Source organism: Triticum aestivum, chromosome 3D (genome assembly GCF_018294505.1).
Source record: "Triticum aestivum cultivar Chinese Spring chromosome 3D, IWGSC CS RefSeq v2.1, whole genome shotgun sequence".
Classification (NCBI taxonomy): Eukaryota; Viridiplantae; Streptophyta; class Magnoliopsida; order Poales; family Poaceae; genus Triticum; species Triticum aestivum.
Genome location: NC_057802.1, coordinates 610275631 through 610347719, shown reverse-complemented (window position 1 = coordinate 610347719; position 72089 = coordinate 610275631).

Here is a 72089-nt window from a genome sequence, read left to right as displayed (position 1 = left end):
GTTGATGTAGTACATCAACGGTAAGAATTTCCCTCAGTTATGAAACCAAGGTATCGAACCAGTAGGAGAACCAAGCAATCACAACGTAAGCGGGACATGCGCACAAATAACAACACCTTGCAACCCGACGTGTTAAAGGGGTTGTCAATCCCTTCCGGGGTACGACACCTCAAGATAGGCAAACGGACATGAGGTAAATTGTAATAGATTAAAATAACAGATGGCAAATAAATAAAAGTGCAGCAAGATATTTTTGTATTTTTTAGTTTAATAGATCTGAATAAAAATGCAAAGGAAAAGTAGATCGCAAAGCAAATATATGAGAAATAAGACCCATGGGCCATAGGTTTCAGTAGTGGCCTCTCTCTAGAAAAATAGCAAATGGTGGGTAAACAAATTACTGTTCGGCAATTGATAGAACTTCAAATAATCATGACGATATCCAGGCAATGATCATTACATAGGCATCACGTCCAAGATTAGTACACCGACTCCTGCCTGCATCTACTACTATTACTCCACACATCGACCGCTATCCAGCATGCATCTAGAGTATTAAGTTCATGGAAAAAGGGAGTAATGCAATAAGAACGATGACATGATGTAGACAAGATCTGTTTATCTATAAGGGGGGTAGATATAGATCTCGTCTTTTTATCCTTAGTGGCAATGATACATACGTGTCGGTTCCCCTTCTGTCACTGGGATAAAGCACCGTAAGATCGAACCCACTACCGGCCACCTCTTTCCATTGCAAGATAAATAGATCAAGTTGGCCAAACAAAACCCAAATATCGGAGAAGAAATACGAGGCTATAAGAGATCATGCATATAAGAGATCAAAGAAACTCAAATAACTTCATGGATATAAAAAGATATAACTGATCATAAACTCAAAGTTCATCAAATCCCAATAAACACACCGCAAAAGAGTTACATCATATGGATCTCCAAGAGACCATTGTATTGAGAATCAGCGAGAGAGAGAGAGAGAGAGAGAGAGAGAGAGAGAGAGAGAGAGAGAGAGAGAGAGAAAGCCAACTAGCTACTAACTACGGACCTGAAGGTCTACAAAGAACTACTCACGCATCATCGGAGAGGCACCAATGGAAGTGGTGACCCCTCCGTGATGGTGTCTAGATTGGATCTGGTGGTTCTGGTCTCTGCGGCGGCTGGATGAATATTTCATCGACTCCCCTAGGGTTTCCGGAATATTTGGGTATTTATAGAGCAAAGAGGCGGTCCCGGGGGTGCCCGAGGTGGGCACAACCCACCAGGGCGCGCCTGGGCCTTCTGGCACGCCCTGGTGTATTGTGGCCCCCTTGGGGCACTTCCCAGGTGAGGGAGTCCTGGATTAGGGGGTCCTCGGACAGCCGGACTATATACTTTGGCCGGACTGTTGGACTATGAAGATACAAGATTGAAGACTTTGTCCCATGTCCGGATGGGACTCTCCTTTGTGTGAAAGGCAAGCTTGGCAATTCGGATATGTAGATCTCGTCCCTTGTAATCGACTCTGTGTAACCCTAGCCCCCTCCAGTGTCTATATAAACCGGAGGGTTTAGTCCGTAGGACAACAACAATCATAATCATAGGCTAGCTTCTAGGGTTTAGCCTCCACGATCTCGTGGTAGATCAACTCTTGTAATACTCATATCATCAAGATCAATCAAGCAGGAAGTAGGGTATTACCTCCATTGATAGGGCACGAACCTAGGTAAACATTGTGTCCCCCGCCTCCTGTTACCATCCGCCTTAGACGCACAGTTCGGGACCCCCTACCCGAGATCCGCCGGTTTTGACACCGACATTGGTGCTTTCATTGAGAGTTCCACTGTGCCGTCACCATAATGGCTTGATGGCCCCTTCGATCATCGGCAACGATGCGACCCAGGGTGAGGATTTCCTCCCCGGACAGATCTTCGTATTCGGCGGCTTCGTACTGCGGGCCAACTCGCTTGGCCATCTGGAGCAGATCGAGAGCTACGCCCCTAGCCACCAGGTCAGGTTTGGAAGCTTGAACTATACTGCTGACATCCGCGGAGACTTGATCTTCAACGGCTTCGAGCCCATGTCAGGTGCGCCGCACAGTCACGATGAGCACGACCTAGCTCTGCCGTCGGACGGTGTTCGGGAGATCACACCTGTGGCCGCTCCGGCCCTCAATCCGGAGCAGATCGCGCCGTCCGAGGACGGGTGGATGGACCCCGCCACGGAGGCCGCACACTCAGCAGCGATAGAGCCGAGTGCTGACTTCACCTCCTATGAGACCTGTGTTGCCGGACACTTGGATTCGTCCCCGGCCACGGGCTCCGCACCGCCTGCGTCCGTGCCTATCGAATCTGATTGGGCACCGATCATGGACTTTACCTCCGCGGATATTTTCCAGCACTCGCCCTTGGGCGACGTGCTTGATTCATTAAGGTCTCTCTCCTTGTCAGGAGACCCTTGGCCGAACTATGTCCGGCTTGAGTGGGAAGCGGACGACCAAGAAATTCGTTCCCCACCCACCACCCACTTAATAGCCACTATCGACGATTTAACCAACATGCTTGATTTCGACTCCGAAGACATCGACGGTATGGACAACGATGCAGGAGAGGAACAGGAACCACTGCCCACAGGGCGCTGGACAGCCACTTCATCACATGATATATACATGGTGGATACACACAAAGAAAACAATGACGAGGAATGGAAGGATGCAGCGAAGGATAATACCCTCGAGAAGCAACCAAAGCGACGATGTAGGCGCCGCTCCAAATCCCGCCTCGGCAAAAACAGCGATAAGAGCGCAAGACAGAATAATACCCCAGTGGACTCCAAAGGAAACGACGACCACATGGACCCAGCAACAGAGCAGGACGAGCCAGCGGACGACGAACATAGTACGGAGCCGCTGTCCGATCACGGCGACGCCGAGGGTAAAGCTCATCAACCTGTCTCCGGAGAGGAGAACAATCCGGATGACGATGCACACATCATCCCGGAAAGGCACTTGGAGCAAGAGAACCTCAATAGAAGGCTTATTGCCACCGCGAGGAGTCTGAAGAAGCAGAAGCAAAGGCTTAAGGCCGCGCAAAATACACTCAACAGTAGATGGAACAAGGTGCTCGACACTGCAGAAAAGTACGGCGGCAGTCGCCACACAAAGAGCTATCCAAAGCGCAAGCTACTACATGAATTCGATGACGAGGCTTTAGAGCCCATACAGCCGAAAAATAAAACGGTCGATCAGCCGGATCGACCACCCCGTGGCCGCGATAGGACAGCTAACGATGCCGCACATAAGTCAACACATGATCTATGTGAGGACTTGAACCAAAAAGCCGGTATGGCCAGGTCCATCTACGGATCTAGGAAGTGCGCTCCGGCACAGAATCAAAACCGAACACTACAACCGTCAGAACGCCATGACACATCAAAATACAGGGGTGCCGCGCACCCCCATATGCTTCACCGACGAGGTGCTGGATCACAAATTTCCAGAGGGATTCAAACCCGTGAACATAGAGGCATACGACGGAACGACAGACCCTGGGGTCTGGATCGAGGACTTTATCCTTCATATCCACATGGCTCGCGGAGATAATCTCCACGCCATCAAATACTTACCCCTAAAGTTGAAAGGACCAGCTCGGCACTGGCTGAAGAGCCTCCCCGAAAACTCAATTGGGAGTTGGGAAGAGCTTGAGGATGCTTTCAGGGCTAATTTTCAAGGGACTTATGTCCGACCTCGGGATGCAATTTAAGTCATATAATTCAACAGCCCGACGAGTCCGCCCGAAAGCTTTGGAACAGATTCCTCACTAAGAAGAATCAAATTGTCGACTGCCCGGACGCTGAAGCCTTAGCGGCTTTCAAATACAGTGTCTGGGACGAATGGCTCGCCAGACACCTCGGCCAGGAAAAATTGAGGACAATGGCAGCCCTAACAAGCCTTATGACCCGCTTTTGCGCGGGCGAAGACAGTTGGCTGGCCCGTAGCGGCACCAGCGGCCCATGCACATCCGAAGAAAGGGATGGTAATAGGAAACCGCGACGCAGTAAAAGCAAGCGTCGAAACAATGAAGATAGCCCAGACAACACGGCGGTAAACGCCGGATTCAGGGGCTCTAAACCCGGCCAACGGAAAAAGCCATTTAAAGGCAGCGGAGATGGACCGTCCAGCCTAAACAAGATTCTAGACAAATTATGTCAGATTCATGACACCTCCGACAAACCCGCAAATCACACCAACAGAGAATGCTGGGTCTTCAAGCAGGCTGGCAAGCTAAACGCCGAACGCAATGGGAGGGAGACACCAAGTGAAGACGAGGATGAGCCTCACCAGCAAAACACTGGCGGACAGAAAAAATTCCCACCAGAGGTCAAAATAGTGAACACGATTCACGTAACGAAGAGGAGGAGCAAACGCGCACTCCGAGACGTATGCGCCGTGGAGCCCGTCACCCCCAAGTTCAACCCTTGGTTGGCCTGCCCGATCACTTTTGATCAAAGGGATCACAGGACTAGTATCCGGCATGGAGGATCGGCGGCCTTGGTGCTAGACCGAATAATCAACGGATACCATCTCACCCGAGTCCTTATGGATGGCGGCAGTAGTCTTAATCTGATATATCAGGACACAGTCCGCAAAATGGGGATAGACCCGACAAGAATCAGCCAAAGCAATACTACCTTTAAAGGAGTAATACCAGGCCGAGAGGCCCGCTCCACGGGCTCTCTAGTACTAGAGGTTGTATTCGGTTCCTCCAACAACTTCCGAAGCGAAGAATTAATCTTCGACATTGCTCCATTCTGAAGCAGCTATCACGCACTACTCGGAAGAACGGCATTCACTCGTTTTAATGTAGTACCGCATTACGCTTATCTCAAGCTTAAGATGCCCGGTCCATGTGGCATCATCATAGTTAGCGGAAGCACAGAGCGTTTCTTACGTACGGAAGAACGTGTGGCGGCTCTAGCAGCCGAACACTAAACGGCCTCTCCAACCAGAATAAATGATCGGTCGTCAAGACCGCAGACACGGCTAGACTAGTCCGGCGCACCACTAGCTGTAACAGCTCAGATAAACCTGAGATTGGGTCGATGGATGTACCCCCATAGGTGGTGCTAGGGGCTTCTCGCATGTAAAAAGGGCTACAGTTCGGCTTGACCCTATTTAGATTGCATTTTAATGGTTTATTAAGAATACCAATTTTCGCACGAAGAAATTTCACCTAAGTTTTTCTCTTTTACAGATGACACTCGTGCTACACCCTCCCAGGATACGGCACAACGGAGACACATGCGCAGACGTGCAGCAGGGCCCCGCTCAAAGGTTTCTTTTTAGATTAAGACCCTATGTAAACCTTTCTTACTGTCTCTTGTTGCTGCACACCCTCCGGATACTCAACACAACTGAGAGGGATGCTGGCGTTATTGGCATCTCGCCACGTCAGTCTAATGCACGTACCTGGAAATTCAGGGTTCATTATCAAGGGAATTACTCAGCCCGGTATATGTCGTAAAGTCCGAATACCTTAGGGAGTGTTCGGCGTCGCGAGTTTGGCCTTATATGCATCAGCTCCGAATCACGTCTTTGGTCAATAGTTGGGTTTGCCCGGCTCCCGTGTTTTGCTACCTTACGTTCCGCTCTATCGGCTAAGGTGGCACCGGGAGAACTGCTGCGATTGTGCCCTGGTTCATCTGGATGAGCACCTCAGTAGAGAAAGCCGAAAACTGACTGTCGTGATAAAGCGCAAGACTGGTCAACCACTCGATGACTCAGCGGAATCTTCGCGATTCCTCCGCATTAACGAAGGACCGATCTCCCGGTCATGTATGTACGATCCCCCTATTCGGATGAGCGTGGAAATACCAGGGGCTATATAGTAGCCCCACCGTCAAACTCCTATGGCTAAGTGAAAGTATTAAAGCAATATAGTTCGATTGCCTTGTCCGCCGCGCTACCACCTCCTTAATGGACCAAGACGTTGGATCAAGTGTGAATACGCGCTTTTCCGAACACCCCCGCATTATATGCGTGGGGGCTGAAGCCGACGACTGCAAACTTTCAGGTTATATACATACATAAACGGCCGCATAGGAGGCATCATAATACTTTCAGGCAAAAGTATAAACACAGCCTTTATAATCCAAATAGCATTGTTTTTACAATTGGGATACATGTCACTCGAACATGACACTCTTCGAGCACTGAGCCTCTATTAAACGAGCGCCTTCTAGGACTTCTTCAAAATAGTGCTCAGCCGGGACCTGGCCTATGGCCGGACCTCGGGTCGCAATAGCGGTGGCCTCCTTCTCTGCCCAGTATGTCTTAACACGGGCAAGAGCCATCCACGCGCCCTCTATGCACGCCGACCTCTTTACAGCGTCGATATGCGGCACAGCACCAAGGAATCATTGCACTAAACCAAAATAACTATTCAGCCTTGGCCCTTCCGGCCAAAGATGATCCACGACAGACCTCATGGCAAGTCCGGACAACCTATGGAGCTCGGCCCACTCGGCCATTTGTTCACTTAACAGCAGCGGACGCGTTGGAGCACTGAACTACGACCAGAACAACCTTTCCACTTCATGATCTTTCTGATCTCTAAAAAACTCAGTCGCATCAGCAGCACTCGTTGCCAAGTCCAAGTACGCGTCTGCGGCACTCCATAATTGATCCAGAGGGGCATACTTCGGATCTCTGAACTTCGTCCGAAACAAAAAGGGCTTCCCAACCGTGATATCTCCGGCTTGACCAAGCTCCTCCTTCGCCGCTCTGATTTTAGAGCGGGTTTCCTTGGCTGCTACCGTGGCTTTCTTCAGGTCCGCTACTTTCGCTTGGCATTCCTTTTCAAGAAGCTCATACCGGTCGGCGGCATCCTTCAGTTCAACAGCCATCTTGGCTATTCTATCTTCGCTCTGGCGATGAGCAGCCTGTTCGGCTCTCAGCCTTCGGCCGCCTTTAGGGCGGCCGCATCACTTCTCCTGGCTTTTCCTTGGCTTGGGCAAGTTCCGCCAGAAGGGTCTCCACGGCGGCAGCTCCATCTGCAATAACAACATATTGTAGATACTAGCATCATGCTCCTCTTAATATTTGTTGGCCACCCGAAAATACATACCCTGTGCCTCGTCAAGCTGCTTGTTCACAAGCGCGATGTCGGCATCTGCCGCGTCAAGTTGCCGCCTTAGTTCGGCAAACTCAGTCCGGCCAGCCTCCGGACCCTCAGCCGCCTGCACATGCAAGCAGCGCGATCATTACCTGGGACTATGATCCTCTGTTTGCCGCCTTTGGACAACAACCAGAGTCTCAAGGGCTACTATCTATATAGAGCACACCTAGCATGTGCGGTACTGTCAACAATATATATGCTACTTTGCATACCTCAAAGCCTCTTAGCGGGCTCGTAAAAGCTTCATGCAATCCAGTTTTGGCGGATGAAATCCTCTCAACCACCGTACCCATTAAAGTACGATGCGCCTCTGAGATAGCCGCTTGCTCCAGAAGACCCATCAGCGCGTCCAGTTGTGCACCGGACAGTCCCGAACTCTTTTTGTTGCTCTCCTTAGGAGCCGAATACTCCGGACTTTGGGCGGCCGAAGGGTTACCGTCTGGCCTTGGCGGATCAGGAGAAAGTCTCCGTGACGACACCTCAGGGTCGCCCGCCCCTCGAGGCGGGGAGACAAGGGGAGGCGTTTCGCTCTCCATCATCTCCGGAAGAAGATCCCCCGAAGACGAACTCTGTCGAGAAGGGCTACGATCCTAACTGCATGACATACACCTCGGTTATTGTCCTCAGAGATGAAGCAGTATATATTTACCAAAAGTACTCTTATTCACTTATAGCTCGGTGGAGGGCTGACCCCCTTGCGGGCACAGTGCGACAAGGACGCCCTTCGGGGCAGGGCCCCCTGACAAAGGTTTCTTCCCTCGTTTGGAAACCCTCACTTCCAAGTCTTCAGAGGCGGTCCTTTTCCTTCCTTGGGGAGAGGGAATTTTAGATTCTTCTCCCCGATTATCCTCCTTCGCAGAGACACTAATTCCCCCGGTTTGGATGTGTAATGCGTGAGGCCCGCTTTTGGCTTCTTTATCCCTCCCTTTATCTTCCTCTGATGGCACTTGATAAGGTGCGTGCTCGAGCATCCTGGCTAGTATAGGATCCGGTGAGCCTTCGGCAAGGGGGGCCGAACACCTGATCATCTTCGCCTTTTTTATCCAGTCCTGGCCAAGAGCAATTTTTTCAGAATAATGTTGTGACAAATAAAAAGACAGTGTGTTCGGCCGCAGAATTACTTACGGGGGTATCTGGACGGTTGCAGTTGAGACCCGCATCCTCGATGGTGTCCGGACACTTTATTCGTGGTGTGAAGAACAATCCATACATCTCTTTGAGCGTCACGCCGAAGAATTGCTGAATAGTTCGCGGTCCTTCCGGGTTGAACTCCCACATACGGAGAGGTCGACGTTGGCATGGCAGGACCCGATGAACTAGCATAACTTGCATTACCTTGACAAGACTGACATCTCTCCTGAGGAGATCTCAGATGCGGCTTTGCAATGTCAGCACGTCATTAACTGGCCCCCAGTCCAACCCCTTGTTGACCCATGACTCCAGTTGTGGCGGGGGGCCCGAAGGAAAGGCGGGGGCAGCAGCCTACTTGGTACTACGGGTTGCTGTGATGTAAAACCACTCCCGCTGCCATAAGTTGGACGTCTCCGAGAAGGAACCCTTCGGCCATGGAGCATCAGCGCCTTTGCTTATTGTGGCACCTCCGCATTCTTCGTGCCGCCTATCGATCATCTTCGGCCTCACATTGAAGGTCTTGAGCCATAAGCCGAAGTGTGGGGTGACGCGGAGGAAGGCCTCACACACGACGATAAACGACGAGATGTGAAGGATGGAATCTGGAGCTAGATCGTGGAAATCAAGCCCGTAATAGAACATGAGCCCTCTAACAAAGGGATCAAGACTAAAGCCTAGCCCTCGGAGGAGGTGGGAAACAAATACGACACTCTCGTTGGGTTCGGGAGTAGGGATGACCTGCCCTTGAGCAGGCAGCCTGTGCAAGATCTCGGCGGTCAGATACCTGGCTTCTCTTAGCTTCTTGATGTCCTCCTCCGTGACAGAGGAGGCCATCCACCGGCCTTGATGGTTGGATCCAGACATGATTGAAGATCCAAAGCACTTAGCCCGAGCCTTGGGTGTTGGAACCCGAGGTGGGGGAAGAGAAGAATCGAGCGCGAGAATAAAAGGACAGGCCTTGGCCCATTTATAAAGAGGGCGAATATCAAGCGTCCTTCGCGTGGCTGTGTGGGACTTGCCTAAAATCGAGGAGTCATGCTAGCAAGCATGATTGGGTTACCCACGCCCGTATTGATGAGAATCCCGTGATAAGGGGAACACGATCTCTGCTTTGACAAGACGTGCCAATAAAACCGGCTCGCAATATGTGCAGTAGCTGTTTGAGAAAAATGGTTCGAATAATGACCGGGCCGTGGCGTGATGTCATGCTATGTAATTTGTCAGCATATTAGATTTGTGGGATATTATACTCTCTACGGTGGTATGTGGAATTTTTTTTGCAGAGCCGGACACGATCCTTGTGTTCAAAATCTTCTATGGAGAATTCGGAGGAGGAACCTGCCTTGCAAAGCCGAAGACAATCTGCGCGCCGGACTCATCGTCATTGAAGCCTGGTTCAGGGGCTACTGAGGGAGTCCTTGATTAGGGGGTCCTTGGACAGCCGGACTATGTACTTTGGCCGGACTGTTGGACTATGAAGATACAAGATTGAAGACTTCGTCCCGTGTCCGGATGGGACTCTCCTTTGCGTGGAAGGCAAGCTTGGCAATTCGGATATGTAGATCTCCTCCCTTGTAATCGACTCTGTGTAACCCTAGCCCCCTCCGGTGTCTATATAAACCGGAGGGTTTAGTCCGTAGGACAACAACAATCATAATCATAGGCTAGCTTCTAGGGTTTAGCCTCTACGATCTCGTGGTAGATCAACTCTTGTAATACTCATATCATCAAGATCAATCAAGCAGGAAGTAGGGTATTACCTCCATCGAGAGGGTCCGAACCTGGGTAAACATTGTGTCCCCCGCCTCCTGTTACCATCCGCCTTAGACGCACAGTTCGGGACCCCCTACCCGAGATCCGCCGGTTTTGACAGTGACACCAGGTGCAACCAGGGCCCATTGCCTTCCTTCTGGCCCATAAAAAATCACAAAAATAATTTCGGGGCATTTGGACTCCGTTTGGTATTGATTTCCTGCGATGTAAAAAATATGCAGAAAACAGCAACTGGCACTTGGCACTATGTCAATAGGTTAGTACCAAAAAATGATATAAAATGACTATAAAATGATTATAAAACATCCAAGATTGATAATAAAACAGCATGGAACAATCAAAAATTATAGATACGTTGGAGACGTATCAGTATCTTTGGGCCCTCTTGGTAATGCACATCACTATGAGCCTTGCAAGCAATGTGACTAATGAGTTAGTTGCGGGATGATGCATTATGGAACGAGTAAAGAGACTTGCCGATAACGAGATTGAACTAGGTATGATGATACCGACTATCGAATCTCGGGCAAGTAACATACCCATGACAAAGGGAACAACGTATGTTGTTATGTGGTTTGACCGATAAAGATCTTCCTACAATATGTAGGAGCCAATATGAGCATCCAGGTTCCGCTATTGGTTATTGACCGGAGAGGTGTCTCGGTCATGTCTACATAGTTCTCGAACCCGTAGGGTCTGCACGCTTAACGTTCGATGACGATTGGTATTATGGGTTTATGTGATTTGATGTACCGAAGGTTGTTCGAAGTCCCGGATGAGATCACCGACATGATGAGGAGTCTCGAAATGGTCAAGACATAAAGATTGATATATTGGACCATGTTGTTCGTGTTGGGGAACGCAGTAATTTCAAAAAATTTCCTACGCACACGCAAGATCCATCTAGGTGATGCATAGCAACGAGAGGGGAGAGTGTTGTCCACATACCCTCGTAGACCAAAAGCGGAAGCGTTATGACAACGTGGTTGACGTAGTCGTACGCCTTCACGATCCGACCGATCCTAGTACCGAAAGTACGGCACCTCCGCGATCTGCACACGTTCAGCTCGGTGACGTCCCACGAACTCTCGATCCAGCTGAGTGTCGAGGGAGAGCTTCGTCAGCACGATGGCGTGATGATGGTGACGATGAAGTTATCGACGCAGGGCTTCGCCTAAGTAGTACAACGATATGACCGAGGTGGAAATCTGTGGAGGGGGGCATTGCACACGGCTAAGACAACTGTCAACTTGTGTGTCTATGGGGTGCCCCCCTCCCCCGTATATAAAGGAGTGGAGGAGGGGGAGGGCCGGCTAAGGGAGTCCTGGATTAAGGGGTCCTCGGGCGTCCGGCCTGTTATCTATTGGGCCGGACTGACGGGCAGTGAAGACACGAAGGCCAAAGACTATACCCGTGTCCGGAATGGACTCTCCTCAGCATGGAAGGCAAGCTAGGCGACCGACTATGAAGATTCCCTCTTATGTAACCGACCTCATGTAACCCTAGATCTCTCCGGTGTCTATATAAACCGGAGACCATAGTCCGGATAGGACTGATTCACGACCATATACTCATAGGCTAGACTTCTAGGGTTTAGCCATTACGATCTCGTGGTAGATCAACTCTTGTAAACACTCATATTCATCAGGATCAATCAAGCAGGAAGTAGGGTATTATCTCCATAGAGAGGGCCCAAACCTGGGTAAACATTGTGTCCCCCGTCTCCTGTTACCATCGATCGTAGATGCACAGTTCGGGACCCCCTACCCGAGATCCGCCGGTTTTGACACCGACATTGGTGCTTTCATTGAGAGTTCCACTGTGCCGTCGACGAAAGGACTCGATGGCCCCTTCGATCGTCAGTCATGACGCCGTCCATGGAGAAACCTTCCTCCCCGGACAAATCTTTGTGTTCGGCGGCTTCGTACTGCGGGCCAACTCGCTTGGCCGTCTGGAGCAGATCGATAGCTACGCCCCTGGCCACCAGGTCAGATTTGGAAGCCTAAACTACATCACGGATATCCGTGGAGACTTGATCTTCAATGGATTCAAGACCGCGGCAGTTGCTTCCCCATGCTCCGATGAACATGACTTAAATCTGTCATCGGACTACGTCCAGGAGATGGATCCTGTTGCTGCAACGGCTTCAGAACCAAAGCAGATCGTGCCCTTCGAGGCCATGAAGCCTACGGCGTCGGAGCCGCACACGAACTCGACATCCTGCAATGCTTGCGTCAATGGAACTCCGGACTCGTATCCGGCCATACGTTTCGGACCAGATGCGCCTGTGGACACCGAGCTAGATCGGTTGTCGATTTTCGAATTTAGCGCCGCAGACATCTTTTAGCATTCTCTTTTGGGTGACACACTAAACTCTTTGAAGAAATTGTCCTTGGAAGAAAACTCACAGCCGAACTATGTTCGGTTCGAGCTGGAGGCGGACGACGAGGAATTTTGCTTCCCACCCGCCACCCACTTCATAGCCACCGTCGATGACTTAACCGACGCGCTTGACTATGGCTCCGAAGACATCGACGGTATGGACGACGATGCTGACAGGGAGCAAGGCCAAGACCCGCCATTCACTGGACGTTGGACGGCCACCTCTTCGTACAATGTGTACATGGTTGATACACCTAAAGGATCTAGCGACGACAAAGAAGAGCCGGATAAGAACAAACCCTCAGAGACGTAGTCCTAGCGCTAGCGCCCCAAATGCCGTTCTAAACCTCGTCGCTTAAAGGATGGCAACACTAGCACCGGAGAAAATAGTACTCCGGGTGACGCCGAAAACAATGAAGACCCTGTCGAAGCTACATCCAAACAGGAGGAAAACGGCAACGTGCAAGATAACCCTGATGAATAGGCCATAGAAGATGACTCGGAGGACGATAGTTACCATCCGCCCTCCGAGGAGGAGACAAGCCTCGGCAACGACGATTTCATCGTGCCTGATGATCCTCCCGAGCAGGAGTGCTTCAAGCTACAGCTCATAGCCACTGCAAGGAGCCTAAAAAAGAAACAGCAGCAGCTTCAAGCCGAACAAGATCTACTCGTCGACAGATGGACTGACGTCCTGACAGCGGAAGAATACAACCTCAAGCGCCCAGCCAAAAGCTACCCAAAACGCAACTGCTACCTCAATTCGATGAGGAGGCACCGGAGCACACATCTCCCTCGCGCAATGCGGAACGACCACCACGTGGTCGAGACAGGCGGCCGACCAGCCACCACGTGGTCAGGATAAAGCGGCAACTCAGGCCGAACAGCAGCCTACCCAACCGTCCCGCAAGAATAAAGACGGAAGAGTCCGGGGTCACACGTATGACCTCCGGCAGACCCTGGACAGTAGAGCAGGGCATACAAGATCGATCTACGGATCGTGAGGACGTGCCTCGAGGCACGACGACGGCTACCTATTAGGACGTGACAAACCTAACCACGCCTGGGCCGAATACCGCAGACGGACTCCATCAGATCTACGCCGCGATGCAGCCCGGTACAGAGGCACCGCACACCCTCTCTGCTTCACAGATGAAGTAATAGATCACGAATTCCCCGAGGGGTTTAAGCCCGTCAATATCGAATCATACGACGGCACAACCGATCCCGCAGTATGGATCGAGGATTTCATCCTCCACATCCACATGGCTCGAGGAGATGATCTCCACGCCATTAAATACCTCCCACTCAAGCTCAAAGGGCCAGCTCGGCACTGGCTTAATAGCCTGCCTGAAAATTCTATCGGCAGCTGGGAGGACTTGGAAGAAGCTTTCCTGGACAACTTCCAAGGAACTTATGTCCGGCCACCTGACGCCGATGACTTAAGCGACATAGTTCAACAACCTGGAGAATCAGCCAGAAAATTCTGGACTAGGTTCCTAACCAAAAAGAACTAGATCGTTGACTGTCTGGATGCCGAGGCCTTAGCAGCCTTCAAACACAGCATCTGCGATGAATGGCTAGCACACCATCTCGGCCAAGAAAAGACGAAGACCATGGCAGCCCTCACGACACTCATGACCCGCTTTTGCACGGGAGAGGATAGTTGGCTGGCTCGTAGTAACAACACAGCCAGCGAGACAGGCCCCTCGGAGGCCAAGAATAGCACTGGCAATCTCCGGCACAATAGGCACAAACACCGAAGCAACGACAACAACACCGCTGACACTACAGTCAATGCCAGATTCATTGGCTCCAAGTCCAGCCAACGGAAGAAGCCCTACAAAAGAAATAATGAAGGACCTTCCAGCCTGGACCGCATACTCGACCGTCTGTGCTAGATACACGGCACCCCGGACAAGCAAGCCAATCATACCAACAGGGATTGTTGGGTTTTCAAGCAGGCTAGCAAGTTAAATGCCAAAAACAAAGAAAAGGGATCACAAAGCAAGGACGAGGATGAAGAGCCCCGGCAGCCGAACACTGGGGGGCAGAAGAAGTTTCCCCCTCAAGTCAAAACACTGAACATGATATATGCTACACACATCCCCAAAAGGGAACGTAAGCGTGCACTCAGGGACGTCTACGCAGTAGAGCCAGTCGCTCCCAAATTCAATCCATGGTCGTCATTCCCGATCACCTTTGATCGTCGAGACCACCCAACCAGTATCCGTCATGGTGGTTCGGCTGCATTGGTCCTCGACCCAATCATCGACGGATTTCATCTAACGCGAGTCCTAATGGACGGTGGTAGCAGCCTCAACCTGCTCTATCAAGATACAGTTCGGAAGATGGGCATTGACCCCTCACAAATCCAACAAAGACTACCTTCAAAGGAGTCATACCAGGCGTCGAGGCCCGCTGTACGGGCTCAATCACACTGGAAGTGGTCTTCGGTTCTCCGGACAATTTGCGAAGCGAGGAGTTAATCTTCGACATCGTCCCATTCCGCAGCGGCTACCACGCATTGCTTGGACGAACAACGTTTGCTAGATTCAACGCAGTGCCACACTACGCTTATCTCAAGCTCAAGATGCCCGGTCCACGCGGCGTCATAACAGTCAATGGCAACACGAAACGCTCCCTCCGAACAGAGGAGCACACCGCCGCCCTAGCAGCAAAGGTACAAAGTGGCTTTCTCAAGCAGCACCATAGTGCGGCTGCCAAGCCCCCGGACACCTTCAAGAAGTTCCGAACTACACTGCAGCAGGACAGCAAGGCTCGTCAAGAGCTCGACTAGCAATTTGGCCTCCATCCTAGTCTCGATGAAGTAGTGGCACTCGTACCACGTATACATAATTACGCACTTGAAATTCCATGGACATCGACGGAGGCACGAGCTAACCCGGGATCTACAGTCAGCTAGACCGACCCCGGACACACTTCTTCCTTTCTGTTTCAGGTTCCTTTTCCCGCGAGCCTGATCACCAGCCCCTTCGAAGGATTGGCATACAAGGGAGGCATGCAACATAGGTGCGTAGGGTAACCTCCATACGTTCTTCTTGACGGTATTTTTATTCATTGCCCAGGACCCGCACGCTGCTCCTTCTTGATCCCGGCATGTTAAATAGTCTGGGTGCTTATTGCAATATTTATACAAGATACGCCTTGACGTATCCATTTAGTTATAAAAAGAAATGATTTGCGGCCCAGTTTCTGTGGTTTTCGCTTCTTACTTCATTTTATTTTGATCTGCTCATCAGCTACATCGGTACTCTTTTGTATGTTTCATATTTGCCAGGGGCTGCTTATCGCCCCATAATACAGCAACAAAGTCCGAACACTTTTTGTATACAAGTTCGGCACCCTTAATTTAGCATTATATGCATTGGCTCCGAATCATGTCTTGGTCAATAGTTGGGTTGCCCGGCTCCTGTGCTTGCTACCCTACGTTCCGCTCTATCGGCTAGGGTAGTAAAGGGAGAACTACTGCGATTGTGCCCTAGCTCTGACCGGATGAGCACCTCAGTAGAGAAAGCCGAAAACTGACTGTCATGATACAGCGAGAGTCGGTCAGCTGTTCGAGGGTTACAAAATCGTTGGAGATTTTTTCCACGTCACGCGAAGGGTCGGCACTGCCCGATCAGATGCTGACAGCAGCCTGGCTTGGACCAGGGGCTACGCGCTTGCTTAATTATAAAACTCCTATGGCTAAGTGAGGGCGTTTAAGCCATATAGTCTGATTGCCTTGTTCGTTACGCTAAACAACTCCTTCAAGGACCATATAATTGGATCAAGATTGTTTAGATCCCATCCCGAACACATCCGTACTAATTACGTGAGGGCAGAAGCCGATGACTGGCCAACCCTCAGATTGCATATAACACGGCCGCACAGGAGGAAACAATTTAAAGCATAACGAAATTATATTACAAAACAAGCTTTGTCCTTATAACACAAGGCAAAGGACAACATGAATGCATTCATTCGAAAATAATGTCCTTCAAACATTGAGCTGCCACAAGTCAAGACCCTTCTATGACATCCACAAAATATTTCTCGGGTGTGCGGTGCTCCTTGCCCTCCGGCGGCCCGCTGGCAACTTCAACAGCGTTCATCTTCGCCCACCACATCTTGCAGCGAGCGAAGGCCATACGGGCACCTTCAATACAGGCAGAGCGCTTGACGACGTCCAGCCGTGAACAGGCTTCCACTAGCCACCTCACAAGTCCGAAGTAGCTTCTGGGCATAGCTTCGGCTAGCCATAGCCGGATTGTTAAATCCTTTATGGCTAGTTCGGCCACCCTGTGCGGCTCCACCAGCTGCTTCAGCTGATCGGTGAAGGACACGGGATGCTCTAGCGTCGCATACTGTGTCCAGAATAGCTTCTCCGTTGAACCTCCTCCTGCGGCTCGGTAGAACTCTGCAGTGTCTGATAGGCTACATGGTAAATCCGCAAAAGCCCCTGGGGAACTCCGAACCCGAGTTAGTAAAAGGTATTGCTTCTCCGCATACTTGCTTTGCATCTTAAAAGCCTTACCCGCCGTGATCTTCCTAGCCTCCTGGATCTCCTGGAGAGCGGCCCGGGCCTCATTCCGTGCGGTCTCCGCGCTCTGACGAGCCTTGGAGAGTTCGGCCTTTTGAGCCGACGCATCATTCTCCAAGGTCTCACATTTTTTCACCGCGTCTTGGAGCTCATGTTGGACCTCCTTGACTCGGGCCTCGAGCTTTTTCCGAGCGGCTTGCTGCTCGACGGCCTTCCCCTCGTCTTCGGCCAGAGCCTTTTAGGGCCTCCACCTCGGTTGTGGCTCCTGCACATATTTCGACATTACGATCAGTATGCAACGCTTGTTCTTTCTGAACACACAGCAAGACGTTACTCACCTTGCTTCTCCCGAAGCCGCATTGTAACCTCGCCGAGCTCGTTCTCGGTCCGCTCCAGCCGCTGCTTTAATCCAGAGACTTCAGCAGCATGCGAGGTTGCGGCCAACAGTGACGCCTGCTTATGCACACATGTTGCGTTAGTCTCCTAAAACAGAGGATTGAACCTCTGTCCGGTTCTTCTATCCGAGCACCGGACAGTGTCTCAGGGGCTACTGATCACACGGGGATTCTTTCTCTTTCTATATCACTTACCTCAAAACCTGTTAACAGGCTGCCGCAGGCCTCATTTAGTCCGCTCTTGGCGGACTGAACTTTCTCGATCACCGCACCCATAAGGACACGGTGCTCGTCTACAACGGAGGCGCTTCGTAGCGCCCCCATCAGATCATCCGATGCTCCTGGATGGATAGGAGCCACCGGTGGAGGCGGCACACCCCCCTCCTTCAAAGGGAGCTGCTCACCCGACTCCGGAGCCATATGGGGCTCCGGAACTACATTCGGCTGAGGGCCGATCTGGATACGGCCCTCTTCGCCAGTCTCCATGGGCATTGGATCCCCCATGTGTCTGGCAGTGGAGGTCTCGCCTTGTGGCGCCTCCCGAACAACGTCCTCCCTTCAGAGCGGTCCTCCGGGACATCACTTCGGTGTCGTCCCTGGGCCCGGGGGAGTAAGCAGGCGGTGGCGACCTGCTCGCCATCTCCGATGAAGCCAACGAACCTCCAGAGGAGGATTGCTGGATAAGATCACGGGCCGGACTGCAATGGTGTAGTTAACCATGTTAAAATAATAAAGAGGAAGGGCTGATGTGCGCATCAATAAGCCCTGTCACTCACGAGGCGGCCTGTGGCTTAGTGCGGGGACGTCGTTACAGACTGTTGTCAACGTCCCATGCGGTGTTGGCCGCTGGGACGCCCTTCCCCTTCTTGGGCGCTTCCGCCTCCAGATGCACCGAAGCCGCCCTCTTCTTCTTCTTCCTCTCGTCCTCTTATTCCTCGTCGTCGTCCTCAGGGATGGAGGAATGGGTCTCGTCGTCTTCGGACGGCACGTCCAAAGCGCCCTTACGACGGGGGCCAATCTTGGTCCCCTTGGCCTTCCCCTTGGCCTTCTTCTTGGCCTTCTTCTCCGGCGCCTTATATGGCGCCGGCACCAGCATCTTCGCCATACGCGGGATGACTGGTTCTTCAGGCAACGGAGTCGGACACTGGATCCGCTTCGCCCTCTCCGTCCAGTCCTGAAGGAGCAATAACAAAAGCTCAGACATCATCCTCGAAACAATTAGGTTGAGGACTCGTTCGGAATAACATACCTTGCTGGCGGGGTGTGTACATCGTGACCACGGTCCGAATCCGTGGCCGGTGGTTTCTCATTGCCCTTGAAGAGAAATTTCCATGCGCCCTCGTGTGTAGTCTCGAAGAGCCTCACCAGAGTCCGGTGCTTCTTGGGATTGAACTCCCACAACGGCCGGCTTCGGCGCTGGCATGGAAGGATCCGGCGAACTAACATCACCTGGATCACATCAACGAGCTTGACGCTCTTGGTTACCATGCTCCGAACACGCGTGTGCAGCGCTATCAGCTCGTCTGGAGAACACCAATCCGGACTCTTCTCGACCCAGGAGGTGAGTCGCATAGGAGCGCCGGAGCAGAATTCGGCAGCCGCGCCCCAGGAGGTGCCGCGTGGTTCTGTGACGTAGAACCACTGCTTCTACCACTCCTTTACTGTTTCCACAAAGGTGCCTTTGGGCCAAGAGACGTTGGACAATTTACTCACCATTGCCCCTCCGCACTCCGCGTGCTGACCATCCACCACCTTCGGCTTCACGTTGAAGACTTTGAGCCACAGTCCGAAGTGGGGGTGGATGCGGAGGAAGGCCTCAAATACGACCATAAACGCCGAAATATTGAGGAAGTTATTCGGGGACAAATCATGGAAATCTACCCCGTAATAATACATTAGCCCGCGGACGAAGGGTGAAGTGGAAACCCTAGCCCGCGGAAGAAATGGGGGATGAATACCACCCTCTCTGTGGGCTCCGCCGTGGGGACGATCTATCCCTCGGCCGGCAGACGATGGGCGATCTCTTTCGCCAAATATCCGGCCGCCCGGAGCTCAGTAATGTCCTCCTCCGTGATGGAGGAGACCATCCACTTGCCTTGACCACCGGATCCGGACATGGTTGCTGGGGTGGGAAGGAGATTGGAACTTGGGCGCTGGAGCTCAAGGTTGGGAAGGCAGAGAGGAAGCGTGAGAAGAGGAAGGGGGAATCCTTATCTCCTTATAAAGGCAACAAATGTTAAACGCCTCCTCACTTGCCTTGAGATTCGCCTATTCCCAAGGGCTGTGTAAACGGCACGGTTGGGTTACCCATGCCCGCATTGATGAGAATCCCGCGATAAGGGGACACGATCTCTGCTTTGACAAGACGTGCCAGTAAAACCGCTTCCTGAGACGCGGGGCGACGGGCTAGCCAACGGTTGGAAATAATAACCGGGCAGGCGTGCTACAATGCCGTAAACAGTTGTCAGCTGATGGGACTCGTGTAAAAATATGTATATTCTCTCTGCGATTGTGCATGGTGTGTGACAGGCCGGATACACTCATTACATCTGAAGACCATCTTGGAGTTCGGAAAAAGGGGAACCCGCCTTGCAATGCCGAAGACAATCTACGCGCCGGACTCCTCGTCATTGAAGCCAGGTTCAGGGGCTACTAAGGGAGTCCTGGATTAAGGGGTCCTCGGGTGTCCGGCCTGTTATCTATTGGGCCGGACTGTTGGGTTGTGAAGACACGAAGGCCGAAGACCATACCCGTGTCTGGATTGGACTCTCCTCGGCGTGGAAGGCAAGCTAGGCGACCGACTATGAAGATTCCCTCTTATGTAACCGACCTCATGTAACCCTAGATCTCTCCGGTGTCTATATAAACCGGAGAGCATAGTCCGGATAGGACAAATTCATGACCATGTACTCATAGGCTAGACTTCTAGGGTTTAGCCATTATGATCTCGTGGTAGATCAACTCTTGTAAACACTCATATTCATCAAGATCAATCAAGCAGGAAGTAGGGTATTACCTCCATAGAGAGGGCTTGAACCTGGGTAAACATTGTGTCCCCCGTCTCCTGTTACCATCGATCCTAGACGCACAGTTCGGGACCCCCTACCCGAGATCCGCCGGTTTTGACACCGACACCGGCCCTCTATGGCGCGCCCAAGGGGAGTCCTACTCCCACCGGGAGTAGGATTCCCCCCTTCCCTAGTTGGATTAGGAGAGGAAGGAAGGGGGAGAGAGGGGGAAGGAAAGGGGGGGCGGCCCCCACCCAATTCAGATTGGGCTTGGGAGGGGGGCACCCCTCCTAGGCTCCCTTCTCCTCTCTCCCACTATGGCCCAATAAGGCCCATATACTTCCCGGGGGGTTCCGGTAACCTCCCGGTACTTCGGTAAATCCCCGAACTCACCCGGAACCATTCCGATGTCCAAACATAGTCATCCAATATATCGATCTTTATGTCTCGACCATTTCGAGACTCCTCGTCATGTCCGTGATCATATCCGGGACTCCGAACTACCTTCGATACATCAAAACACATAAACTCATAATATCGATAGTCACCGAACGTTAAGCGTGCGGACCCTACGGGTTCGAGAACTATGTAGACATGACCGAGACTCATCTCCGGTCAATAACCAATAGCGGAACTTGGATGCTCATATACATATTCTACGAAGATCTTTATCGGTCAAACCGCATAACAACATACGTTGTTCCATTTGTCATCGGTATGTTACTTGCCCGAGATTCGATCGTCGGCATCTCAATACCTAGTTCAATCTCGTTACCAGCAAGTCTCTTTACTCGTTCCGTAATGCATCATCCCGCAACTAACTCATTAGTCACATTGCTTGCAAGGCTTATAGTGATGTGCATTACCCAGAGGGCCCAGAGATACCTCTCCGATAAGTCATGAAGAAAGCAATAGCAACAAACTAAACGATCAAGTGCTAAGCTAACGGAATGGGTCAAGTCAATCACATCATTCTCTAATGATGTGATCCCGTTAATCAAATGACAACTCATGTCTATGGCTAGGAAACTTAACCATCTTTGATTCAACGAGCTAGTCAAGTAGAGGCATACTAGTGACACTCTGTTTGTCTATGTATTCACACATGTACTAAGTTTCCGGTTAATACAATTCTAGCATGAATAATAAACATTTATCATGATATAAGGAAATATAAATAACAACTTTATTATTGCCTCTAGGGCATATTTCCTTCAGTCTCCCACTTGCACTAGAGTCAATAATCTAGATTACATAGTAATGATTCTAACACCCATGGAGTCTTGGTGCTGATCCTGTTTTGCTCATGAGAGAGGCTTAGTCAACGGGTCTGCAACATTCAGATCCGTATGTATCTTGCAAATCTCTATGTCTCCCTCCTTGACTTGATCGCAGATGGAATTGAAGCGTCTCTTGATGTGCTTGCACTAGTGCAGAACCGGGCTTTAGCGCCGGTTCGTAAGGGCCTTTAGTGCCGGTTCTGCAACCGGCACTAAAGAGTGGAGACTGAAGGCCCCCCCCTTTACTACCGGTTCGACATGAACCGGCGCTAAAGTGCCACCACGTGGCACGAGCCAGGCACGGGTGCTGGTAGACCATTAGTACCGGTTGGTAGCACCAACCGGTACTAAATGTTTGGGGGGGGTTTTGGTTTTAATTTTATTTTTCCTTTAATTTTGTGTTTTCCATTTAATTCTTTTTTGTTTGATGGTATTTTACGATACTACATATTGTACACGTTATGCATATATATAAATAGATTTTCTTGTAGAACCGGTCATATATATATATATATACAATCGAATGTCTCACAACCACCATTAATTATTAACACATACACATGTATATATATATACAATTTCTCCTACATGTTGCCTTGGCGCCTTCGGAGCACGATGACAAGTGGTTCATGGGGGCGGTAGCGGGTAATAGTATTCTCCTTTGGGATCTATGACCTGGTCGAGCAAAAATCCCGCTATTTCCTCTTCAAGTGCTCGTATGCTCTCTGTTGGTAGGAGCTGGTCCCGCACCTCTTTGAAGTGTTAAGAAGGAGATCAATATGCATGTGTATTAGTTGTGTGACTAGATATCAACAATCATGTAAGATTTGTGAATAGTGTTCTAGCAAACATACCCAGTCCTGTCTATCAGATCTGCTCCTTTTGGACGCCATCATGCGAATGTTCTCGCAAACGTAGTATGCACACACTTCAGTCCCCGGTGCCTGCTTCAGGGCCTTTACGAGAATAGAATTTAATCAGATAATAATTAATCAAGCATGTTGATTAATTAATGGTATTGAAACAAGAATTAAAGAGATGGTAGCTAGCTAGCTAGTACTACTTAATTACTTACCTTGGGTCAATACCAACATAGCTTTTGTCGCCATTTTCCTGGAGTCACCTTGATGTACTTTGCCCAAGCCCTGCCCGCCGGCAAAGAAAATTAATGAAGGGGTTATTAAAAATAGTTCATATCAGGAAATGACGAACTAAATAGGCCGAGATATAGTTAATAATGATTGAAATAACCTGTCGACTATCCCCTTCACGATGCTGTAGTCACTATCTTTTTTAAGTAGTGAGTCGAGTACTTCAACTTTTCCTTTGTCAACTTTAATGTCTAACAAGATGTAGTGGAAGCTGCATGCGCATACGTTTGCATGTATAAATTAAGCGGGCATGTGCATAACACTAATCAACTATAACCCTAAACCCTATACACTTATTAACATCTAGCTAGTAAGCAAAAACATAATTTGTAGTACAAGACAGTGTGACTCACTCGAAGTTGTAAGGAAGTAGTATATCTTCATTGCTATTGAGGCGCTTCAAGAACTCTACCATGTTTTTCTCTACATCTTGTCTACACCATTCCAATTTCCATGTGTATTCATTAACGGTATTTGGGTCAATGAACCCAATGCCATAGCGTCCAACTTTTTTCATTTCATACATCTTCATCCTGCATAATACCACAGAAAAGAATATATAGTGAGGATATATAATTACAGGTAATTAATGATCAATCAATGAGCACTAGAGCTAGCTTGAGACTTAAATTACAGAAAGAAATCACTTACAGACAATAGCAACTGACGATAGATTTGTCGAGTGCATCTTGATTGAATAACTGAAATAGTTCTGAATACTCAACGGACAGAGCTTTCTTATTGAAGTAATGATCTTCCTCGACTTGCACCACGAGGGACTCTCGGTTGGAAATCTTGGTAATTTTCATGTGCCAATCATGCAATTCATACATTCTCGTTGGGAGGTTCTTGACCTCCTCAGGCTCGACCAAAGGTTGGCCCCGGACATATTTCCGTTTTATTTCCTCCTCTCTAAGCGGAGACATGGGTTCGATATCGAGGAGTTGTCCAACAGTGATCTTGAGCATTTCAGCCTGCATTATATGCTCCTCGGTTATTACCACATCGCCCAGCTCGGGAACGTAAACGGTTTGCGCACAATAATATTGGGCGCACGTACTCTCATGTGTTGTTGGCACAACAAGCGGGAGGGGGGGGGGGTCGATTGCGCCGCCTGTTCTCCCAGCTGGGGAACGGTTTTCCTGCATTTTTTGACAGCTGATTGTTGGCTCGAGCTCGAGCTCGCTTCTTTCTGTAGTCGTGCTCGATGTGCCTTCTTGATTTGGTGCTCATAGTCTGAGTCAACAGGCTTGGGAGCAGACTTGGGAGCTGGTGGTCTAGCCATACGAATGAAGTGGTCAATCTTTTCCTCAGGCATTTTCTCCCTCGGCGGCGGTGCCGGTTTCGGTCCAAAATGGGCGTCCACTTCGGCCCGCACTATTGCATCGTTTTGCTCCTCGGTCATGTCGTAAGGCCTCTGAGGAAGAGGAGCGAGGCTGCTTGGACCATATTTATATCGCTTGTCTCTGCCTGTACTTCCTGTACTACCTCGACTCGTACCGCTACGCACCATAGCTGCGGCGTGTCTCTTCTGCGATTGCTTAGGCGGCGGAGACGGCTGATGTGGCTTAGTTGGAGCAGGAGGAGTGGCCTAACGCTGTGGCGGACTTGAAGCAGGAGGTGTGGCCTGACACGGTGTCGGACTTGAAGCAGGAGGTGTGGCCTGACGCTGTGCCGGACTTGAAGCAGGAGGTGTGGCCTGACACGGTGTCGGACTTGAAACAGGAGGAGTGGCCTGACGCTGTGCCGGACTTGAAGCAGGAGTCTGCTCACGCGTTCGTGGACTTGGAGGAGCGGGAGTCTGCTGACACGGTGGCGGACTTCGAGGAGGAGTCGGCAGACGCGGTGTCGGTGGACTTCGAAAGATGATGCAATCCTTTCTCCATAGGATGATACGATGTATGGCCTCTCCGAGTGTGTGCTCGTCGTCACCTCCAGGAATGTCAAGCTCTAGCCCCGAATATGGGTCCACCACCTCATCAACCAAGACACGAGCATAGCCCGCTGGAATCGAGGCGCAATGGATGGTTGCTTCGAGCATAACCACCACCTCATCAGACCGCTCCAGGTGTTTGGAGCGTAGAAAATTCTTGTGTTCGTCCATGTACGGAGCCACCAAGGCGGAATTCTGTAGAACTGTGTAGTGTGCTTCAGTGAGAGAATGTCCGTCCATACATATTATTTGATTCCCTCCTAGCGTGCCTTTTCCATCCAGTCTGCCCTTATGCCGCGATTCAGGAACACCAATCAGCTTAAGGTCAGGAATAAAGTCAACACAAAACTCAATGACCTCCTCATTTTCATGGCCCTTGGAGATGCTTCCTTCTGGCCTAGCACGGTTATGAACATATTTCTTTAAGACTCCCATGAACCTCTCAAAGGGGAACATATTGTGTAGAAATACAGGACCCAAAATGTTAATCTCTTCGCATAGGTGAACTAGGACGTGCGTCATGATGTTGAAGAAGGATGGTGGGCACACCAACTCGAAACTGACAAGACATTGCACCAAATCATTCTCTAACCTTGGTATGATTTCTGGATCGATTACCTTCTGAGAGATTGCATTGAGGAATGCACATAGCTTCACAATGGCTAATCCAACGTTATCCAGTAGAAGCCCCCTCAATGCAACCGGAAGTAGTTGCGTCATAATCACGTGGCAGTCATGAGACTTTAGGTGCTGGAACTTTTTCTCTGCCATGTTTATTATTCCCTTTATATTCGACTAGAAGCCAGACGGTACCTTAATACTGAGCAGGCATTCAAAGAAGATTTCCTTCTCTTCTTTGGTAAGAGCGTAGCTGGCATGACCCTGATGCATGCCGTCTTTTCCATGCATACGTTGCTGGTCCTCCCATGCCTCAGGTGTATCTTCTGTCTTCCCATACACGCCCAAGAAGCCAAGCAGGGTGTCGGGTGGTAGGTGCGACATATGCCAACGGGTGGCTTATCATTGTGGGAGCCAGTAAGTCGTCGCCGGTGCCTGGAAACGGGATGAGGCGAAGACATGCACGCCGGCGAATCTTACCCAGGTTCGGGGCTCTCCGTGGAGATAACACCCCTAGTCCTGCTCTGCGGGGTCTCCGCATGATCACTAGATCTAGACAAGTAGCTACAATTGCTCCTTGAGCTGTCGGGCTACAGGAAGAAGAAGGGCAAAGCTAGCTCTCCTTTTCTCTCTAGGTGGTGTGTGTAACTCTATGAGGTCAACCCTTTGCATGGGTGTCCCGGGGGGTTTATATAGGCCTACCCCCCAGGGGTACAATGGCAATCCGGCTGGGCGCGGGTCCCAGCCGTCAGTGTCTATGCTCGCCGGCTTCTCCGCCGCCATTGGGGCCCGCTGACTGGTGGGTCCCGCCGGCTGCCGGCTTCTTGGCCGGCACGCCGGCCCCACCGCATGGGGGCTTTGTCGGCGGCTGGCTACTGTTGCCTCGCCTCTGATGACGAGGGATTTGTCGAGGTAAGCGTGGCTACAGTGTCGCCGCCTTGCGAGCTCTCAGTGTAGCCTTACCTCGTCTTGTCTCCTTAATGGGGCGCATGCTTCGAGGGAGGGAGGTAGCCGGCTATTGGGAGCCGGCCACATCCCTGGCCGACTAGAGGAGGCCGGGCCGTCTTCAGATGTCTCTCTGGCAAAGGGGCCCGCCGCCCGCGGGCCGCTCTGGCACCTGTCGTGGGTGACATCGAGGCCAACATGGCTACAGTGCCGCGCTGGACGGGGGATGGCTGGCCCGTACGGCGCCCTGTGGCCATGCCTGCTCCGGGAATCGGGGGTAGTGGGCTGTACTGTGGCCACACCCCATCGTACCGCCGCTATGAGAGTTCAGTCTTGGTGGGTGCAATCTTGGCGGGCTTCCGGGAACCGGCTTTCTTCGTCGCAGGCTTCTGGGAGTCGGTCATCTTGGGGCCGGCTTCCCGGAGTCGGCCATCTCGTATCTTTCTTGGAGGAGGTTTCTGGGGCCGGGTCGCCTTCTGGGAGTCGGCCCTGGGGGTAGCCGGCCGGGGGAAGGCAGCCCTATGCTTTGTATGCTTGAAGGCCTGAACGGCCTGATAATTTTCAAAGAGCCAGGGGGAGTCGGTTAGGCTACCCGTGGTCATTTACTCTGACAGTAGTCCCCGAAGCTGGTTGGGCTTCGAGGCTGAGTGGAGGTCGAGAAGCTCGGTCAGCTTCTTGTCTTGATGAGCCAGCAGCTGGGAGCCGGCTTCGGTTGGGCGCGCCGTCTTGGCGAAAAAAATTTGATGTCGGGAGGCGGGAGTCTGTCGACGCGTGCGCCGGGCTGCGGGCCGGCCGCTCGCCGCCTGCGAACCATGTGGCGTCCCCTGGCTGAAGGGAGCCTGCCAACCCACGCGCGCGACAAGACGTTGCCGCAGGCCAAGGGCCCACCACTCCTACGCCTAGGCCCTGGCGCGGATTCTTTGCGGCCCAAAGCCGTCCGCACGTCTTCCGGCGACGGTTTCCGCACGCCGTTAGGGCGCAGTAATCGCGGGACGTGGGGGAGTGGGCGCAGTTAATCCCACGTTCCTCCCCACGCCTCGCCTCCTCAGCTTCGCCGCACGAGGCTATAAGTAGGGGGAGGAGGGGAAGCGGCAGACGCTCGCACGCTCCTCTCCTCTCCGCCATCTTCTTCCTCCTGCTTCCCCTCGCAGTAGCGCCTTGCCGCCGCGCCGTCCCACCATTCTTCACTCCACCCCGCAGCTCTGTCGCCGCAGGGCCGTGCTCTCTCCGCCGCCGCACCCTTCCTCGCTAGCTTCTCGCCACCATGCAGTACGGCGGGGACTGGGACGGCTCCAACGTCCACATGGACCACATCGAGTTCCTTCGCAAGACGCGGCGGCTGCCCGGCACGGACCAGGTGCGGGTCCGCCTCGCGCCTGCGAGGGAGATCACGCCGGAGCCGGAGGAAGGCGAGCGGGTAGTCTTCCGCTCGCATTTTCTACGCGGCATCGGCTTGCCGGCGAGCGCCTTCTTCCGCTCCTTCCTCGACTTCTATCAACTCCAGCCGCACCACCTCACTCCGAACACGGTGGTGCTGCTGTCCGCCTTCGTCACCTTGTGCGAAGGCTTCCTTGGCGTTCTCCCCACCATCGAACTCTGGGGGGAGTTCTTCCAATCTAAGCTGGGCACCCGCATGCAGGGCGTGCCGGCCCAGAGCGGCGCCTTCATCGCGATGCCGAGGCCGGCGGCCGACAACCCCTTCCCCGTCATCACGTTAATCCAGTCGGTGAAACGCTGACAGAAGTCCTATTTTTACGTGAAGAACGTCGCCCCGCAAGGCGACTACGTCAACTTGCCGGCTTACGTAGCCGGCCCGCCGGCTGGGAGGCGGCCCCATTGGTCCTATCGGGCTGCATCGCTGACGCCGGCTAGAGCCGCGGCCGTTGCCCGACTGCGGGTGATGATCCAGTCGGAGGGCCTGACTGGGCCCGACTTGCTGGCCGCCTTCGTCGTGCGCCGGGTGCTTCCGCTTCAGAGCCGCCCTCACCTGATCTGTCAGATGAGCGGCCAGCTCGATTCGAGCCGGATGTGCACCAAGGACATGCCGCATGATGAGGCGGCCCACATGGTAAATTACCTTGCGAACTGCAAGCTCTCCGCAGAGTGGCGGTTTGGCAAGGAGCCATATTCCCGTGCGCATCCTCCGCCCATGGTATGTTTTCTCTTTTCTTTTCTTTCCTTAGGTTTGTTGCCGAATTCCTTCTGGCCGTCTCTGACTAGTCGGGGTGCCTTGGCAGAGCTCTCTCCTTCGACCTGCAGCCGGGTCGGAGACGGAGCGCCGATTCCTCCCCGACCGGGCGGAACATGACCTGGAGGACTACGACTTGGGGGCGGCAGGCATGGAGGACAACACCGAGACGGGTGGCGGCGAAGTCGGCGGTGAAGCAGGTGGCTCTGGTCTTGGAGCCAGCTTCGACGACTGGCCGGATGACGACGAGGCGGAAGTCGTCCCACGCCACCAGCCGGCGTCTGGCCATGGCGCAGGTTCCTCCGCCGCGCCGCCTGCTCGGGGCGGCGGGCAGAAGCGTCGTGCCGCGTCGGGCTTGTTCGGGAGTCGGCCGAAGAAGCCCAAGGGCGGGGCGGCGGCGACCAAGCGGGATGAGGCGGCCGCCAAGGCGGCCCGCTTCCGCAATGTGGTGAAGCAGCCGCAAACGGTGTCAGCGTAAGTACATACCCCTTTGTGCATTCTTTCTTCTTTTCTTTGGTAGTTTCCGAGTCCTTATCCTTTCTCAAAAAATCAGGGCTTCGCTGTCGCTCAAGCGGGTTGCTGCCGCCTCCGTTGTCGGATCGCCGGGAGGATCCGGGAGCACCCGCCGCGTGGACCCCTGCGCCGAGCTTCAGACGGCGACGGAGCGAAATGCGCGGGAGGCGCGGGAGGAGCGGGAGGTGGAGGAATTGAGGGCGGCTGCCGCCATGGCGGCCCAGGAGGAGGAGGCGGCGAAGGCGCACGCCGACGCAGCGGCCAAGGCCCAGGCGGAGGCTGCGGCCGCGGCGATGGCGGAGGGGGCCTTGCTCGTCACCCCTCTGCGCGTCGCGGCGCCTGAGGCCCCAGAGCCCCCGCTAGAGGAAGCCGGCGGCGACCAGCCGGGACTGGAGAGGGAGGACGACATCGTCGTCCTGGAGAGGGAGGCGGCACCGGCCTCGCCGACTGGAGCGACCCAAGGCGGCCAGCCTAGCTTGCCGCCTGTGCAATCGACCGGGGGCGAGCCGACCGTGAGGACGGATCTGGTGGTCCAGTCGCCATCGCGCCAGCGCGCGGGGAAGGCTGCATCGGAGCCGCAGAAGGCCGCGGGCTCCATCTCGTCGGCCCAGGATATGGAGGCGGCCAGCGCCAGCTCGGGGTGGACGCCGAGTGGAGGGACGGCTGTGGTGAACATGGCAGCGCAGGACGTCCGGAACCGGCTTCAAGCCCAGGCTGCGGCGCTGAGGAAATATAATGACGAGTTCCTTGTGACGCGGGCGGCCATTCGGGTTAGTCTTCTTATTTTTGCTTTTTTGATCTTGTTTTCTTTCGTGGGCGCGCGTCAGCGCACCCACTTGGTGTAGTCCCCGAGTTCCGAGTCGGCTGCTGAGCAGGCGGCTTGGAACTTCTTAGCGGGCCTTGTTTTGCTATTCTTGTTCTCATTCGCTCCCCTGCATGACTTGCAGGACTACCACAACCTCCACGCGGCTGCCTTCAACTCCCAGGCTCGGGAGCTTACCCAGAAGACTGCTGACCTATCTAAGAGCCGGGGTAAGTGCTTCGTCTTTTATCTCATGTGGGGGCGCGTCAGCGCACCCACTAGGTGTAGTCCCCGAGATTCGGGCCGACTGCTGAGCAGTCGGGTCGGATCTTCCTTGACGACTTCTCCCTTATTGCTTCTTTCTTTTCTGCCATCCCTGCAGTGGCCAACGACAGTCTGAGGGAACAGCTGGGCGGGACTCAGGCCGCCCTCTGCGCTAAGGAGGCCGAGTTTGCCGCCTTGGCACAGGAGCGTGACCGCCTGGCCAAGAGGTTGGCCGACCAGGAGGAGAGCCACAAGGCGGCCCTGAAGGCGGTGCAGGACAGCGAGGCCGCCCTCCAAGCCGAGTATGAGACAGAGGCCACCAGCTGGGCCGAAGCAAAGCAGACGCTGATCAACGACTATGGCCAGATCGAAGACTTGGTTGACGGTAGGCCGCCTTCCTCTTCGTCCTTGCTTGCTGCTTGCCGTTTTAGCTCATTTTCTGACTTGGTGTTTTTCTCTTCTTTCTCTTTCTTCTTTGCGCAGAGTACTTCCCTGGCTACTCTACCGTCGCCAACCAGGTCGTCGAGGCCCACCGCGAGGCACGGAGACAGGCTGGCGCCGAGATCGCGCCAAACGCTCGCCGGTCGCTGGAGGAGCAGCTCTTGGCGATTCAAGCCCGCCTTCAGCCGGCTCACCGCATGCTCCGCCGGCTTCAGCGTGTTGGGGCGCAGGTGTTAGCCGCCCTCTGGCTTGGAGAGGTGATTCGCCGCACCCCCAGTCGGACCGCCGACTGGCTGGAGGTGGCGGTCAGCCGCTTCGAGGCCTGGAAGGCTTCGGCGGCTCGGTCCGGCGCCAGGCAGGCGCTGGAGTTCGCCAAGGCCTGGTATCCCGAGCTGAGTCTAGACCAGCTGGCCACCAGGCGGCAGGAGGCCGACACGGAGCTGGAGCCGGCGCGGCCGGCTATCATCCAGCGGGCTTCGGCGATCGCCGACTACACCGAGACCGGCGTCTTCGCTCCTGAGGTGGACAACAGCGGCGTTGCCCAGCCGGAGGAGTGGTTCGGGCTGAACCCGGCAGACGGCGAGGACTCGGCGGAGGAGATCGACTCCAGCGACGAGGGCGAGGAGGAGGAGGAGGAGGGTGAAGACATCGCGCCAGATGGTGGAGCGGCTGGTCAGCCTCAGCTTGACCGTGCCTCCAGCAAAAAGGCACGCGTGGGTGCGCCGCCGGCAGCCGGCGATGATCAAGCCGAGACCCGCCAGCCGGCCACTCCTCCAGCCGGTGGTGCCGTCTCCACCGACCAACCCAGCTCCCACACTGCGCCCTTAGTCTAATCTGCTTCCTCTATTTTCCTATTTCTTTTATCACTCTTGGAACAGTATTTTGTTAAGTTTGCACAATTCCACCCACTTGGGGTGTATTCGAACAAGATTGACTGCCGGCCTGTTGGGGGCCTTATGTGTAAATATAATTATGCATGCGTTTGGCTTTCCCTTGTTCTTTGCTTTTCATCCTTCTGCTGTTTCCTTTGCCGCCCTCCCTTGGTTGCCGCCTCCCCAGTCGGACAGTTGCTCTGCAATCTGTGGCTGGAGAAGTGCTTGGCCAGTTGGGAGGGCAAGTACTCTAGCTTTGTTGGATTTTGGCGAAGTGACTGGGAGGCCGGCCAGCCGGCTGTTTTGACAGCCGGTAGGCGTGGTTGGAGGCCATCTTTGTGTTATATAATTTCGTTAGTCCTTAGCCATTTTTCGTGTGGGCATCCTTTCTGCCTTTGGCTCTTGCCAGTCGGATAGTCGGTTCTTCGAGCTGCGACTTTCAACAAGAGATGGCTCGGGTGCCGGCATACTACTTGTCTGACTTCAGGTAGAACTGTTAATATAACTTAAGGCGGCCAGTCCCCGGGCCGACTGGTCGAACCCGGTGCCAGACAGAAAATCAAATGTAATAATACATTCATGAGTATGACGCTCGTCATTCATAGATAAAGGAGGGCAGTCCCTGAGTGCTCCTCGGGGGGCTCGTTGCTTCGTACCTAATACAAAAAGGTAGCATGATACATACTGGTTTCAACTGTAAAATCTTCTCAGGAGGTTCGCGTTCCATGGTCGCTCCGACTCCTTGCCGGAATCATCCCTCTTGCGTGCTCTTGGTTTTTGTGAGTCAATCAGGTAGTAGGAGTCGTTGCCTAGTGCTTTTCTAATGACGAAAGGGCCTTCCCAAGGGGCCGAGAGCTTGTGCTGGCCGGCTGTTCGCTGGATTAGCCGAAGCACAAGGTCGCCCTCTTGGAAAGATCTTGGCTTGACCTTTCGGTTGTGGTAACGGTGCAAACCCTGCTGGTAGATGGCGGACCGGCTGAGTGCTAACAGCCGACCTTCTTCCAGCAGGTCGACGCCGTCTTCTCGCGCTTCCTTGGCCTCCACCTCCGTGTACATGGTGACCCGAGGCGAGTCGAACTCGATGTCAGTTGGGATGACAGCCTCGGCACCATATACAAGGAAGAACGGAGTGAAGCCGGTTGACTTGTTTGGGATAGTACGCGGACTCCAGAGGACAGCCGGCAGCTCATCGAGCCAGCAGCTGGCCGATCACTCCAGTGGTACGACCAGTCGGGGCTTGATGCCGGAGAGGATGAGTCCATTTGCTCGCTCGACTTGGCCGTTTGACTGCGGGTGGGCAACGGACGCTAAGTCCAGTCGGATACCCTGCGTCGCGCAGAAACATGGCAGTGCTCCTTTGGCAAAGTTTGTGTCGTTGTCGGTGATGATGCTGTGCGGCATGCCGTACCGAGTAGTGATGTCGGCAATGAACGTCACGGCGGTCGGCCCGTTCAGCTTCTTGATCGGCTTCGCTTCGATCCACTTGGTAAATTTGTCCACGGCGACAAGCAGATGTGTCAAGCCGCGGCGGGCTGTCTTGAATGGGCCCACCATGTCCAGCCCCCAGACGGCAAAGGGCCAGGTGAGGGGGATGGTCTTGAGTGCAGAAGCCGGCAGGTGTTGCTTGGAACTGAAGACTTGGCATCCTTTGCAGCTTTTGAGTATCTCTTTGGCATCTTCCAAAGCAGTCGGCCAAAAGAAACCATGGCGGAAAGCTTTGGCCACAAGTGATCTTGAGGCTGCGTGGTGGCCGCATTCGCCTTGGTGGATATCCTTGAGGATTGCCACACCTTTCTCTAGCTCGACGCAGCGCTGGAAGACTCCAGTGACGCTGCGCTTGACAAGTTCTCTGTTTATTATTGCATATGCTCCGGCTCGGCGTTGCACTAGTCTTGCCGAGGTCTCATTAGTCGGCAGCTCTCTGTTGACTAGGAAGTTGAGGATGGGCTGGGCCCATGATGGAGCTGTGACTTCTTCTACTGTCAGTATGGCCACTGTGACTCGGGTGGGCGGGTTGGGTGGTGGGGAGTTGGAGTCGGCAACCACTTCTTGTGTCGCTGCAGTCCCCGGGCCGGGTTCTGAGGTCCCTGAGCCGGGTGCGACTACGGCAGTCCCCGGGCCGCTTGTCGAAGTCCCCGAGCCGCCTGCTGGGTTCCTCCAGTCAGATCCGGCTGCATCGGGGGCAGGCGGTATGAAGATAGAGTCCGACTCTGGAGATGGCTTGATGGATGGTTTGAGGAGGCGCTGGAGAGAGACACCGGTTGGTATAGCCTGTCGGGTGGAGCCGATCCGCGCCAGGGCAACTGCTTGGTCGTTGTCGGCCCGTGGCACGTGAAGGAACTCGCACCCTTCAAAGTACCCACTGATCTGCTGGACGAGGAATCGATAGCTCGCCATGTTTGCATCCTTGGCGTCCCAGTCGCCAGATGACTGCTGGATCACCAAGTCTGAGTCGCCATAACACAGGATCCGGCGTATGCTGAGCTCTTTGGCTAGCCAGAGCCCGTGTATGAGCGCCTCGTACTCGGCCACGTTGTTGGAGGCGGCGAAGTGGATTTGCAGCGTGTATCTGAGCTTGTCGCCTTTGGGAGAGGTGAGGACGATTCCGGCTGCCAAGCCGGTGCGCATCTTGGACCTGTCGAAGTGCATCCGCCAATGAGTAGAGTCGGGAGCCGTCGGTAGGTACTGGGTCTCGGCCCAGTCGACGAGGAAGTCGGCCAACGCTTGGGACTTGATGGCGGTGCGGGGCTGATAGAAGATTGTGTAAGGCGCCAGCGTAATGGCCCATTTAGCCACCCGTCCGGATGCATCCCGGCTGCCTATGATCTCGGCAAGTGGGGCGGTGCATACGACCATGATGGGATGCTCTTGAAAGTAGGGCTTCAGCTTCTTGGCGGCGAAGTACACTCCATAACACATCTTCTGGTAGTGTGGGTAGTTTTGCTTGGAGCTGGACAGTACTTCACTTAGATAATATACCGGCCTCTGGACTAGCTGGGCCCGGCCCTCTTCTGGGCGCTGGACCACGATGACTGTACTGACCACTCGGCTAGTTGCGGCAATGTAGGAGCATGGGCTCCTTCTCAGTCGGCGCTGCCAGGACAGGGGGAGTGGTCAGCATCTTCTTCAACTCATGGAAGGCTTGGTCTGCTTGGTCATTCCACTCAAAATGAGTGGATTTCTTCAGGAGTCGGTACAGGGGGAGAGCCTTCTCTCCTAGCCGGCTGATAAAGCGGTTTAGGGAGGCCAGGCACCCGGTGAACTTCTGAACGTCTCACAAATTGGTGGGAATCTCCATTCTCTCAATGGCCTTGATCTTTACAGGGTTGCACTCAATGCCGCGTTCAGAGACCAGAAAGCCTAGAAGCTGGCCGGCTGGTACTCCGAACACGCATTTCTCAGGGTTGAGCTTGATCTAGAATCGGCGCAAGTTGGCAAATGTTTCTTTGAGGTCTTCCAGCAGGGTGCCGCGCTTCTCCGTCTTCACCACAATATCGTCTACGTAGACGTGGGCATTTCTGCCGAGTTGCTTGAGGAGGCAGTTCTGCATGCAACGCTGAAAAGTGGCACCGGCATTCCTCAAGCCGAATGTCATAGTCAGGTAACAGAAAGCTCCGAATGGTGTGATGAAGGCGGCCTTCAGGCGGTCTGCTGGGTCCAACTTAATCTGGTGGTATCCTGAGTAAGCATCCAAAAAACTCAACAGCTCGCATCCGGCTGTGGAGTCTATCACTTGATCAATCCGTGGCAAAGCAAACGGATCTTTGGGGCAGGCCTTGTTGAGGCTAGTGTAGTCTATACACATACGCCATTTGTTGTTCTTCTTCAACACCAAGACTAGGTTGGCAAGCCACTCTGGGAAAAACACTTCCATTATAAAGCCGGCGGCAAGGAGCCGGGCTATCTCTTCTCCTACGATTCTTCTCTTCTCTTCTGACAGTCGGCGGAGAGGCTGCTTGACCGGCTTCGCGTCGGCTCGGACGTGTAACTTGTGCTCGGCGAAATCCTTCGGAACACCCGGCATGTCCTTTGGGGACCATGCAAAGATGTCTCGATTCTCACGGAGGAAGTCGACGAGCTCGCCTTCCTATTTACTGTCCAGGTTTGCACCAATGACTGCAAACCTTTCCAGGTTCTCCGGGTCCAGAGGTATCTTCTTTGTCTCCTTGGCCGGCTGGAAGGAGCCCTGCGCATCATAATCCTTGGGGTTGGGGGACAAGGCCGGCTGCTTGCCGGCCATGGCCACAACTCGCTCCAGCATCTTCTTCTCTTCTGCCACTACGAGGGACTCGGCCAGCCGGCTGCTGGCTGCAGCGCACTCGATGGACTTCTTGTAGTCGCCGGCTACAGTGATGATCCCCTTCGAGCTCGGCATCTTCATCTTTAGGTAGGCGTAGTGGGGCACAGCCATGAACTTGGCCAGAGCAGGTCGGCCAAGCAAGGCGTGGTAAGGGCTTTCCAGATCCACTACCTCAAACCAGATTGCTTCTCGGCGAAAGTGATCCTTGTCTCCGAAGAGAACATCCATCTTGATCTTGCCGATCGGGGAACAGGACAGGCCAGGTACAATGCCATGTAACACGGTCCGGCTTGGCATGAGCTGCTTCGCCTTGAGGTTCAACTTCTCCATGGTATCACGGTACAGTATGTTGATACTGCTTCTGCCATCAATTAGAACGCGGGAGAATCGGGCAGCTCGCCTCTCTGTTGCGAGGGTGACATCCAATACCAATGCGTAGGAGCCAGGGGACGGCATCACCTCTGGGTGATCGGCCCAGCTCTAGTTGATAGGCCTCTTGGACCAATGCATGAACTCGGGGTTGCTGGAGGCGACTGCGTTGACCTCTTGGTGCTGTCGGCGCCCGCTGCGCATGTCTTCAACCTGGCTCGTGAAGACGACGTAGGCGGCGTGCTCTTCAGGGAACTCATCTTGAACGGCTCCAACTGCTGGTCGAGCAGCCGGCTGTTGGGGGCTAGAGGCGGCGGGCCGGGAGGCGGATGCGGCACCAGCCCCTCGCCCTTGGAGATCCGTGTGAGCCAGTGGCACTTTCGGGTCGTGTGGTTGGACGGCTTCGCGCCGCTGTGGAACTTGCAGGGGGCATCGAGAGTCTGCTAGTAGGAGAAGGCCGGCTGCCAAGCCGGCCTGCCGCCCTTCTTCTTGGGAGCTGGCCGCTCTTCGGGCTGCTCATCTTCGACTGTGGCCACCTGCTGACTGGTGGAAGGCGGCATTGGGGCCTTGCGCTTGTGGTCGTTTTGGTAGGGGCGCCGATTAGAGTCGCCAGCCGGTGTCTTAGGAGCCGGAGCGAGCACCTTCCCAGAGGCGTCCACTCGGAGCTCGGTCTTCATCGAGGAGTCGGCTGTGGCGTACTTGTCTGCAATGACCAGCAGCTCGTCGAGGGCAGCCGACTCGTCGCAGAGGAGTCGGTGCTTGAGGAGGGTGCCCTCTCGGCACCCGGCGGTGAAGTATTCGATGGCTTGAACCTCGTGCACCCCCTCGCAGGAGTTGCCGAGCTCGGCCCATCGTGTGAGGTAGTCGCGGGTCGACTCGTTGGGCCCTTGGACGCATAGGGAGAGCTGGCGGGGCTTGGGTGGCCGCTTGTACGTGCTGGTGAAGTTGCGGACGAAGACTTCCATGAAGTCCAGCCAGCTGTTGACGCTGTAGGGCTTGAGGCTGTTGAGCCAGGTGCGTGCCGTGCCTTGCAGCATGAGAGGGACGTACTTCACAGCTACGCGCCTGTTGCCGTTCGCTATGCTGACAGCGGTAGAGTAGTCGATGAGCCAATCTTTCGGCTTCACAAAGCCGTTGTACTTGGGCGTGTCTCTGGGGAGCGAGAACCCTTTGGGGAAGGGCTCGTCGCGGATGCGGGGGCCGAAGCATGGCGGGCCGACATCGTCTTCTTCTTCTAGCGCCAGGGATCGAGCTAGGTGGTCGATCCAGTGGCAGGCGTCATTCTCGCCGACTCCTTCGCTGTGGCCTAGTCGGCCACCAAGAGTCGGATGCGTGACAGGCGGCGGGGTGGGATATCTCTCCCCTCGAGGCGGGGGAGGAGGAGGATTTCCTTGGCGCTCCACTGCTCGAGGGCGGCCTTCCGCGTCGCGCTCGATGGTGATCCGAGTCCAGCTGCGGCTAGTAGCCGGCTCCTTGTCTTTCCTTGCGCGGGCGCCGCTCGCAGTTGGCGACCGGGATGTCGCGGCATGCTCTCGGCGTGGGGGAGGACTTCCAGCGCGGGCGCCGGCTTCATGCCGTTCCGCGGCCGCGTCGATCAGGTGCTCGATGCGCCTTGTCATGTAGGGGAGCTCATCAGTCCCCAGCCCATTTAGCTCTTCAGCGGCCGCCTGTGCGGCTCGCAGATTCTCGAGTGGTGTGGCGTAGACGGGGCGGTCTGCCCCCAGCATGCTGGCGATGGCCGCGCCGCGCTTCTGGACGAGGCCGGCTCGGCTCGGCCCGCCATGAGGCGGCGTACCGAAGGCGGCGCGGTCGACTTCCCGCTGGTAAGCCTCGGTGAGGCATCTCATGGAGGCTATCTTCTGACCCTCTGCGATGAGGGCATGGCGGCGTGCCTCCAGGGTCTCGGCGTCGACGTCGGCCGGGATGGGGACGGACAAGTCATGCATCGCTGCTTGTAGGGCGTCGTGGGCGTTCTCGCCCGAGTCGGCGACGTGGCTGATGACCAGCACCTCAGTGACAGCGCTGCTGCCGCTGTCAGCTCGAGTGAGAGGGTCGTTGAAGACTACCACGTCGGAGGGGTAGGCGCTGAGCGATGCCGTGTCGGAGTCGACAAGCATCGGGTCGGTGGAGCCGACCGACTCCAAGTCTACAGCAAGCTCACTGGAGACGTGAAGTTGGTCGAGGAGGCTGACGAGGCAACTCTCGGGGTAGTCTGTGCCCGCGTCGGATGCGGGCTCGTCGGAGATGTGAGTCTCGCCAAGAAGATCGGCGAGGCAGCTCGCTGCGCAGGCGTCGTCAACGCCTTGCAGCGCGTCGGGGCAAGCGCCATCGGGTGCAGCAGGCTGGCTGCGCTCGCGGGGGAGAAAAAGGGTTCCCGTCCAGAACAGGTCTCCGGACGACGGTGCACCTGGCCCCACGGTGGGCGCCAAATGTCGGGTGGTAGGTGCGACATATGCCAACGGGTGGCTTATCATTGTGGGAGCCAGTAAGATGTCGCCGGTGCCTGGAAACGGGATGAGGCGAAGACATGCACGCCGGCGAATCTTACCCAGGTTCGGGGCTCTCCGTGGAGATGACACCCCTAGTCCTGCTCTGCGGGATCTCCGCATGATCACTAGATCAAGACAAGTAGCTACAAGTGCTCCTTAAGCTGTCGGGCTAGAGGAAGAAGAAGGGCAAAGCTAGCTCTCCTTTTCTCTCTAGGTGGTGTGTGTAACTCTATGAGATCAACCCTTTGCATGGGTGTCCCGGGGGGTTTATATAGGCCTACCCCCAGGGGTACAATGGAAATCCGGCTGGGCGTGGGTCCCAACCGTCAGTGTCTATGCTCACCGGCTTCTCCGCCGGCCATTGGGGCCCGCTGACTGGTGGGTCCCGCCGGCTGCCGGCTTCTTGGCCGGCACGCCGGCACCACCGCATGGGGGCTTCGTCGGCGGCTAGCTACTGTTGCCTCGCCTCTGATGACGAGGGCTTTGTCGAGGTAAGCGTGGCTACAGTGTCACCGCCTTGCGAGCTCTCACTGTAGCCTTACCTCGTCTTGTCTCCTTAATGGGGCGCATGCTTCGAGGGAGGAAGGTAGCCGGCTATTGGGAGCCGGCCACATCCCGGGCCGACTAGAGGAGGCCGGGCCGTCTTCAGATGTCTCTCTGGCAAAGAGGCCCGCCGCCCGCGGGCCGCTCTGGCACCTGTCGTGGGTGACATCGATGCCAACATGGCTACAGTGCCGCGCCGGACGGGGGATGGCTGGCCCGTACGGCGCCCTGTGGCCACGCCTGCTCCGGGAATCGGGGGTAGTGGGCTGTACTGTGGCCACACCCCATCGTACCGCCGCTATGAGGGTTCAGTCTTGGTGGGTGCAATCTTGGCCGGCTTCCGGGAACCGGCTTTCTTCGTGGCAGGCTTCTGGGAGTCGGTCTTCTTGGGGCCGGCTTCCCGGAGTCGGCCATCTCGTATCTTTCTTGGAGGAGGTTTCTGGGGCCGGGTCGCCTTCTGGGAGTCGGCCCTGGGGGTAGCCGGCCGGGGGAAGGCGGCCCTATGCTTTGTATGCTTGAAGGCCTGAACGTCCTGATAATTTTCAAAGAGCCAGGGGGAGTCGGTTAGGCTAACCGTGGTCATTTACTCCGACACAGGGTCACGCAAAGATTTTTCGTCACGTGCATCACGTCGATTGCAGAGCGGACCTCTAGGTCTTTCCAATAGGGCAGGTCCCAAAATATAGATTTCTTCTTCCACATGGGTGCGCGTCCGTCAGCGTCATTCGGAACAGGTTGTCCGCTAGGACCCTTTCCAAAGACTACCTTCAAATCTTTGACCATATCATGTACATCAGCACTAGTACGGTGGCGAGGCTTCGTCCGGTGATCCGCCTCACCTTTGAAATGCTTGCCTTTCTTTCTTATGGGATGCCTGCTCAGAAGAAATCGACAATGTCCCAGGTACACATTCTTCCTACAATTTTCCAAATATATACTATCGGTATCATCCAAACAGTGCGTGCATGCGCGGTATCCCTTGTTTGTCTGTCCTAAAAGGTTACTGAGAGCGGGCCAATCATTGATGGTCATGAACAACAAGGCCTTTAGGTCAAATTCGTCCCCCATGTGCTCATCCCACGCACGTACACCTGTTCCATTCCACAGCTGTAAGAGTTCTTCAACTAATGGCCTTAGGTACACATCAATGTCGTTGCCGGGTTGCTTAGGGCCTTGGATGAGCACTGACATCATAATGAACTTCCGCTTCATGCACAACCAAGGAGGAATGTTATACAAACATAGAGTCACAGGCCAGGTGCTATGGTTGCTGCTCTGCTCCCCAAAAGGATTAATGCCATCTGCGCTTAGACCAAACCATACGTTCCTTGCGTTATCTGCAAACTCCTTCCCATACTTTCTCTCGATTTTTCTCCACTGCGACCCGTCAGCGGGTACTCTCAACTTTCCGTCTTTCTTACGGTCTTCTTTGTGCCATCACATCGCCTTGGCATGCTCTTTGTTTTGGAACAAACGTTTCAACCGTGGCACCTTGGCAGGAATCTTCTTCCTGGGGCGCTCGCCCTCGACATCACCAGGGTCATCGCGCCTGATCTTATAGCGCAATGCACCGCATACCAGGCAAGTGTTCAAATCCTCGTACTCGCCGCGGTAGAGGATGTAGTCATTAGGGCATGCATGTATCTTCTACACCTCTAACCCTAGAGGGCAGACAACCTTCTTTGCTTCGTACGTACTCTCGGGCAATTCGTTGTCCTTTGGAAGCATATTCTTTATCATTACCAGCAACTTTCCAAATCCCTTGTCAGATACACCATTCTCTGCCTTCCATTGCAGCAATTCCAGTGTGGTGCCCAACTTTTTCTTGTCAGCTTCGCAATTCGGGTACAACAATTTCTTGTGATCCTCTAACATGCGCTGCAACTTCTTCTTCTCCAAATCACTTGCGCAGTTTCTCTTTGCATCGGCAATGGCCCGACCTAGATCATCAGCGGGCTCATCTGATGCCTCTTCTTCAGCTTCTTCCCGCATTGCCGGCTCTGCTTCTTCCCCCATTGTTGTATCATCGTATTCAGGGAACCCATGGCCAGGATAGTTGTCGTCGTCCTCTTCTTCTTCGTTGTCTTTCATCATAACCCCTCTTTCTCCGTGCTTGGTCCAAACATTATAGTGGGGCATGAAACCGGGCTTAAACAGGTGGACGTGAATGGTTCTTGACATAGAGTAATTGTGATCATTCTTACAGACTAAACATGGACAAGGCATAAAACCATCTGCCCGCTTGTTTCCCTCAGCCGCAAGCAGAAAAGTTTGCACGCCATTAATGAACTCGGGAGAGCATCGGTCATCGTGCATCCATTGTCGGCTCATCTTCATTACACAACACCGAAAAGACCAAATTAATACAAGTTCATACAAGACTTAAATGCAAAAAACAAATAACTCTCTAACTAAAGAATTTAAATGCAACAACAAATGCGATCAAGATCGCAACTAAGGTAACAATTGATCCAACAGCATAATGATACCAAGCCTCACTATCAATGGCATATTTTCTAATCTTTCTAATCTTCAAGCGCATTTTCTCCATCTTGATCTTGTGATCATCGACGACATCGACAACATGCAACTCCAATTCCATCTTCTCCCCCTCAATTCTTTTCAATTTTTCTTTCAAATACTCGTTTTCTCTTTCAACTAAATTTAACCTCTCGACAATAGGGTCGGTTGGAATTTCCGGTTCACAAACCTCCTAGACAAAAATATCTACGTCAACTTGATGGGCATAATTTGTCATAAACAGGAAATGCAACAACTAGTTTTAAAAGAGAATATACCACATCCGAATCATAACAAGGACGAGGGCCGACGGGGACGGATATCAAAACCATGGCACTATGTATAACAAACAACGTACGGGTAAGATAATTATACGAGTAACTATATATCCAAATCACACAAACATAAATTTGGTAATGTAAAACATTCATGAACAAGAGGCTCACCACAAGGTGGTGCCGGCGACGGAACGGTGCGGGCGATCGACTGTGGTTACGACGGAGATTTAGAAGGCACTAAGTAAACCACACCTACATATGCAAAGTAAGTGTTATTTTTGACCTCAAATTGCATATAAATCAAATACTAGCACATATATTTCCTCCCAAATTACTAAACTCATAAATTAATCACTATACAAAGCATTGCAAGAGCTAATCTAGCAATGAGAGACGAAAGCACAAAGTTGCTAACCTTTGTGATCATTTGAATGGATGGGGGCCTTCAAATCTTGACAAATTTTGGGCAAAATGTGTGATGAGCTCGAGAGGAAGAGGGGAAGAACAGAGAGGAGAGGGGAAAGGGGAAGAACAGAGCGAGCTCGGGTGGACGAAGGGTTTATGTAGGACGACCTTTAGCACCAGTTCATGCCACGAACCGGTACTAAAGGTGCTGGAGGGGCCCCGGACAGACAGCATCCTGCCACCACTCACTTTAGTACCGGTCCGTGGCACGAACCGGTGCTAAAGGTCGGCCACGAACCGGTACTAATGAAAGCGGCCGGCTAGCCGTTGGAACCGGCACTAATGCTAAAAGATCGTGGATGTCGCCTAGAGGGGGGGGGGTGAATAGGCGCTTTAAAATAATTACGGTTGAGGCTTGAACAAATGCGGAATAAACCTAGCGGTTAATTTGTCAAGCACAAAATCTACAACAACTAGGCTCACTTATGTGCACCAACAACTTATGCTAAGCAAGAAAAACTACTTAGGTGATAGCAAGATATATGACAAGAAACAATATGGCTATCACAAAGTAAAGTGCATAAGTAAAGGGCTCGGGTAAGAGATAAACGAGGCACGCGGAGACGACGATGTATCCCGAAGTTCACACCCTTGCGAATGCTAATCTCCATTTGGAGCGGTGTGGAGGCACAATGCTCCCCAAGAAGCCACTAGGGCCACCGTAATCTCCTCACGCCCTCGCACAATGCAAGATGCCGTGATTCCACTAAGGGACCCTTGAGGGCGGTCACCGAACCCGTACAAATGGCAACCCTTGGGGGTGGTCACCGAACCCGTACACTTTGGCAACCCTTGGGGGCGGTCACCGGAACCCGTCAAATTGCTCGGGGCGATCTCCACAACCTAATTGGAGACCCCGACGCTTGCCCGGTGTCAGGACCGGTTTTTCGGGATATTAATTTCCCAGAAAAAGGCCCTTGTGCTCACCAGCCCCAGGATTACTGTTAGCTGATGAGACACCACTTGCTACAGAAATTCCCAAGTAAAGTAAAAAATATGTAGTACAAGACCATTGTGGCCTATGAGTACAACAAATGGTTTCTAGTGGTTGATGGCGGAAGCGGTTTGTGGTTCATCTGCGTCTATGGGACTCCATTTCCCACGGGAACAGCTGACCAGGATAACTCCTATCTTCGCGAGGTTGCTATGACCGTTGCTTAGATTCCGGGGCTGTCATCGCAACGCTCCTCTTCAAGCAAGAAATCTGGCGAAGACAATAGCCAGGGACAAGCCAGTGAGTACGTTTGAATGTACTCGCAAACATAATGAACACGGGTATAATATAACAAATGATATTCATGCTCTGAAAAATTCTATGATCACAATGTCAGTCATGAAATAAACAAAATCCATGATGCACGCATGCAGGTTGTTCATATAAAACATAAATATGCAATCCGAGGATAGAAATAAAAATGCACCGATCGGGCGTCTGTGCGACACCACATAAAGGGCTTATAAGGTAAACAAATAACAAGCATGCCACAGTCGGGCGTCTGAGCGACACCACATAAAGGGCTTATAGAGTAAATAAATAACAAGCATGCCACAGTCGGGCGTCTGAGCGACACCACATAAAGGGCTTATAAATAAACAAGCAACAAGCATGCCACAGTCGGGCGTCTGAGCGACGCCACATAAAGGGCTTTTAAAGTAAATAAATAACAACCATGCCACAGTCGGGCGTCTGAGCGACACCACATAAAGGACTTATAAAGTAAATAAATCACAAGCATGCCACAGTCGGGCGTCTGAGCGACACCACATAAAGGGCTTATAAGGAAATAATCACAATGAATATCCAGGAGGTAGAACCGTCCCAGGGATACTCAATAATTCAAGTAATAGAAAGGGTTAGTCCAATATAATAATAATCATAATCCTCATAAGTCACAAGTCATGATCCATGTTCCGGTTTAGTAGTTTCTCCTCCGAAGACCGACACTCAGACTGACACTAAACCCATCTCAGACTGTAGTCCTTACCCATGGACACGGCTATTCGAAAAGGTTTAACCTCTGCAGAGGGTGTACTCCTTACCCACGAGTAACGGATTTACTTAGTCCATCGGGACTAATTCCGTCTACGGTCTTTTAATTGAAAACACACCTGACCGCACACACCAGCCTAACTTACCGGTGTCTGGAATCACCCACAACACCCATTAAGCAAAACTCTAAGTGGGGAGGCTACAACCTCGACTTGGCATGGGATCACAAAATTTATAATGCGCGCAAACTAGGAGAGCTACCCGCCCCGGCTCCAACCAGAAACACCCATGCCCCCGGACCAGGTGGCATGCCTACCGGATGCCTCCGGTATCTTCCACCATGGCCTCTCTGTACGGTGTGTGCTCGGACGGGGTTGACAACTTACTGAGCCGTACCCTACCTGCGGCAGGGACAAGTGGTAGTACGAAACAGGTATGGGGTTTACTGGGACAAGACTCAGTTTACGGCCGACTCAGGAGGTCCAAGTATTCCCTGAATGATATATATCAACTAACAGACAGAAGCACCACGCATCATACCTCATCATGCCATACCGGACACACTCGTCTCGACGAGGAACTAGGGACAAGCTCGTGTCTACCCAAGACAGAGACTTTCCCGGCTTCCTTCCGGTATGCATGAAGAGCTTACGAGGATGATTACTATCACAAGCATATCTATTTCTAACAACAAAGAATCTTCATTATGCACTCATGTGAATGATTGTATCGTCACATAAAATAACGAATGCTCCATGTCAAGGTGGTGTTGTAACCGTATCAAACAACACACAAAAATATTATGCCAGGGTTCAGAATGCTTGCCTTCAAGGTGTGGAGGGGTGAGGTGCACTCCAAAACTTTTGAAAGTTATAATCTCCCCTCCAAATTCTCTGCGCTTTACGCTTTCACTTAAACCATGGCGGGCCGGCTCGGGGTCAATGACAGTGGGTCCCTTGGGCCCACTGGTCAGGTTTGACCAGTCGCCGCGCCATTCTTCTCCTCTAGCCGAGTGGTGGCGGGGCTCCGGCGATCGTCGTCGACGAACGGCGGCTCCCCACGGGGCCCCGAGGGCAGGGATGGATCCGTGGTTCCAGGGCGGTCCTCCCGGTGGTCGATAGGGTGGCGGGGACGAAGGGAGTCGCCGGCGGCGAGCTTCGCGGCGGACGGCGTTTTCGGGAGTGATTGGGGGTTTGGGCTCCGGTGGTTCCCGAGCGAGTCTGAGGTGCTGGGCAGCTCCGCACGGTTAAGGGGAGTCGGGTGGTGGTGCTAGATGGACGGGAGGAGCTGTACTGGCGACGTATGGCACCGGAGGGCGGCGGCGGCCGAACCTGCCGGAGATGAGGAAGACGGCCTCTTCCGGTCAATCCGTGGCTTGGGGTAGCTCTAAGGGAGAATTGGAGCACTGCTCGATGTCGAGGGGAGTCGGAGAAGGGCCTATATATAGGCGACGACGTCGGTCCCGTGGCTGCGGATAAGCTCGCCGGCAAACCGCCGTTCTGTAGCCTGCAGGACGACGTGGCGGCGACGGGCGCTAGCGGACGAGCTTGAGGATGAGCTCGAGCTGTTCCATGGGGCAGCTGGCGCGCGCGTGTGGCTTGGGCGGCGCCGTCCATGGCAGAGCCTGCTGCCGACGCCGGCGTGCCGCCAAAGGAGCTCTGACGGCAGCGCTGTAGAGCGCCAGGGTGGCTTGGAGGGTTCTGGCGAGCGGGCGAGGGCAGGGCGTGGCTCTGCAGGCGAGTAAGGGCCAGGGGCGGGACGCGGCGACCCGTGCACACGCACGTGCAAAACGCGCGCTCTGGCCGCGCCCAGCGCATGCACGCTACGTGCTCGACGCAATGCCAGGGCGTGCTAGAGGATTAGGATGAGGCTGGGGATTAGCAGGCCTGGGTTAGTGGTGGTTAGGAGGCTAGTGGACATGCTGGTTGTCCAGAGGGGCAAGATCATAGTGCAAACCTAAAACTATGCCAAAGCTGTCCATGAACGCAAGGTGTTCGACAGAATGCCATGGGCATCTAGGCAACTCTTGGGGTGGCCAAAATCTCCAGATCCTAGTCTCTTTAGGTGCTAAAGAAGGTGGTAAGGTTAGTTGGGCAAAACCAGAAACTTGTTAGTGCAAATCTTTGAGAAAACCAAATCTAGGCAGGAACTAAAAGCTATCATTTCATGAACCAAAAATACTCCAATGGGTCCATTCTCCTGGACTTAGGGGTTTTGCAGGGAGGGCTATAAGCAGGAAAAAGAATCATGAGCAACAGAGCAAAATAAAATGGGGTTGCAGTAGAAAATGCCAAACTGAACCAGAGAGCAAAAGAGGATGATTTGCTCCTATTTTTCAAAGAACATTAGTGGGTTTTTGCACAAATTTGAATAATATACTCCTACTAACATCCCCTAATTTTGATGGAAGTTTTAAAGAAATATTTGAAAGGGTTGTAGTGCAAATGAGGCTCTAAAGCTTATGAAAGTCATTTAAAAGAAATGAAGCTCAGGAAAAAAATATGCAATTAAATCCACTGATAAAAGAATTGTTTTATTAGAGTGGGTAAACAAGTCCAATAATAATTGGAAAGTTTTCACTTGGGGTGAAAACTCCACAACTTAGAAGAAAAGAGAGGTTCTGAGATCAAAATAAATCCAGAAAAATAAAAATTTTATTTCCTGGCAAAATTTTAATAAAAAAAAACATAGTTAAATTTTTGGGGTGTTACAACACTACCCCCCTTAAGAAAAAAATCTCGTCCTCGAGATTTGTTAAAAGCGGTTTTGAACAAACATTGCTCTTACCAAAAAAAATCATCCTACTTATGCAATAAAATGTGGCTACAGTAAGAGGGCAATAAGTGGTGTAAAACTACAGTGTGGGACACTGGCGCTGCGTGGAAAAATCCATGGTTGGGGAAAAACGAGATTTTTCTACTTTGGATATAGTAAATTTAGAATAAATTCTAAATTTCTAAAATACGCTGGTCGTACCCGAGAGCACAGTGCTCTCTCTGGCTGACAGGTGGACCCGGGGCCCACTGTCGGCCTCTTCTTCTACCTCTGGCTCTCTCTTCTTCCTTTCTCTCGCGTGCTTTCCCGCGCTTTCTCCACCGGCGACGCCTAGCGCGTAGGGCATCTAGGCCGTACTGCGGTAGTGCGCGGCGTGCTAGCTGCCGGTGCAGCGTGCACTCACCTTGCGGGCCAGTGCACTGTCGGCACTGCTTGCGGATTCGCCTCCGAACACCGGCGATCGAGCGACGAGCGGCGCTGGTGGACTTCGCCCACCGTACACCGATCTCGAGCTATAAAATGATCGCGGTGCTTCTTCTTCTTCCTCACACCTGGCCTCGCTTCTCCCTCTCCTTCATTCTCCTCCATTTCTGTTTGCAGGAGCTCGAGACGGGGCTCTAATGGCGGAGGAAATGCCGGACTGGTACGTGGTCCTGATGTGCGGAGGTTTGGCGACGTTGCTGGGGTTCTCCGTGCTCCTGTGCGTGATGATCCTTGATGATCGTCGTGATGCTGCTGCTCGAGTGTTGGCTCTCCGCGGCGGTGTTGATCACGAGGATTAAGTGCGGCATCGAGTGCTAACTGCTGTCAGTGTGCTGGAGGCCACTTGCACCCGAATAAATTACTCACAGATATCTCCCACTGAGACTGTGGTGTGCTCGGGTGTGATCAGTTAGGTGTAAAATGTGCACGAGGATTTTGTAATTAGCGCACATGGTCGAGTGGTTGTGGTTGTGAGTCTGCTGTTATGGTGCTGCGTGAATAAAAATCTATGTCGTGAAGAGGTATACGCTGCAGCAACTCAGGGAAAGCCTCACTTTAGAATTTATCGCGAGTGAAAATTAGTTAAATCAAAACTTACAGCAGTAAAACTGCTCACACAATTGAAACCAAATATATGATCCGTCGCACAAATTTAGGATACCACGCATAAGTTGCAATACATAAATAAATGCTGGGATAATAAACATAGCGGTGACGTCTATAATGAAAATGGTAAATGGATAGGTTCCTGAGAAAACGTCTCTGGTACTGGGACACACTCCTCTTCTATCGGGGAAAGCGGATTGACCAGCCGATGAATGCATCTCTCCTGGTCGGGTCTCAGTGGTCCGCCAATAGCGATCTGAGGATTTAAATCAGCGAGGCTCTGGAGATAACCCATTACCCACTGAGTCAAACGCTCTTGAGCGATAACATACTGGGCAAGGTTAGCCAGTACCGGGTCTCTCTCAATTTGTCCACCGGGAAAAGATGCTACTTCTCCGGGTGCTACACGACTCGGAAAGTAATAATACCCTCGTTCGCTGGCATAGAGTACCGCGAATCGAAGGCGAGCAAGCGCTTCATACGCAGCAGCTTCTATGGCCATTTGCGGAGTCGGCATGGATTTCCCCACGAAGGAGACTTCCGTTGGGTCTTGGTTTGTGTTTGCGGGAGGGATGTGCACCACTGCCCAATATTTCGAGGTGGATGGGGTGATCCTCGATTTGAGCAACTCGTACTGGGGTGGATGGATAGCACTCATGGTACTGCAGGTAAAGTCCCACAATATTTTGACAAAACTTCCTGGGGTGGAATTTGGAGTTCTCAGATAAATACTGAGGGTCGGCATGGCAAAGAGATGGCTGTGAGTGTTGTGAGGGGCACTTGGCAAGGTCACGAGGTGGCCTTTTATATAGCACTGGGGCTGGGTGATTTACCGCGGTGAAGGGTAACTAGTTGGGGTCGGGGTCAATGCCACAGATACACATATCTCATAAATGTGATGCATTGCTGTGGGTGTCGTCGGGGTGGTTTTGGTAGCTGCGCCCGGAATTTAAAAAAAAGGCAACTGTACGCTGACGTACTTATGCATGGCTACTATTTAAAAAAATTGGGGGTGCACAGGCAGACAGCATTTAATAATTGTGATACAGGATCACACCATTACAAGGCATAGAGATACTGGGGCTCGGTACTACTCGAGCGACTTAGTCTACTTCGTTCATATCTAGGCGGGCGGGCCTTGTGGACGTCGAGGCTTCTCCACGGGTTTCACCGTCGGGATTTGCTGGATGAGGTTGAGGGTCTGCAGGGTCGGGGTAGTGATGATGACCATCGCGGGGGTTGTTGGCCACAATCCCATTGGAGCGTGTTCCCAAAAGGCGACGAAGCACTTCCGGGGACACCAAAGTATTTTGGTCGATGGCTGGGGCAGACCTCAAGGACTCGATCAGTTGTCCGAACAGCACGACTGGGTTGTCGGCTTCGGGCTCATCTTCTCTTCTCACCTGGGCTCGGCGAACTAGTTCTCCACGAGCTGCGATCAGGTCAAGGGTGATCTGATCGAACAGTTCCTCTAGTGCACTTACATAGCGCACCAGATGCAACAATGCAGGATCCGTCTCGTGATCTCCGTTGGCAACCTGGGGCGGCCTACATACCCGTCACGGCTGGGGTAGTAGTAGAACGAGCGACAGTTAACTCTGGGCGACAAGTGCCGGAGTTGAACTATAGCTTCTCGAGCTGCTAGTTGGATGGCTTGTGGCTCAAAGGAAGTTGTCCTTCCAGTGAACCTGTAGGGGCGTTCTGGAGATAGACCCCTACCATAGATGTGTACAGTGGCCCAGAATTGACGGCTCTCACCGCTCATGGGTCCTTGGTACACAACATATTCTGGGGGCTCTTCTAATGCATAGACACGGCGGGTGAGGTTTGCGAGCACGGTCACAAAACCTCCAAGGTTGGTTGCTGTGGTCTCATTGTGCACGATGGGTCCAGGCATCGTAGCTCGGTTTGGGAGAAGAGGCTGTGTGGTGCTGTGTTGAGGCTAGCGTGCCCTTTTTATAGAAAAGGGGACAAAGCCTTCCTTCGCACGCTTGCGAATGAGTCAAATTAGGTGTCGGTCACTGGCGCGTGATCGACAGGCTAGGCTGATAGGTTGGGCACCGACTGCCAAAAGCGTCAGGGTCACTGTGTGGCTATCTTACACGAGAAGCTCTGTCGGGGTTAGGTTAAGGTCTGGTGGGTTGGTTAACCTAGGTTTATTGACCTGGCCAAGATAGGATTAGCCAATGGTCAGCCTGGCTCTGATACCAAGTCTGTCAGGACCGGTTTTTCGGGATATTAATTTCCCAGAAAAAGGCCCCTGTGCTCACCAGCCCCAGGATTACTGTTAGCTGATGAGACACCACTTGCTACAGAAATTCCCAAGTAAAGTACAAAATATGTAGTACAAGACCATTGTGGCCTATGAGTACAACAAATGGTTTCTAGTGGTTGATGGCGGAAGCGGTTTGTGGTTCATCTGCGTCTATGGGACTCCATTTCCCACGGGAACAGCTGACCAGGATAACTCCTATCTTCGCGAGGTTGCTATGACCGTTGCTTAGATTCCGGGGCTGTCATCGCAACGCTCCTCTTCAAGCAAGAAATCTGGCCAAGACAATAGCTAGGGACAAGCCAGTGAGTACGTTTGAATGTACTCGCAAACATAATGAACACGGGTATAATATAACAAATGATATTCATGCTCTGAAAAATTCTATGATCACAATGTCAGTCATGAAATAAACAAAATCCATGATGCACGCATGCAGGTTGTTCATATAAAACATGAATATGCAATCTGAGGATAGAAATAAAAATGCACCGATCGAGCGTATGTGCGACACCACATAAAGGGCTCATAAGGTAAACAAATAACAAGCATGCCACAGTCGGGCGTCTGAGCGACACCACATAAAGGGCTTATAGAGTAAATAAATAACAAGCATGCCACAGTCGGGCGTCTGAGCGACACCACATAAAGGGCTTATAAATAAACAAGCAACAAACATGCCACAGTCGGGCGTCTGAGCGACGCCACATAAAGGACTTTTAAAGTAAATAAATAACAAGCATGCCACAGTCGGGCGTCTGAGCGACACCACATAAAGGGCTTATAAAGTAAATAAATCACAAGCATGCCACAGTTGGGCGTCTGAGCGACACCACATAAAGGGCTTATAAGGAAATAATCACAATGGATATCCAGGAGGTAGAACCGTCCCAGGGATACTCAATAATTCAAGTAATGGAAAGGGTTAGTCCAATATAATAATAATCATAATCCTCATAAGTCACAAGTCATAATCCATGTTCCGGTTTAGTAGTTTCTCCTCCGAAGACCGACACTAAGACTGACACTAAACCCATCTCAGACTGTAGTCCTTACCCATGGACACGGCTATTCGAAAAGGTTTAACCTCTGCAGAGGGTGTACTCCTTACCCACGACTAACTGATTTACTTAGTCCATCGGGACTAATTCCGTCTACGGTCTTTTAATTGAAAACACACCTGACCGCACACACCAGCCTAACTTATCGGTGTATCACCCACAACACCCATTAAGCAAAACTCTAAGTGGGGAGGCTACAACCTCGACTTAGCATGGGATCACAAAATTTATAATGCGCGCAAACTAGGGGAGCTACCCCCCTCGGCTCCAACCGGAAACACCCATGCCCCCGGACCAGGTGGCATGCCTACCGGATGCCTCCGCTATCTTCCACCATGGCCTCTCTGTACGGTGTGTGCTCGGACGGGGTTGACAACTTACTGAACCGTACCCTACCTGCGGCAGGGACAAGTTGTAGTACGAAACAGGTATGGGTTTTACTGGGACAAGACTCAGTTTACGGCCGACTCAGGAGGTCCAAGTATTCCCTGAATGATATATATCAACTAACAGACAGAAGCACCACGCATCATACCTCATCATGCCATACCGGACACACTCGTCTCGACGAGGAACTAGGGACAAGCTCGTGTCTACCCAAGACAGAGACTTTCCCGGCTTCCTTCTGGTATGCATGAAGAGCTTACGAGGATGATTACTATCACCAGCATATCTATTTCTAACAACAAAGAATCTTCATTATGCACTCATGTGAATGATTGTATCGTCACATAAAATAACGAATGCTCCATGTCAAGGTGGTGTTGTAACCGTATCAAACAACACACAAAAATATTATGCCAGGGTTCAGAATGCTTGCCTTCAAGGTGTGGAGGGGTGAGGTGCACTCCAAAACTTTTGAAAGTTATAATCTCCCCTCCAAATTCTCTGCGCTTTACGCTTTCACTTAAACCATGGCGGGCCGGCTCGGGGTCAATGACAGTGGGTCCCTTGGGCCCACTGGTCAGGTTTGACCAGTCGCCGCGCCATTCTTCTCTAGCTGAGTGGTGGCGGGGCTCCGGCGATCGTCGTCGACGAACGGCGGCTCCCCACGGGGCCCCGAGGGCAGGGATGGATCCGTGGTTCCAGGGCGGTCCTCCCGGTGGTCGATAGGGTGGCGGGGACGAAGGGAGTCGCCGGCGGCGAGCTTCGCGGCGGACGGCGTTTTCGGGAGTGATTGGGGGTTTGGGCTCCGGTGGTTCCCGAGCGAGTCTGAGGTACTGGGCAGCTCCGCACGGTTAAGGGGAATCGGGTGGTGGTGCTAGATGGACGGGAGGAGCTGTACTGGCGACGTATGGCACCGGAGGGCGGCGGCGGCCGAACCTGCCGGAGATGAGGAAGACGGCCTCTTCCGGTCAATCCGTGGCTTGGGGTAGCTCTAAGGGAGAATTGGAGCACTGCTCGATGTCGAGGGGAGTCGGAGAAGGGCCTATATATAGGCGACGACGTCGGTCCCGTGGCTGCGGATAAGCTCGCCGGCAAACCGCCGTTCTGTAGCCTGCAGGACGACGTGGCGGCGACGGGCGCTAGCGGACGAGCTTGAGGATGAGCTCGAGCTGTTCCAGGGGGCAGCTGGCGCGCGCGTGTGGCTTGGGCGGCGCCGTCCATGGCAGAGCCTGCTGCCGACGCCGGCGTGCCGCCAAAGGAGCTCTGACGGCAGCGCTGTAGAGCGTCAGGGTGGCTTGGAGGGTTCTGGCGAGCGGGCGAGGGCAGGGCGTGGCTCTGCAGGCGAGTAAGGGCCAGGGGCGGGACGCGGCGACCCGTGCACACGCACGTGCAAAACGCGCGCTCTGGCCGCGCCCAGCGCACGCACGCTACGTGCTCGACGCAATGCCAGGGCGTGCTAGAGGATTAGGATGAGGCTGGGGATTAGCAGGCCTGGGTTAGTGGTGGTTAGGAGGCTAGTGGACATGCTGGTTGTCCAGAGGGGCAAGATCATAGTGCAAACCTAAAACTATGCCAAAGCTGTCCATGAACGCAAGGTGTTCGACAGAATGCCATGGGCATCTAGGCAACTCTTGGGGTGGCCAAAATCTCCAGATCCTAGTCTCTTTAGGTGCTAAAGAAGGTGGTAAGGTTAGTTGGGCAAAACCAGAAACTTGTTAGTGCAAATCTTTGAGAAAACCAAATCTAGGCAGGAACTAAAAGCTATCATTTCATGAACCAAAAATACTCCAATGGGTCCATTCTCCTGGACTTAGGGGTTTTGCAGGGAGGGCTATAAGCAGGAAAAAGAATCATGAGCAACAGAGCAAAATAAAATGGGGTTGCAGTAGAAAATGCCAAACTGAACCAGAGAGCAAAAGAGGATGATTTGCTCCTATTTTTCAAAGAACATTAGTGGGTTTTTGCACAAATTTGAATAATATACTCCTACTAACATCCCCTAATTTTGATGGAAGTTTTAAAGAAATATTTGAAAGGGTTGTAGTGCAAATGAGGCTCTAAAGCTTATGAAAGTCATTTAAAAGAAATGAAGCTCAGGAAAAAAATATGCAATTAAATCCACTGATAAAAGAATTGTTTTATTAGAGTGGGTAAACAAGTCCAATAATAATTGGAAAGTTTTCACTTGGGGTGAAAACTCCACAACTTAGAAGAAAAGAGAGGTTCTGAGATCAAAATAAATCCAGAAAAATAAAAAATTTATTTCCTGGCAAAATTTTAATAAAAAAAACATAGTTAAATTTTTGGGGTGTTACAACACTACCCCCCTTAAGAAAAAAATCTCGTCCTCGAGATTTGTTAAAAGCGGTTTTGAACAAACATTGCTCTTACCAAAAAAAATCATCCTACTTATGCAATAAAATGTGGCTACAGTAAGAGGGCAATAAGTGGTGTAAAACTACAGTGTGGGACACTGGCGCTGCGTGGAAAAATCCATGGTTGGGGAAAAACGAGATTTTTCTACTTTGGATATAGTAAATTTAGAATAAATTCTAAATTTCTAAAATACGTTGGTCGTACCCGAGAGCACAGTGCTCTCTCTGGCTGACAGGTGGACTCGGGGCCCACTGTCGGCCTCTTCTTCTACCTCTGGCTCTCTCTTCTTCCTTTCTCTCGCGTGCTTTCCCGCGCTTTCTCCACCGGCGACGCCTAGCGCGTAGGGCATCTAGGCCGTACTGCGGTAGTGCGCGGCGTGCTAGCTGCCGGTGCAGCGTGCACTCACCTTGCGGGCCAGTGCATTGTCGGCACTGCTTGCGGATTCGCCTCCGAACACCGGCGATCGAGCGACGAGCGGCGCTGGTGGACTTCGCCCACCGTACACCGATCTCGAGCTATAAAATGATCGCGGTGCTTCTTCTTCTTCCTCACACCTAAATGATATATATCAACTAACATACAGAAGCACCACGCATCATACCTCATCATGCCATACCGGACACACTCGTCTCGACGAGGAACTAGGGACAAGCTCGTGTCTACCCAAGACAGAGACTTCCCCGGCTTCCTTCCGGTATGCATGAAGAGCTTACGAGGATGATTACTATCACAAGCATATCTATTTCTAACAACAAAGAATCTTCATTATGCACTCATGTGAATGATTGTATCGTCACATAAAATAACGAATGCTCCATGTCAAGGTGGTGTTGTAACCGTATCAAACAACACACAAAAATATTATGCCAGGGTTCAGAATGCTTGCCTTCAAGGTGTGGAGGGGTGAGGTGCACTCCAAAACTTTTGAAAGTTATAATCTCCCCTCCAAATTCTCTGCGCTTTACGCTTTCACTTAAACCATGGCGGGCCGGCTCGGGGTCAATGACAGTGGGTCCCTTGGGCCCACTGGTCAGGTTTGACCAGTCGCCGCGCCATTCTTCTCCTCTAGCCGAGTGGTGGCGGGGCTCCGGCGATCGTCGTCGACGAACGGCGGCTCCCCACGGGGCCCCGAGGGCAGGGATGGATCCGTGGTTCCAGGGCGGTCCTCCCGGTGGTCGATAGGGTGGCGGGGACGAAGGGAGTCGCCGGCGGCGAGCTTCGCGGCGGACGGCGTTTTCGGGAGTGATTGGGGGTTTGGGCTCCGGTGGTTCCCGAGCGAGTCTGAGGTGCTGGGCCAAAATCTCTAGATCCTAGTCTCTTTAGGTGCTAAAGAAGGTGGTAAGGTTAGTTGGGCAAAACCAGAAACTTGTTAGTGCAAATCTTTGAGAAAACCAATTCTGGGCAGAAACTAAAAGCTATCATTTCATGAACCAAAAATACTCCAATGGGTCCATTCTCCTGGACTTAGGGGTTTGCAGGGAGGGTTATAAGCAGGAAAAAGAATCATGAGCAACAGAGCAAAATAAAATGGGGTTGCAGTAGAAAATGCCAAACTGAACCAGAGAGCAAAAGAGGATGATTTGCTCCTATTTTTCAAAGAACATTAGTGGGTTTTTGCACAAATATGAATAATATACTCCTACTAACTTCCCCTAATTTTGATGGAAGTTTTAAAGAAATATTTGAAAGGGTTGTAGTGCAAATGAGGCTCTAAAGCTTATGAAAGTCATTTAAAAGAAATGAAGCTCAGGAAAAATAATAATTATGCAACTAAATCCACTGATAAAAGAATTGTTTTATTAGAGAGGGTAAACAAGTCCAATAATAATTGGAAAGTTTTCACTTGGGGTGAAAACTCCACAACTTAGAAGAAAAGAGAGGTTCTGAGATCAAAATAAATCCAGAAAAATAAAATTTTTATTTCCTGGCAAAATTTTAATAAACAAAACATAGTTAAATTTTTGGGGTGTTACACCTGGAGATTTACACCACAATGATTGAGCTCCGAACACCACCAACCGTCTAGGGCGCCCAAGCACCCAAGAGGAACAAGCTCAAGGGTACCAAGCACCCAAGAGTAATAAGCTTCTCAACTTCTAACTTCCATGTATCACCGTGGAGAACTCAAACCGATGCACCAAATGCAATGGCAAGGGCACACGGAGTGCCCAAGTCCTTCTCTCTCAAATCCCACCGAAGCAACTAATGCTAGGGAGGAAAATGAGAGGAAGAACAAGAAGGAGAACACCAAGAACTCCAAGATCTAGATCCAAGGGGTTCCCCTCACATAGAGGAGAAAGTGATTGGTGGAAATGTGGATCTAGATCTCCTCTCTCTTTTCCCTCAAAAACTAGCAAGAATCCATGGAGGGATTGAGAGTTAGCAAGCTCGAAGAAGGTCAACAATGGGGGAAGAACACGAGCTCAAAGGATAAGGTTCATTGGGGAAGAAGACCCCCTTTATAGGAGGGGGAAAATCCAACCGTTATGCTCATAGCCCGCAACGAGCGGTACTACCGCTCCTAGAGCGGTACAACCGCTAGGGCGGCAGAAGCCCAATGAAGCAACACTGCAAACGGGCAACAGGGCGGTACTACTGCAGGAGCGGTACTACCGCCTGCCCTTGCGGAACTACCGCGCGACCACGGAAGTAAAAATAACTGCTGCGCCTACAACCGCTGGAGCTAGCTACGAGAAAAAGGCGGCACGGTACTACCGCTCACAGGGAGCGGTACTACCGCGCAAGGGCGGATGTAAAAAATTACATTCGCGCCTACTACCGCACGCAATCAGGGACAGGATGCGAGGCAGCGGTACTATCGCTCACCAGGAGCGGTACTACCGCGTAGGACGCGGAAGTAAAAAATTACTTCCGCGCCTACTTCCGTGCGCGCCAGCGTTCTGGGCTAGAGGCAGCGGTACTACCGCTCACAGGAGCGGTACTACCGCTGGCCCCTGCGGTACTACTGTTCCCTTGAGCAGTACTACCGCACGCCACAGAGGCTTTAGCACTTGGATGACGCAGCTAAAGACAACAGATGGATCCAATAAAACCAGAACTGCCATAACTTCTGCAAATGAGCTCCGAATTGAGCAAACTCAAGCTTGTTGGATACAAGACAACGAGTGGCATCAAAACAATGGAGGTATGCCTAACACATAGAGGAGTGAAACCTCCAACAGAGAAGAACCGGCATAACCTCCAACATCGAAAACATCATAGAAGATGCAAGTGAACTCCGTTTTCGATGAACTCGAGCTTGTCAACATGATGACCAAAAGCTCCAAAACTCACAAAGAGAAGCAAACAAGAACCAAGAAAGATGATGCAAGGATGCAATGGTTTGAGCTCTCTACGAATGATACGATCAAGCTACTCATCGAGAGCCCCCCTTGATAGTACGGCAATCGATCCTATAACCCGGTCTCCCAACTACCATCATGAGACCGGTAAAATAGAAAACCTATCAAGGGCAAACCTTTGCCTTGCACATGGTCCACTTGAGCTAGATGAAGACGATCTTGACTCCCTCAAGTTGGACCACCTTTCTTGATTGCGTTGGCTCGATGAAGACTAGTTGATTGCTCTCCCATACTCCACTATGGGTGAGCCACCCTTCCGCACATCTTCATAAGTCCATTGTCACCACAATGGATGACAAGCTCCAAGCATTTGATCTCTTCGTGATGCTTCCTTGAACTTGCACACCGCAACCTAACCCCACAAAGAACTCTCACGAAGATCATGGGTTACTACACAAAGCGTAACTGACAATGCTTACCATACCATGGGATCGCTTGATCCCTCTCGGTACATCTTCTACGCTTTGTGTGTTGATCAACTTGATTCAATCTTTTACTTAGTCTTGATCAACCTCTCACAAGGCCAATCTTTAGGTAATTCCTTGAATAGCACCTTGGTCATCACAAACTCTCCTTGAAACCAACAAATGTACTCCAAGAAAAGCCTGTGGACAAAACCTTCAAATATAACTCAAGGCAACCATTAGTCCATAGAGATTGTCATCAATTACCAAAACCAAACATGGGGGCGCCGCATGTTCTTTCAAATGCACACATTAGTGCCGGCTCAAAAGCAAACCGGCACTAATGTGCTTGACATCGACCCTTTTTCTACTAGTGTTGGTTCTCTTGTGAAATCTGGATTCCTTTGCCAAGGCAATTGCACCAATATTCTTATAAAAGATTTTCATTGGACCCGATGCACTAGGTATGACATCCAGATCGGATATGAACTCTTTCATCCAGACTCCTTCATTTGCTGTGTCCGAAGCAGCTATGTACTCCGCTTCACACGTAGATCCCGCCACAACACTTCGCTTACAACTACACCAACTGACAGCTCCACCGTTCAATATAAATACGTATCCGGTTAGTGACTTAGAGTCATCCGGATCAGTGTCAAAGCTTTGCATCGACGTAACCATTTACGACGAGCTCTTTGTCACCTGCATAAACGAGAAACATATCTTAGTCCTTTTCAGGTATTTTAGGATGTTCTTGACCACCGTCCAGTGACCCACTCCTAGATTACTTTGGTACCTCCCTACTAAACTAATAGCAAGGCACACATCAGGTCTGGTACACAGCATTGCATACATGATAGAACCTATGGTTGAAGCATAGGGAATGACTTTCATTTTCTCTCTATCTTCTGCAGTGGTCGGGCATTGAGTCTGACTCAACTTCACACCTTGTAACACAGGCAAGAACCCTTTGTTTGCTTGATCCATTTTGAACTTCTTCAAAACTTAATCAAGGTATGTGCTTTGTGAAAGTCCAATTAAGCGTCTTGATCTATCTCTATAGATCTTGATGCCCAATATATAGGCAGCTTCACCGAGGTCTTTCATTCAAAAACTCTTATTCAAGTATCCTTTTAAGCTATCCAGAAATTCTATATCATTTCCAAATATGTCATCCACATATAATATTAGAAATGCTACAGAGCTCCCACTCACTTTCTTGTAAATACAGGCTTCTCCAAAAGTCTGTATAAAACCATATGCTTTGATCACACTATCAAAACGTTTATTCCAACTCCGAGATGCTTGCACCAGTCCATAAATGGATCGCTGGAGCTTGCACACTTTGTTAGCATCCTTTGGATTGATAAAACCTTCGGGTTGCATCATATACAACTCTTCTTCCAGAAATCCATTCAGGAATGCAGTCTTTACATCCATTTGCGAAATTTCATAATCATAAAATGCAACAATTGCTAACATGATTTGGACGGACTTAAGCATCGCTACGGGTGAGAAGGTCTCATCATAGTCAACTCCCTGAACTTGTCGAAAACCTTTCGCAACAAGTCGAGCTTTGTAGACAGTAACATTACCGTCAGCGTCAGTCTTCTTCTTGAAGATCCATTTATTCTCTATGGCTTGCCGATCATCGGGCAAGTCAACCAAAGTCCACACTTCGTTCTTATACATGGATCGCATCTCAGATTTCATGGCCTCAAGCCATTTCGAGGAATCTAGGCTCATCATCTCTTCCTCATAGTTCGTAGGTTCGTCATGGTCAAGTAACATGACCTCCAGAATCGGATTACCGTACCACTCCAGTGCGGATCTTACTCTGGTTGACCTACGAGGTTCAGTAGTAACTTGATCTGAAGTTACATGATCATCATCATTAGCTTCCCTACTAATTGGTGTAGTAGTCACAGGAACTGATTTCTGTGATGAACTACTTTCCAATAAGGGAGCAGGTACAGTTACCTCATCAAGTTCTACTTTCCTCCCACTCACTTCTTTCGAGAGAAACTCCTTCTCTAGAAAGGATCCATTCTTAGCAATGAATGTCTTGCCTTCGGATCTATGATAGAAGGTGTACCCAACAGTCTCCTTTGGGTATCCTATGAAGACACATTTCTCCTATTTGGGTTCGAGCTTATCAGGTTGAACCTTTTTCACATAAGCATCACAGCCCCAAACTTTAAGAAACGACAATTTGGGTTTCTTGCCAAACCACAATTCATCAGGTGTCATCTCCACGGATTTATATGGTGCCCTATTTAACATGAATGCAGCCGTCTCTAAAGAATAACCCCAAAACGGTAGCGGTAAATCAGTAAGAGACATCATAGATCGCACCATATCTAATAAAGTGTGGTTACGACGTTCAGATACACCATTACGCTGTGGTGTTCTAGGTGGTGTGAGTTGCGAAACTATTCTGCATTGTTTCAAATGAACACCAAACTCGTAACTCAAATATTCTCCTCCACGATCAGATCGTAGAAACTTTATTTTCTTGTTACGATGATTTTCCACTTCACTCTGAAATTCTTTGAACTTTTCAAATGTTTCAGATTTATGTTTCATCAAGTAGATATACCCATATCTGCTCAAATCATCTGTGAAGGTCAGAAAATAACGATACCCGCCGCGAGCCTTAATATTCATCGGACCACATACATCAATATGTATGATTTCCAACAAATCTGTTGCTCGCTCCATTGTTCCGGAGAAGGGAGTTTTAGTCATCTTGCCCATGAAGCATGGTTCGCAAGTACCAAGTGATTCATAATCAAGTGATTCCAAAAGTCCATCATAATGGAGTTTCTTCATGTGCTTTACACCAATATGACCGAAACGGCAGTGCCACAAATAAGTTGTACTATCACTATCAACTCTGCATCTTTTGGCTTCAATATTATGAATATGTGTGTCACTACTATCGAGATTCAACAAAAATAGACCACTCTTCAAGGGTGCATGACCATAAAAGATATTACTCATATAAATAGAACAACCATTATTCTCGGATTTAAATGAATAACCGTCTCACATCAAACAAGATCCAGATATAATGTTCATGCTTAACGCTGGCACCAAATAACAATTATTCAGGTCTGAAACTAACCCCGAAGGTAGATGTAGAGGTAGGGTGCCGACGGCGATCACATCGACTTTGGAACCGTTTCCCACGCGCATCGTCACCTCGTCCTTAGCCAATCTTTGCTTAATCCGTAGTCCCTATTTCGAGTTGCAAATATTAGCAGCAGAACCCGTATCAAATACCCAGGTACTACTGCAAGCATTAGTAAGGTACACATCAATAACATGTATATCACATATACCATTGTTCACCTTGCCATCCTTTTTATCTGCCAAATACTTGGGGCAGTTCCGCTTCCGGTGACCAGTCCCATTGTAGTAGAAGCACTCAGTCTCAGGCTTAGGTCCAGACTTGGGCTTCTTCACTTGAGCAGCAACTTGCTTGCCGTTCTTCTTGAAGTTCCCCTTCTTCCCTTTACCTTTTTTCTTGAAACTGGTGGTCTTGTTGACCATCAACACTTGATGCTCCTTCTTGATTTCTACCTCCGCAGCCTTTAGCATTGCGAAGAGCTCGGGAATCGTCTTATCCATCCCTTGCATGTTATAGTTCATCACGAAGCTTTTATAGTTTGGTGCCAGTGATTGAAGAACTCTGTTAATGACACTATCAACCGGAAGTGTCGGGTGGTTGGTGCGACATATGCCAATGGATGGCTTATCATTGTGGGAGCCAATAAAACATCGCCGGTGCCTGGAAACGGGATGAGACGTAGAAATGCACGCCGGCGAATCTTACCCAGGTTCGGGGCTCTCCGAGGAGATAACACCCCTAGTCCTGCTCTGCGGGGTCTCCGCATGATCACTAGATCGATAAAAGGTAGCTACAATCCCTCCTAGAGCTGTTGAGATCAAGGGAGAAGAAGAACAAGGCTAGCTCTTGCTTCTCTCTATCTATGGTGTGTGTGCTATGCTTAGATGGCCTCTCTATGCTTGGAAGCCAACTGTGCTTGGGTCCGAACCCTTTGCATGGGTGCTCCGGGGGGTTTATATAGGCCTACTCCCCGGGGGTACAATGGAAATCCGACTGGGATCTGGTCCCAGCCGTCAGTGTCTATGCTAGCCGGCTTCTCCGCCGGCCGCTGGGTCCCGCCGGCTGGTGGGTCCCGCCGGCTGCCGGCTACTTGGTCGACAGGCCGGCCCCACCGCCTAGGGTCTTGTCGGCGGCTCTTCACTATAGCCTCGCCTGTGATGGCGAGGGCTTTGTCGAGGTAAGCGTGGCTACAGTGGACCGCCCCGGGGGCTATCACCGTAGCCTTACCTCGCCTTGTCTCCTTAATGGGGCTCCTACTTCGAGGAGGGGATCAGCCGGCCTCGGGAGGCCGGCTATGCTCTTGGCCGACTGGAGAAGGCCGGGCCGCCTTCATGCCTCTCTCTGGCTGAAGGGGCCCGCGGTCCTTGGGTCGTACAGGAGGGGGTCGTGGATGATGTCGAGGTCAGCATGGCTACAGTGCCGAGCCGCACGGGAGACGTCTGTCCCGTACGGCCTCCTGGAGCTGCGCCCGCCTCGGGCTTCGGGGGTAGTGGGCCGCACTGTGGCCACACCCCATCACATCGCCGTTATGTAGGAGTGGTTGCGGTCTCGGCCGGCTTCTCGGAGTCGGCCACCCCGTAGTCGCCGCGGGGGGACTCGGTGAGGCTGGGTCGCCTCCCGGGAGTCGGCTTTTAGAGGTGGCCGGCTAGGGAAGGCGGCCCAAATGCTTGGAATGCTTGAAGGCCCCAAAGGCCTGATAATTTTGCTGAAGCGCCAGGGGTAGTCGGTTAGGCTACCCGTGGCCGTTTACTCCGACAGTAGTCCCCGAAGCTGATTGGGCTTCGAGGTGGAGTGGGATTCAAGAAGCTCGATCAGCTTCCTATCATGACAAGCCGGCAGCTGGGAGCCGGCCTCGATCAGGCGCGCCGCCTTTAGTCGAATTCTTCTGGAGTCGGGAGGCGGGAACCCGCAAGCTCGTGCGCCGGGCCGCGGCCGGCTTCGGGCCGCCGGCGTGCCATGTGGCCGGAAAGCCTGCCAGCCCATGTGCGCGACGGGACGTCGCCGCAGGAAGGGGGGCCCGCCACGTCCGCGCCCCGGCCCGGGCGCGGATCCTTTGTATCCCGAAACTGCCCGCACGATCCGTGCGGCAGTTTCGGCTCGCACTATCGCGCAATTAACGCGAGACGTGGGGGGAGTGGGCGCAGTTAATCCCACGTCTCCCCCCCACGTCCGGCCTCTTCGGTCTCGCGAGGCTACAAGTAGGGGGAGGTGGAGGGCGGCAGGCCCTCGCACGCTCCTCCTGCTTCCACCGTTTTCTTGCCTCGCTCGTTCTTCGAGACAGCGCCTCGCCGCCACGCTCTTCCTCCGCACGCTCCTCCGCCGTCGTGCTAGCTTCCGCCATGCCTCCCCACGTAGAACAGCTTGGCGGGGACTGGGACGGCTCCATTGTTCATAGCGACCACATCGACTTCCTCCGCGACACCCGGCGTCTGCCCAGCGCGGACAAGGTGGAGGTCCGCCTTCCGCCGGAGAAGGAAATCAGGCCGGCGCCGCGGGAGAGCGAGTGGGTGGTCTTCCGCTCGCACTTCCTGCGCGGCTTCGGCCTGCCGGTGAGCGCCTTCTTCCGCACCTGGCTGGACTTCTACCAGCTCCAGCCGCACCACCTCACCCCCAACGCGGTGGTGCTGCTTTCGGCCTTCGTCACCCTGTGCGAGGGCTACCTCGGCGTCCTCCCCACCCTCGAGCTCTGGGAGGAGTTCTTCCAGTCGAAGCTGGGCACGCGCATTCGGGGCGTGCCGGCTCAGACAGGCTCCTTCATCGCGTCGCGGAGATCAGGCGCCGACAACCCTTTCCCCGTCATCACGCTGATCCAATCGGTGAAGAAATGGCAGAAGTCATACTTCTACGTGCGGAACATCGCTCCCCGGGGCGACTACCTTAACCTGCCGGCCTACGTGGCCGGCCCTCCGGCGGGCAGGCTGCCCCAGTGGTCCTTCCGGGCCGTGACGCTGTCGCCGGGAGGAAACGCCGCCATCGCCCGCCTTCGGGAGATGGTCCAGTCGGAGGGCTTGACGGGGCCCGATCTCCTGGCCGCGTTCGTCACGCGCCGGGTCCTTCCGCTCCAGAGCCGGCCTCATCTGATCTGTCAGATGAGTGGCCAGCTCGACCCGAGCCGGATGTGCACCAAAGAGATGCCGCCGCCCAACGCCGCCGACATGGTGAACTACCTCGCCAACTGCCAACTTCCCGACAACTGGCGATTCGGCAAGGAGCCGTACAGCCGCGCCAATTCTCCGCCTGCAGTACGCTCTCCTTGTCTCTTTCTCTCTTTCAGCTTGGTCACCGAGTTCTTCTGGGCCGACACTAACTCAGTCGGCTTGATTTTTTCGACAGAGTCCTCTGCTCCGGCCGGCCGGCGGGGCAGACGTGGAGCGCCGCTTCGCCCCCGACCGGACCGAACACGACCAGGATGACCCCGATCTGGGGGTAGTCCATATGGAGGATGCCGCTGAGCCGGCCAGAGGCCAAGCCGGCGACGAAGCAGGCGGCTTTGGGCTCTCCGCGACCTTCGACGACTGGCCGGATGAGGACGAGGCCGAGGCCGCCCCTCATCGCCAACCGGCGGCCGGACGCGGCGCGGGCTCCTCCAGCGCGCAGCCTGCTCGGGGTAGAGGCCAGAAGCGCCGCGCTACTGAGGGCATGTTCGGGAGCCGGACGAAAAAGCCCAGGGGTGGAGCGGCGGCCACCAGGCGGGAAGAGGCGGCCGCGAAGGCGGCCCGCTTCCGCAAGGTGGTGAAGCAGCCACAGACTGTGTCGGCGTAAGTTTCTGTTCCTACGCTCTGTCCTTCTTTCTTTCCTTCGGTGGTTTTTGAATCCTCGTTTTCTTCTTCGATGGTCAGAGCTCCACTGTCGCTTGAGCGAGCGGCTGCCGGCTCCGTCGTCGAGTCGCCCGGGGGCTCTGGGAGCACCACCTGCCGCATAGATCCCCGCGCCGCCCTCCTGGAGGCGACGGAAAGGAACGCGCGGGAGGCGCGGGAGGAGCGGGAAGCGCAGGAGGCGGAGGCGCAGAGGGCAGCCGCCGCCCAGGCAGCTCGAGAGGAGGAGGCGGCGAAGGCGCTCGCCGAGGCCGCGGCTAAGGCCCAGGCGGAGGCCGAGGCCGAAGCGGCGGCAGGGGAGGCTCTGATGGTCACCCCCCTGCGCACCCCCATGGCGCCTAGGGGCATGGATCCCTCGCCAGGGGGAGCCAGCGGCTCCCAGCCGGGGCTGGGAGGAAACGGCGACGACGTCGTCATCTTGGCGAAAGCTCCGGAACCGACCCCGCCGACTGGGGCGGGCCAAGGTGGCCGGCCTGAACTGCCGCCTGCGCAGCCGGCGGGGGGCGAGCCGGCCGCGAGGGTCGAGGTGGCCATCAGAATTCCGCCAAGTCGTCGTGCGGGGAAGGCCGCAGCGGAGCCACAGAAGGCGGCGTCGGAGCCGCAGCCGGCCGTGGGCTCCAGCTCGTCGGCCCAAGACGCGGAGGTGGCCAGCGCTACCTCAGGGTGGACACCCGGCGGAGGGTCGGCCGTGGTGAATGTGGCTGCGCAAGACGTCCGGACCCGGCTCCAAAGCCAAGCCGCGGCGCTGAGGCAGTTCACCGACGAGTTCCTCGCGACTCGGGCGGCCATCCGGGTTAATGCTCCTATCTTGTTTCTTCTTGACTTTGCTTTTTTCCTTTCTTGATCTTGACTTCTTCTGTGGGGGCGCGTCAGCGCACCCACTGGGTGTAGTCCCCGAGTTCCGAGTCGGCTGCTGAGCAGGCGACTTGGAACTTCCTGGAGATTTTGTTGCTTTTGTTCTTACTTTGGTCTTCTGTCTGCCTTGTAGGACTACCACAACCTCCGAGCGGCCGCCTTCAACTCCCAGGCTCGGGAGCTGACTCAGAAGACCGCCAATCTCACTGAGAGCCGAGCTACGTGACTCGATGTTTATCTCATGTGGGGGCGCGTCAGCGCACCCACTGGGTGTAGTCCCCGAGATTCGGGCCGACTGCTGAGCAGTCGGCTTGGATCTTCCTTGATGATTCCTTACTGTCTTTCTTCTTCTTCTACCTCTGCAGCGGCCAACGCTAGCCTGAGGGCCCAGCTGGGGGAGTCCCAGACTGCTCTTCGTGCCAAGGACGCGGAGCTTGCCGCCTTGGTGCAGGAGCGCGACCGCCTGGTCAAAAGGCTAGCCGACCAGGAGGAGAGCCATAAGGCGGCGCTGAAGGCGGCGCAGGACCGCGAAGCCGCTCTTCAGGCCGAGTTCGAGACTGAGGCGGCTGGCTGGGCGGACGTCAAGCAGACTCTGATCTCCGGCTACGGCCAGATTGAGGATCTGGTTGACGGTAAGTCATCTGTCCCCTCGTCCTTCCTGCCGTCTGCCATTTTGGCTTCTTTTTCTGATCTTGGTGTTTTTCTTTCCATTTCTTCTTCGCGCAGAGTACTTCCCCGGCTATTCCACCGCTGCCAACCAGGCCATCGAGGCTCGTCGCCAGGCGAAGAGGCTAGCCGGCTTCGAGATCTCGCCAACCGCCGGCCGTTCGCTGGAGGAACAGCTCCTGGCGATCCAGGCTCGCATCCAGCCGGCTCACCGGCTTCTCCGCCGGCTTCAGCGCGCGGGATCGCAGGTCTTGGCCGCCCTCTGGCCCGGCCAAGCGGTCCCTCGCACCCCCAGTCGGACCGCCGACTGGCTGGAGGTTGCGGTCGGCCGCTTCGAGGCTTGGAAGGCGTCAGCGGCTCGCTCCGGCGCCAGGCAGGCGCTGGAGTTCGTCAAGGCCTGGTATCCCGGCCTGAGCCTGGACCAGCTGGCGACCTGGCGGCAGCAAGCCGACACGGAGCTGGAGCCGGCACGGCCGGCCATCATTCGGCGAGCTTCAGCGATCGCCGACTACACCGACACCAACGTCTTCGCCCCCGAGGTGGACGACAATGGAGTCGCCCAGCCGGAAGATTGGTTCGGGCTGGACCCGGCGTACGGCGAGGACTCGGCGGAGGAGATCGACTCCAGCGACGAGGGCGAGGAGGAGGAGGAAGAAGGTGACGACGACGAGCCGGCTGGTGGAGCGGCCGACCAGCCCCAACTTGACCGCTCCTCCAGCACTACGCCGCGCACCTCCACGCCTCCTGCCGCTGGAGGTGGTCAAGCTGAGGCCAGCTAGGCGGCCACTCCCTTAGCCGGCGAGCTGCCTTCACCGATCAGCTCGGCCTCCAAGTCGCGCCTTAGTGTTCCTTTTCTTTTTCCTTGTTTCCCTGTCTTGTTACTTTCGAACAATGTTTTGATTAAGTCTGCACAATTCCACCCACTGGGTGTATTCAAACCTAATTCTGCTGCCGGCCTCTGGGCGGCTTTATGTATATAATTTATGCAATCGGTCTTTCCTTATACTTTCGCTTTTTGTCCTTTTGCTTTTTTCTTTGCCGCCCTCCCTTGGTTGCCGCCTCCCCAGTCGAACAGTTGCTCTGCAATCTGTAGCCGGGGGGGTGCCTGGCCGATTGGGGAGGGGGCAAGTACTTTAGCTCTGCTGGACTGAAGCTAAGTTTTTTAGGAAGCCGGCCAGCCGGCTGTTCTGGCAGCCGGCGGGCATGTTTTGGGGCCGTCCTCTTGCTATATAGGTTCGTAACTCCTGAGCCATTTTTCGTGTGGGCACCCTTTCTGTCTTCTCTCTTGCTTAGTCGGACAGTCAATTCTTTGAGCTGCGACTTGCAACAAGAGGGGACTCGGGAGCCGGCGCACTACTTTTCTGACTTTTTAGGAAGAACTTTCGATATAGCGCAAGGCGGCCAGTCCCCGGGCCGACTAGTCGAACCCGGTGCCGGACAAGAATTCGAAATGTAATAATGCATTCAAGGATATGACACTCGTCATTCATAGATAAATAAAAGGTAGTCCCCGAGTACTGTTCGGGGGGCCTGTTGGTTTTGCACTTAATACAAAAAGGGAGCGTGATACATACTGCTTTTCAGCTGTGAAATCGTCTTAGGAGGTTTGCGTTCCATGGTCGCTCCGACTCCTTGCCGGAGTCGTCTCTCTTGCGTGCTCTTGGTTTTTGCGCATCGATCAAGTAGTAGGAGTCGTTGCCGAGTGCTTTGCTGACGACGAAGGGGCCTTCCCAAGGGGCCGAGAGCTTGTGCTGGCCGGCTGTTCGCTGGATCAGCCGGAGCACGAGGTCGCCCTCTTGGAAGGATCTTGGCTTGACCTTGCGGTTGTAGTAGCGGCGCAGCCCTTGCTGGTAGATGGCGGACCGACTGAGGGCTAACAGTCGGCCCTCTTCCAGGAGGTCGACGCCGTCTTCTCTTGCTTCTTTGGCTTCCTCCTCCGTGTACATGGTGACCCGAGGCGAGTCGAACTCGATGTCTGTTGGGATGACAGCCTCGGCACCGTACACAAGGAAGAATGGAGTGAAGCCGGTTGATTTGTTGGGTGTAGTGCGCAGACTCCAGAGGACAGCCGGCAGCTCTTCGAGCCAGCAGCCGGCCGATCGCTCCAGTGGTACGACGAGTCGGGGCTTGATGCCGGATAGGATGAGTCCATTTGCTCGCTCGACCTGGCCGTTTGACTGCGGGTGGGCAACGGACGCTAGGTCCAGTCGGATGCCCTGCGTCGCGCAGAAACGGGCCAGTGCTCCTTTGGCGAAGTTCGTGCCGTTGTCGGTGATGATGCTGTGTGGCATGCCGTACCGAGTGGTGATGTCGGTGATGAATGTTACGGCAGTCGGCCCGTTCAGCTTCTTAATTGGCTTGGCTTCAATCCACTTTGTGAACTTGTCCACAGCAACGAGTAGATGTGTCAAGCCGCCGCGGGCTGTCTTGAAAGGGCCCACCATGTCCAGTCCCCAGACGGCAAAAGGCCAGGTGAGGGGAATGGTCTTGAAGGCATAAGCCGGCAGGTGTTGTTTGGAACTGAAGACTTGACATCCTCTGCAGCTCTTGACTATTTCTTTGGCATCCTCCAAGGCAGTCGGCCAGAAGAAACCATGGCGGAAAGCCTTGGCCACGAGGGATCTTGAGGCGGCGTGATGGCCGCATTCGCCTTGGTGGATGTCTTTGAGGATTGCCACTCCTTTTTCTGGCTCGACGCAACGCTGGAAGACTCTAGTGACGCTGCGCTTCACCAGCTCCCTGTTGATTATTGTGTAAGCTGCGGCTCGTCGTTGCACTAGTCTTGCTGCGATCTCATCAGCCGGCAGCTCTCTGCCGACTAGGAACTTGAGGATGGGCTGGGCCCATGAGGGAGTTGTGACTTCTTCTGCTGTTAATGTGGCCACCATGACTCGGGTGGGTGGGTTGGGTGTTGCATCGGGGTCGGCCACCGCTTCTTGTGTCATTGCAGTCCCCGGGCCGACTGCTGCGGTCCCCGAGCCGAGTTCTGAAGTCCCCGGGTCGGGTGCGACTACAGCAGTCCCCGGGACAGTCGTCGAAGTCCCCGTGCCGCCTGCAGGATATCTTGAGCCGGATCCGGCTGTTTCTGGCGTAGGCGGCACGAAGATGGAATCCGACTCTGGAGACGGCTTGATGGACGGCTTGAGGAGGCGCTGGAGGGAGACGCCAGTCGGTATGGCTTGTCGGGTGGAGCCGATTCGTGCAAGGGCATCTGCTTGGTCGTTGTCGGCCCTTGGCACGTGAAGGAACTCGCACCCTTCGAAGTATCCGCTTATCTGTTGGACGAGGAAACGATAGCTCGCCATGTTCGCGTCCTTGGCGTCCCAGTCGCCAGATGATTGCTGGACCACCAAATCTGAGTCGCCATAGCACAGGATCCGGCGTATGCCAAGTTCTTTGGCTAGCCGGAGCCCGTGTACGAGCGCCTCGTACTCGGCCACGTTGTTGGAGGCGGCGAAGTGGATCTGTAGCGTGTACTTGAGCTTGTCGCCTTTGGGAGAGGTGAGGACGATGCCGGCTCCCAAGCCGGTGCGCATCTTGGACCCGTCAAAGTGCATCCGCCAATGAGTAGAGTCGGGAGCCGGCGGTAAGTACTGGGTCTCGGCCCAGTCGACGAGGAAGTCGGCCAATGCTTGCGACTTGATGGCGGTGCGGGGTTGATAGAAAATCGTGTAGGGCGCCAAGGCAATGGCCCATTTGGCCACCCGGCCGGATGCATCCCGGCTGCCTATGATCTCGGCGAGCGGGGCAGTGCACACGACCGTGATGGGGTGCTCTTGGAAGTAGGGCTTCAATTTCTTGGCGGCGAAGTACACCCCATAGCACATCTTCTGGTAGTGCGGGTAGTTTTGCTTTGAGCTGGACAGTACTTCACTGAGATAGTAGACCGGCCTCTGGACTAGCTGGGCTCGGCCTTCCTCCGGGCGCTGGACCACAACGACAGTGCTGACGACTCGGCTTGTCGCGGCGATGTAGAGGAGCATGGGCTCCTTCTCAGTCGGCGCAGCCAGGACAGGTGGAGTGGTCAACATTTTCTTCAACTCATGGAAGGCTTGGTCGGCTTGATCATTCCACTCAAAGTGAGTGGACTTCTTCATGAGTCGGTACAGAGGGAGGGCCTTCTCTCCTAGTCGGCTGATGAAACGGTTTAGGGAGGCTAAGCAGCCGGTGAACTTCTGCACATCTCGCAGCTTGGTGGGAATCTCCATCCTCTCAATGGCTTTGATCTTGACAGGGTTGCACTCAATGCCGCGTTCTGAGACCAGGAAGCCTAGCAGCTGGCCGGCTGGCACTCCGAACACGCACTTCTCGGGGTTGAGCTTGATCTGGAATCGGCGCAAGTTGGCAAATGTCTCTTTCAGGTCTTCCAGCAAGGTACCGCGCTTCTCTGTCTTCACCACAATGTCGTCTACGTAGACGTGGGCATTTCTGCCGAGTTGTTTCAAGAGACATTTCTGCATGCAACGCTGAAAGGTGGCACCGGCATTTCTCAAGCCGAATGTCATCGTCAGGTAGCAGAAAGCTCCAAAGGGTGTGATGAAGGCAGTCTTCAGGCGGTCAGCCGGGTCCAACTTGATCTGATGATACCCTGAGTATGCATCCAAAAAACTTAACAGCTCGCATCCGGCTGTGGAGTCTATTACTTGGTCAATCCGTGGCAAAGCAAACGGATCCTTTGGGCAGGCCTTGTTCAAACTTGTGTAGTCTATACACATACGCCACTTGTTATTCTTCTTCAAAACCAGAACTGGATTGGCCAGCCATTCTCGAAAAAACACTTCCATGATAAAGCCGGCGGCAAGGAGCCGGGCTATTTCTTCTCCCACAATTCTTCGCTTCTCTTCTGATAGTCGGCGGAGGGGTTGCTTGACCGGCTTCGCATCAGCTCGGACGTGTAGTTTGTGCTCGGCGAAATCCTTCGGGACACCCGGCATGTCCTTTGGGGACCATGCAAAGATGTCTCGATTCTCACGGAGGAAGTCGACGAGCTCGCCTTCCTATTTACTGTCCAGGTTCGCCCCGATCACGGCGAACCTCTCCGGGTGCTCCGGGTCTAGAGGTATCTTCTTCGTCTCCTTTCGCAGGCTGGAAGGAGCCCTGCGCATCACAGTCCTTGGGGTTGGGGGACAAGGCCGGCTGCTTGCCGGCCATGGCCACAACCCGTTCCAACATCTTCTTCTCTTCTGCCACCACGAGGGACTCGGCCAGCCGGCTGCTGGCCATGGCACACTCGATGGACTTCTTGTAGTCGCCGGCTACCGGTGATGATCCCCTTCGAGCTCGGCATCTTCATCTTCAGGTAGGCGTAGTGGGGCACAGCCATGAACTTGGCCAAAGCAGGTCGGCCAAGCAGTGCATGATAGGGGCTCTCTAAATCCACTACCTCGAACCATATTGCTTCCCGGCGAAAATGATCTTTGTCCCCGAAGAGAACATCCATTTTGATCTTGCCGATTGGAGAGCATGATAGGCTGGGTACGATGCCATGGAAGATGGTGCGGCTCGGCATGAGCTGCTTCGCTTTGATGTTCA